Genomic DNA, 69,655 nt, shown 5'->3' on the forward strand with positions numbered 1-69,655 from the left:
AGAGCTCGGACTCACGACACTAGAGCAGTCCCTGGCGTTTCAAGTCCTCGTATGTTTTCTTATTCACAACGTTTCCGCTGGAATCCTCATACTCCTCCTACAAAGTGGGGGAAGAAAGAGGGAAGTGGTTTATTAGCCCTGGGGAAAATGAGCATTTTGATGTTTGGCAATGGGCTCGGGTCACTTCTGGGCAATCTCAAGGAATGTGAGCAAAACACAGCTGCTCTTCCCCCTCTAGCAACTGAAAACTTAGTGTCTGCCTGATATCTGCACCCCATCCTCACCCATCCAAATCAAGGGTGGCAGTCCTGATACGGATAACCACATCTGCATAGAAGCTATCCCCAATAAAGGTAGATCATGCAAAAGTATTCAGAACTCCTAGGGCAGGCAGGGGTTCTTAACTTGGGCTTCATGAACTTGCTTATCTAAATATTTTGATAATTATTTTAATAGAATCAGTTTCATTCATCATCCTATCTTTTTATTTTACACATTAAAAACAAAGGCTTCACTGGGCTGCCCAAGGAGTCCAGGATGAAGAAAAGGTCAAGAATTTCTGCTGAAGGGCATCCACTCTCAATTTTTGTGGTTACTGGTTCACTCTGATAAGGCAAAGGACTTGTCTACTTGCTGTTGCCCCCCCCGCCCCACCCCAACAAACTGCTGCCAGAATTAATAGAAAGATGAAACTATTTTTGAAGGAAAGCACATAAGGTGACTTCTGGTTTTTATGACATGCTTCAAGAATTCATGATTTTACTGGTTTGGGCACTCCCTCAACTGAAGAATACTAAGGAAGCAGTCTTTATGAGCTGCTATGACTCAAAAAATTCAGCCCTTCGTAGTCACCCCTCTGGCAATAAGCTTCTCCTTACTAAGCTAGGTTAGTCCACAGATGTAGAGCTCACCTATCACTAGGTTGGGTGGGACCTGGCAGAGCCTCTGAAAACACAGGGTCACCTCCACAATACAATGGGATACTTTAAAGAAGGCAACATTATCCTATTACAAACAACATTCCGGAGTTCACTGGCCATGATCAGAGAATCGCTGCTGCAATGGAGTAAGGCCAGGCCAGTGTCTATGGGAGCTATAGGATGAAGGAGCTAGATCTTTGCTGTTTAGTAAGATCAGTGACTGACTCTACCAGTGATCCCCAAATATGGCCACTTACCTCAGTGTCAGGCTGCCACCGTTCAGAAGCCTTCTGCAGTTTCAATTTTGCCCACACTAGAAAACAATTATCAGTAATTATTATTAAGAATATTCAGGGGATGCATGGGACGAGAATACCAACTCAAGAGCTACACGTCCGTCAGAACTTTGGCATAGTGGAAACAGTAAGAGCTGATATGAATATGGCATTTAAAAGTTTACAAAGCCTTTTCAACTCTGTAAAGTAGGTAACATAAATGCCTTATATGTCACACTCTACCCTGGCAGGCAATGATTTCATTGGCACAGGACGGATGTCTGCTCTGCAACTTCAAGCCCTGGAGAGAAACCTAGAGCATGACAGATTAAGTGGCTTGGAGTTAAATGATAAGGAATAAGTAGCTGATGATGAGAGTGAGGGGAGCTTTAGCAGAAGATGGCCACATCATCTTGGGGTACATATTAATGAAGGAAAGTGGACAGCACTCTAAGTCAGATCCATTCTGCCAGGTATGCTACCACACTTCTGTAATTCCAGGCACTGGGGAGCCTGAGGCCGGCGAACCTCCTCAGCCGAGCTCAAAAGGGCTAATGCCGGTCACGTGTCCACACTATGTTTGGCATCAATATGATGAGTCCCCAGGATACTTAATGAGGAGCAAACTGTTCCAGTATGGAAACAGAGTAGGTAATGCACATTGATAATGGGAGAGGGGCCTGCAATAGGCACCCTCTAGAATTTCTATTTGGCAAGATAGGAAAAGAGACAGACTTCATGACCTTTCATATAGCTGTATGTTGTTGCTATGAGGGCTGATTCACCACAGGTACCTAGGGTAGTAAGTGGTGTCCTAATACTCAGAGAGAATTAAAGGTTACTTACAAGAGACAGCATCTTCAATCTGGGTCACATTAGCAAAGTGGGCTGTATTTGGAATGCCCAAGCACCTCATGCCATGAGCATGACGCCACTCCTGGGAAGGAAGAAAGGCAGGACAATAGGAAACAGTACCAACTATACACAGAGCATTATTCTCACTCTATCCCTAAATCTTGAAACTCTCCCTCCATTAGAGACTCTCCCTAAAAGCAGTGTCCATAAGCATAAAGACTATCATCAACACCACAGGAAGCAGATGATTAAAAAAAACACTACACTGTTTGGTCCCACTTTTCCTCCTAGCTGTACCATTTGGTTAAGGCCTCGCTTTTATAGGTCAGTCCATCTTGTTGTCAATAACTGCGCCATGATCACAGAATGGAGGGCAACATCATGGTGGAGCAAAAAGGGGCCAGGAGAGGGAATCAGCAGAATGTTGTCTAAGTACCAACTCTACAACTAGCCAGCTGTGCAACCACAGCAAATGAATTCCTCTCTTTGGAAATGTGTCTTCATCTGTAAAACACAGTGGTCAGACTTACATATCTCTTAGTTCCATCATTTTATGACCTTAGTGGACCCTTCGAATCAATCTTCTGATTAGTCATTCGTGTTTCAAGGAGAGATGGGTGACAGAAGATGGCTGGCTAGACACAAACCATTACCACTACTAGGAAAACAACCCAAAGTATACCTTAGTGATGACTGGTTAATAATATCATCTTTGTATATAATAAGTTCAATTCACAGTTGGTCTATGAAAGATGATGGTAAAGATGATGGTGGATATGAACTGATGTTTTTAAAAAAAAGGTACACTTTTCTATGGTGCTTTTTTGCACAACCAACCTGGACCATCCTGGGAGACAGGTGATGCATGTATATAATTAACCCCATTTTACAGATGGAAAACTGAGACTTGAAAAAGTTAAGAAGATTTGCTCAAGGTCACTCAGCAAATATGTCAAAATTCAATACTAAGCCAGGTCTCTTGATTTTAAATCTAACATTTTTTTTCTCTTTATTTATACCATTATCAGAAGCCTTTTTTCTCCTGGAAAAGTTCCTTCTAGGTAGCAGAAACAGATGAAAATAAGAAGTTTAAGCTGTTCTGTTGGCCATGGCAAATCCTTTCATTAACAACTTGTTTTAAGAATGCTACCATGACTATTAAAATTCCTACATGGAAAAACAATAATTGTAACTTATGAAACTTTTCTCAGTAGTTGAAGGGAATAGAAATATATATATATATATATATGTCTATATATATAAGGTTATGTGGGCATATGAATACATATGTGAATGTGTGTATATATGTTTACAGGTATACATAGATAGAGGGCACAGGACCAATTTAACAGGAAGGGATGATACTTAAAAGGTGAAATTAAGGGGTGAGAGGAATATGAGAGGAGATGGGGACAGACAGAATGGGATGAACTATCTCATACAGAAGAGGCAAAGGGAAATGGTTACAATGGAGGGGAAGAATAGGAAGGCAAAAGGGAATGGGTCAACCTTATTCCCATTGAATTTGGCTGGAGGAGGGAATTAAATACACACTAAATAGGGTATCTCACCCTCCAGAAGAGTAGGGGGGAAGGGGATGAGAGGGGGGATGATGGAAGGGAGAGGAGGCTGGGGGGGAGGGAAGTTGGAAGTACCCACTTTTGAAAAGACACGGGATCAAAGCAGAGAACAGAACAAGTGGGAGGTGGGATACAAGGGAGAGAAATATAGTCAGTCTTTTACAATATATCTACTATGTTATTGTTTTGCATTAGCCACACATGTCCATCCTATACTGAATTGCTTATCTTCCCAGTAAGGGTGGGTGACAAGGAAGGGAATGAATCTGGAATTCAAAGTTTTAAAATCAAATATTCAAATATGTATGTATGTGTGTGTGTGTGTGTGTATGCTATTATCAATACTATTTTACATGTAATTGGGAAATAAGATATACAGGCACTGGGACATAGAGATCCACTGGAAAAGTCGAAAGGGGTATGGGAGAAAATATGGGAGAGAGCAGATTGGAGGAGGGGATATCCTGTGAGACTGCTATTTTGGGGGGATGGGTAGGGGAAAAACGGGGAGAAAATTTGTAACTCAAAATCTGGCGGCAATGAATGATGTAAATCAGAAGTTAATAAAACATTTGGAAAAAAAAAAAGAATGCTACCGTGAACACTGTCCTCCTTCCTGTTATAAATGGTCTTATTTTCCGTAGGAGACAGGAGACAGAAGCCCACAGTAACCTCTGGGCCAGAGGTTGCACCTATCTTGGCCTTTAATGCCATCGATGGACCATGAAACACTTTGAGGCAAGTATAAGGTAGAGATATTGAGAAGGCAGAAAAGCCAAGGGAGAAGAAAGGGAATTAAGAAAAAGAAACAAAACTCAAAAAAAAAGATGGGGGGGCGGCCAGGTAGCACAATGAGTAAGAGCACCGGCTCCACTGTTGAGAAGACCTGGAGATCGAATCCCGGGCTCAGACACTTAGCACCCACCCAGAAACACCTGGCTGTGTAACCTTGAGCAAGTTACTTAACCCCAATTGCTTAGGGGCGGCCAGGTGGCTCAGCGAGTAAGAGCATCGGTTCCAGTGTCGGGATGACCTGGATCAAATCCGGGCTCAGATACTCAGCACCACACCCAGAAATAACTGGCCATGTAACCTTGAGCAAGTTACTTAACCCCGATTGCTTTAAAAAAAAAAAAAAAGATGGGACTATTTGTATGGAATTACACAGGCTGAAGGCCCTTATTTCTCCTTTTTATTTATTTTTTCTTTTCTTTTTAGAGGGGGGAAGGCAGGGCAACTGGGGTTAAGTGACTCGCCCAAGGTGACATGGCTAGTGTTAAGTGTCTGAGGCTGGATTTGAACTCAGGTCGTCTTGATTCCAAGGCTGGTGCTCTATTCACTGTGCCACCTAGCTGGCCCTTCATTTCTCCCGTTTAAAGAAGGGCAAACAACATGGGTGTAATGCTGTACACGCTGCCTCTCACAATAACTCTTCCAAACTGTTCAGCTTAACTGCTTTTGGGGAACATACTGATTGGTGGCTTTAGGCTGGCCTATGTATATTACAACCAAGAGGTCCAGGGGGAAGGCCTGGCAGGATGCCAGCTCCACAATGGCCTCAGCTCTGACTCCAGGGCTACACAGGCATGTGCTGCTGGGCCAGGGTGCTCTGCCATAGTCCAACACCTCCAAGCACACTGTCTCATCATCCTTCCTCTACCCCCTTAACTCTCCACACAAACTGGCTCTGGGTTGTGCCCATTCAAAGATTTTCCCTCCTTTGCCTCTGTGTTCATTTCTGGTGGAACAGGACTCCTTACCGCAAAATGCCGCTGGAAGGCCTTGGGTCCTCGGTAGGTGTAGTTGCCACAGATCTCACAGTTATAGTTGATATTGAGGCCGTGCAGCTTATACAGCCAGTAGGGAATGGGCTGGAAGAAATGAGATGCAGCACAGTAAGACCCTGAAGTGAGAAGGCAGGAAGGGCTGAGCAGGCCTCCTGAACAGAGCACACACACTCACTTTGCCGTCCCAACCCAGGGGCAGGTTTTTGGGGTTGTAGATAATCTCATTCTCTTCGTCTTCACTTTCACTCTCACTTATTTGCTCTTCCTCTTCCTCCTCTCTTTCCTCTCCTGTCCGTGCCTGTTTGCGCTGCACATTTTCATGAGTGAGATGCCGCTGTTCCTAAAGAACCAGAAGATAAGCTAATTAATAAATAGGCAGGAGAAGTGCAGCCCAATGTGGGAGAACAAAGATAGTTACTGATGCAGCAGTATGGATGGAACTATGAAGTGACTCAGTCCTTTTGGGACACTGTTTGGAGCTATACCCCAAAGTCACAAAATAGGGCATCCTCCCTGACTCTATTTATTATATCACTAATAGGAATATACTCAAAAGAGAGAGAGAGGAAACGGACCCCTATGAATACAGATACTCACTTTTTGTTACAGCCCCAAACTGGAAACTAAGGTATTGGAGGGGTTGACCATCAATTGGAAGGTAGCTAAATAAATTGTGGCATATAAGTATAATAAAATATTACTGTACAAAAAGAAATGACAAAGGAATGGATTCAGAGAAATATGGGAATACTGATGCAGAGTGAAGTAAACAGAACAAAAACAATTTATATAATAACTATAACACTGCAGGGGTGGAAGGGAGAGAGAAACTTTTTTGAAAGACTTAAGAACTCTGATCAATGCAAAAACCAACTACAACTCTAAAGAACTAACAATGAAACCTACCATCTGACAGAGAAGACAGATTAAAGTTACAGAGTAAGAAATAATATTTTCAGACATGGCCAATGTGTGGATCCATTTTGCTTGACTGTGCTTGTTACAAGAGTTAGGCTTTTATTTTTTTAATGGGGGAAAGGACATAAGGGGAGAAGGGGCTAATAATAGTAATGCCCCAAAAAGGGATGAAAAAAGTGTTACTCAGGGACGGCTAGGTGGCACAGCGAACAGAGCACTGGCCTTGGAGTCAGGAGGACCTGAGTTCAAATCCAGCCTCAGACACTTAACTAGCTGTGTGACCTTTGGCAAGTCACTTAACCCCAATTGCCCTGCCTTCCCCTTCCAAAAAGCAAAAAAAGAAAAAGAAAAAAAGTGTTAAGTATTTTTTAATAAGCAAAGTAGGGAATAGGAGGAAAACACAGAAGCAGGACAGCTTTGAAACTAATGAAATGAATTTATTATAAATTTTCAAAAAACTAAAGGCATACTTAATAGTCTTATATACAGTCCTTTTTCTGTTTCCTGCACATGGAAATGTTCATGTTTGTTGATGTTTGTCAAGTTCGATGTGACAAAATTAAGATAAATACATTTTTAACAAGGTATCTAGGTGGTATAGTAGGAACAGTGCAGGGCCTGGAGTCAGGAAGCCCCAAGTTCAAATCTCCCTCAGACACCTGATATATATGTCACTTAACCTCAGCTTCAGTTTGGGGAAACTAATAGCATTTACCTTCACGAGATTACTGTGAAAATCAAATGAGATAATGTGCAAAGTGTTTTACAAATCTTAAAGCACTATATAAATGCTAGCTATTGTTACTATAGAGGGGAACCTCGTCCAACTTGCCAAAGTCCTTGGAACCCTTATGTCCAGGGATATGGAATCAGGGACACCTCTTCAAATGGGCTGTAGCAACTGCTATTTTATTTTCTGGTAGGACAAGGATTACAGACTTTTAAAAAGCAGAAATGACTTAGTGGACTTATCTGATCCAGTTTCAGAGTCTCCCATCAGAATATATCTCCTAATCTGGCACAAAAAAACCCCAAGATTCTAACTGTTCACCTAAAACCCTTTACTGTAGGAATCAGACTGCCTTAGACAAAGGTATAGAAATCTTTTGCTTCAAAGATCAGAACTTGTTCTAGAAATCAAGTTGTCTCTAATTCCCAAAACACCTCTTGAGTAGAAATATGGCATGCTCTCCACAGTGTAGAGGGATGCAGATGATTCTGGAAAATCAAAAACCAGAGACAGATTTGTCCATCCAGTTTATGCTCAAGAAGACAGGCAACGTAGGTTGTGCCCAAGACTAGTGTGGAAGAGCTGAAGTTGTCCAAGGAAAACAACTTTTTGACATCAGTAAGTCTCTTTCTTTTTGTTTAACCATTTAAGCAAAAAGTGACACGAGAGTGGTCTTTCAGTGGATGATGTTTTTGGTTACTTTACTTTCAGAGTTATATACTCACCCCAAGAATCTCTACATATTCATAGATCTGGGCTTCAAGGAAAGCAATGTCTTTATTCCTCTCAGTGTCCCTGTGAACAAGAAGTGATCCAAGTCATTTGAAGAAGACTGAAATCTTTTTTTATTTTTATTTATTTATTTTTTAAAGCAATAGGGGTTAAGTAACTTGCTCAAGGTTACACGGCCAGTTATTTCTGGCTGTGGTGCTGAGTATCTGAGCCCAGATTTGATCCCCAGGTCATCCCAACACTGCAGCCGGTGCTCTTACACCCTGAGTCACCTGGCCGCCCCTAAGCAACTGGATTTAAGTAATTTGCTCAAGGTTACACGGCCAGGTGTTTCTGGGTGGGTGCTAAGTGTCTGAGCCCAGATTCGATCCCCAGGTCATCCCAACACTGGAGCCAGTGCTCTTATTCTCTGTGCTACCTGGCCGCCCCGAGAAGACTGAAATCTTAATAGGGATTCTTTATAATTCAACTCAATCCCCCCATTCTAGGAATGGTTCCACTTAGCACCTCACTCACGGTAAATGAACATTTCCTTTAGAGAAGCAATTTTTAAAAATATTAAAAGCCATAGCTACCCAAACCCACAATGGGTTGATAAAACAGGAGTATAAAATCTTCTAGAAATTTGAAGATAACGTCACAGAGTGACTACACTTAATAACACTGACAGAGACCATAAAAATACTGGGGTACTAACTTATCACCAATGAACACACCAAAATGGAGTCATCTCTTGACATTTCCCCTTCTTTTCTTCCCCTCCCCCATAGTTCAAGTTTCTAAATCCTGTCACTTTAACTTTCTAATACCTCTTTCCATCATTCTCTTCATATACACAGTCACCTGAACCCTAGTACTAAGAAAACTTTGGTGGTTCCCTATTATCACAAATTCTTTAATGGGAACTTTTAACATGACTACAGCCTGACTTTCCAGTTTATCTTACATTACATATGTTAACACAACCTTATGTTACCACTACGCTGGACCATAAAATAAAGTTGAATTCTTGAGACCACCAGGACAAATCTAGCCAGCACACACTGACACAACAAATCCACAAGAGAAATGACCCATTCTCCTCCTCCTCCTCTTCAGCGACTCTCAGAAGCCTGCTTCCTCTTCCTTCCAGGCTCAGCTCAGGTGAAGTGTCTCCCCTAGCTCTCAGTGCTTTCTGTCTCACTCCTCTAATTCTCTTAAGAGCACTTTGGGTGACCTTTCTTGTGCCCCACACCTCCTGACTCTGTACTGCACTCATCTGGGTACCTACTATAGCCCTCTAACAGACTAAACTTGGGGAGGGTGGAAGGACTTTTGTCTTGTCTTTCACTCCACGTGCCTTACTTCAAGTTGGTATTTAGTAAATGCTTGCCAAATTCAGTCTCTTTACGTTTCTAGCTAATTGAGGTAATGTTTCTATGCCACAGCCTAGAGTCAACACTGACTTAAACAAGTGTCAATTCATCTGTTTGGGAATAGTAATACAATGTCCCTTCAGTAGTGCAGGTACCTAACAAGTGGCTGTCACTATGGATCAGTGATGGCGAAATGCAGGCTTCACAATTGGCTTTTTAAACAATAATGAGAGCACCTCATTGATAAAACACTCTGATGTGAGTCAGCCAAGCACTGTTATCCCCATTTTATACATGAGGAGTTTGAGATTCGGAGGTGAACAACTTGCCAAGGTGTCAAAGCTGGGATTTAAACCTAGGTCTTTGACCTCGCTGACTACACCATGCCACCTGCCAGGGAAGAGGACCAAGACAGAACCAACTGCACCAGGGAACACAGAAATGACCAGCTCCCTCACCTCTTGGTTCCTTTTGATTTGGGATTCTTTGCAAACAGAGAGGAGTCGAGTGATTCCAGGGACTTGCCCTTAGTGCTGAACAGCCTCTGGGCTCGCTCTTCCAGTGTACTGTGTAAAGACAAAGAGACAAAGGGTTCCCTGTTATCACACCAGACGGTCTGGTCTCACCTGCACTTGGATAGTTTTACAGCATTCAGACAAATGGAGCTTAAGCCCTTCTAAAGATTATAGTGAACAAGTGGAGAAAGGGAATACTGGGCAGCTAAGACTACAGTTCCTGCCTCTTACCCGCCACATTTCAGTCCTAAAGCCAAGAGTGCAGATTTCAATCTGTCCAGACCCAAGGAGGCCAACTCCTATAAAACAGAGGAATAAGTTAGGATGCTGAAGAAAATGATTCCTGAGACCAAATGCTGTCCTGGCAGAACTGGGTATGGGTACTAATGAAGATGGTAACTCCTCTACATTTTAGTAAATGACTTCACACATTGCTATGGCTGAAAAAATTAAGCTTGTGGCCAACTTTCTGTTGAGGAACCTTGCTGTACTTAACCAAGTTTGTCCTCAAACATCATACACATAGCCCTACATGCATCTGGCAAGTGAAGCTCCTCCAGACTGGCAGGACCTGCTTGAACTTGAGATCCCCAGAACTTGTGATCGCCACATCATAGCGACGCAACAGTAGAGTTAATAATAATAGCACCATCTATGCATACGGCACTTTACAATTATTCAAGTGTATACAGAAACACATGAGCCCATCTGATTTTTCCTCAACTTCTATACATACCCAGTTCTAGAAAATCCTGGGGGTTTTGTTTTTAATTGCAAAAAAAAGAATGTGTTATACACAAACAAACAGGAGTGGTTGGCTAGTCTGTGAGACACACTGGAGAGTTACAGAAAACATACCTCCCAGGAGGAAAATGCAGAGAGGTCAAGATGGGCTCCAGCATGGGTCAGTGCACTGCTTGTCTCTTTCTGCCAAGAAAGACAACCAGGTATCCTATTAACAGCTAGCTCTATGGCAATAGCAATGGATCCCTCCCACCTTCACATATGCAAGTCTTAGAAATAACCTCCAAAAGAAATCATAAAAAGAAAACCAGATTCCATAAAACTACAGGACAGAGAACGTCTCAGGGCCACAACTGAAGGTGAAAAATCACCTATTATCAGGCCCTTTACTAAAATGCAAAGGGCAAGTGTCATGACTAAATTTCCTGACAGAGCCCCTTCAGCTCACCGGCCAGCCTGGGAAGGTACCATTGTCCCACTTCTTCTCAAACTCATTCTGAATCTTCCCAAATAGTTCATTTTGGTCTTGGAGGGGCTTCACCCTGTCTGTGTAGTCCTGGAGGTACTCAAGCAGCATCTCCAGGTACCTAACACAGAGAGAAAGACTCAGTTACAGAAAGGCAGGGGTGCTACCTATGATGGAGGTGACAAACCAAAGCAAGTCTTGTTTCCCATGTGGCAAAGACCTAGTTTCATCCCTGCAGCCACAACCCCAAAGACACAAAACTCTAAGCATTAGAGCTTTATGGGGTACAGTAATGAAGCAGCAGGTTGGGCCTAAGATGATAAAATCATATTCTTTCTATTGCTGTGTCACAAGAAATGACAAAAGAGAAAAATTCAGAAAAATCTGAGAAGATTTGTTTGAACTGATACAGACTGATGAAAGCAGAGCTGGAAGAACAATTAATAAAATGATTACAACACTATAAAGGAACACAACCTCCAAGACTGATGATGAAGCCCATTCTTGGCAGAGTTGATGAACTAGAGGTGCAGATGAGACAGTTTCAGACATGGCCACTGTATGGATCTGTTTTGTTTAACTGTACATATTTGCTATAAGAAAAGTCTTTTATCTGGGGAAAGGGGAAGAAGACGGATGGTGATTTTAAAAAAAGGAAAGGTGCAGCAATGAGCATGTTAAAAATGCATGATAAAGAACATGAAGTTCAGAAGGGGACCGAGACAAGCAAGGCAGTGTTTAAATTTAACAAATATCTGTAAAAACCAAGCTGTACATGAGCTTTAGTTTCATATAAAATTCTTTCCCCCCCCGTTCTTCAAATACAGAAACATTCATCTTTGTCAAGTTCATAATAATTTTCAAGTATATTCACTCTGCCAAGCCTGGAGGAGTACAAATGTTCAAAAGTTGGGTTTTTAGAGTTCCACATTCCCCAATAACTCTAGAAGCCAGGAGTGCTCAGAGAACAGTCAGGGTTAGAATTTAGTCTTTAATTAAAAAAAAAAAAGAGCCAAAAATTTTGACAATGCTCACCTCTTATATTCTGCATTCTTCCTTTCCTTGGGAATATCAAATAACTGGTCAAAGATAGACAGGTATGTGATATAATCCAGTTTCTGAAAATAATACATGAGGTTTGACTAAGTTGGGTGTGCAGAACTTAAAGATACAGTCTAATCAATTCTATACAAGATCCAATTTGAGAGCTCAGCATAACAAGGTACAACTTTGAGTCTTTTTCTTCTTGCGCAATTTTTCCAAAATTCAATCCCTTCACTACTTTGGCAGGCAATGTCTTAATCTGGACATTCAGAAGAGAAGCAGACACAGTGACAAAAAATTATAAAATCACAAGACTTCCTTCTGCCAGTGGGATGCTCAAGATAGAGCCAATTCACTTTTGGGAACTTAATTTAAGTTTCTTCTCAATTTTTATCTTACTCAATGTATGTTCATGGGAGTTATTATTTGTCAACTGTTTTTTTGCATTTTAAAATTTGCAGCACCCATGTCAGTGACATTTACACAGAAGGTGTTTTTATTAACTGTACTGTAAACTCCTGAAAGGCAGGGTCCATGCTTCCGCCCTAGCTCTCTTCTTGTCTTCCATCCTACTGCTACACCCTGGGGACCCCCAGCCTTCCAGATACCTTGCCCTGGGGGATTTAAGCCATTCAGCTTTGCCATTCCTACTTTGGGGCCTGTGATTGCTAAATGTATGGGCACAAACCCACATGCTAAGATGGCCCACCATATCTGGTCAACCTAGCCAAGCTCCTCAGACATGACTTTCCTCTCCCTTCCATCTAGCCTGTGTAAGAACATGTATTGTCCTTTCCATCTCTTCCTCTAGGAATTATAATCAAATCTATACTGCCATTGCTACTGGAAAACACATGTAAATCACTTTCTCTGGTTCCACTCGCCATCCCTTGATTTCCTCAACTAACATCCTCATTTGGTCTTCTCTGGTGACTACCACTTCTCTACATATGCTGTCCCCCCATCAGGATGACAGCTCCTTGAAGATGGGGACATCTCGCTTATCTATTTACATAGTCTCAGCTGTTAGCAGTGTTTAGCACATGGGAAGTGCTTACTAAGGCATTTTCCTTCATTATACACCTTTGCAGCCACCACAATGTCTTGTATATAATCAGCACAAAATGTTTATTGTGTTGTCGTTTCCAAAGTGGAGGCTCATTCAAAGAGTGCACATATCACACCTCTAATCCTGCTTCAGTCAGTACCCCCAGCCCAACCTCCCTAATCCACTTCTGTGAAGCAAGATCTCCTTCTAATATCTTACCTCAGACGCTTTCAAGTTAATGTACTTAAGGTAGCAGTCATGCAAATCCAGGTAACGGCCATATCCTTCTTCATCTGTGAACTCCACCAAGTCTGAGAGAATCAGAGAGAATAGTTGCCCCAAATAAATGAAAAACAGTCCCTTACACAAAACTTCTCTTGTCAGCCTATTCATTTAGCCTGTTTGCTTCTCCACCAGACAGTAAGGTCCATTCACAGAGCTGTCGCCTGCTGCTTCTGGGGTGAGCTGACCACAACATGCTGAGAAGCTTTCCAAGCCACCAAAGCTAAGTGAGGTCTGGAGGAAAAAGTCCCAGGCAGCAACTTTTAACACCACAGAGTCCTGATTTGATTCAGGTGATTATAGAAACTGAAGCCAATTGCTTCCTAAGTGATGTCCCCCAGAGCAACGAAAGCCAAGATTTCACCTCAATGGATAGTCTGAGGGAACTAACACATTTTCTCTGGGAAAATGTTTTCCTGAGCTGGGGAGAGCAGCTGCAATTACACTTAAACTGGTTGAACATTTGCTATATTTCTGCTAATACGAAATGTGAAACCCACTTACTTTGTGCCTCTTCACTAGGATTTTCTCTGGCTTTCAGGAGCTCCTCAAATTCCACTGACATTGGCACACAAATCTGAGAAGAGAAAGCACAAAGCCTGGATGGATCCTCCATTTCTTCTGAACAGAAGCAACATTGTCTCACATGTATGGCTCTGTGTCCCGAACTAGGCTCTATATGCAGCGCGACTTGCAATATTGTCTCTGGCTCGAATACATCACAGCAAGCGGCCCAAGGGATACCTGAGCCTTCCCTTTTATTCCTATCCTTACCAGGCCTTACCTTCTGCCTTTCAAACCCTCAGGGCATTGACATCTGACCAAACAGGTCAACCTAAGGGCCCCGGGTCTGGCCTGTAGCTGCACGGTGAGAACTGCTAAAGCCTCTATATTCTGACTGGCCCATATCTGTGTTTTCTCCCCTAATTAGAAATGTGAGCTCCCTGACAGCTCTTCTTTGCTTTTCCTTGCTTGCTTTTCTTTTTTTTTTTAGTAGTGTCTCACACAAAGCAAGTGCTTACTAAATACTTTTCTCTTCCTCTGTTCATGACCAGATGGCAGGTGGCAACCCAGAATGTTAAGTACAGCCTTACACTGGCAGATGTGCTTCCTTTCCTCCTGTGCCCACAGTCCCCCTCAATGCAGGTGCTCAGCTTTTCAACTTCAGCATCAATCTGTTTTGTCATTCCCACTGCTATCAACTTAGCCCAAGTCCCTATCACCTTATATCTAGATGTAAAATCTGCCTTACTGGTCCCTGCAGCCAATTCAGTCTGTATACCACTGGCAGATTACCTTTTCCAACTTTTGTTTCTTTCACATAATGACCTTCCTCAAAAGCCTTCAAGGTTCTCCACTTCCTACACCTCTGAATCTCAAATTCAAGGCTCTATAATCTGACCTTGAACTCCCTTTCCTCCTCTCCTGCCAAAATCCAACATGATCTTCCACTTAAGGCTGGTTTACTCCCTGTTCCTCAAGCATATCTTGTTCATTCTCACTTCTGCACAACGCTCCCTTAACCTGGAGTTTCCTCCCCACACCTTTCTACTGAACCATCCTTCAAGACCAAGTTCAAGTCCTCACTCTTGACAGAAGCCTTCCCCTTCCTCCACCCCTAGCACTTTCTTGCCTCTAAATGCCTGTAGTACTTAACTTCCTGTGTCCTGAGACTCATGCTAGGTTAGAGCTGGAGGGGTCTTAGTGGTCATCTAATCCAACCACACCAAACTGAGGCCCAGAAGCAAGATAGTGATTTGCTCAAAGTCACAGAGCTCATTAGTACCAGAACTGAACTAGTTCTCCTGGGTATGGGGGAAAAGAGTCCTGAGCCTAAGTCAACACTGCCCAGCATACCATGGCTGTCTCTTATCTGGTATTTAAATATGTCTCTCTGCTGGGACAGTCAGCTCTTTCAGGGCAAAGATTAAATCACAAATACTGTGATTAACTAAACATCCTAACAGTAATAATAATAATGAACATTCATATAAGCCTTTGAAGCTTGCAGAGTGCTCTCCATACATTTTAACAACCCTGGGAAGTAGGTTCTGCGGTATTATTATCTTTATTTCACAGATAGGGAAACTGAGGCTCAGAGAAAATAAATTACTTGCCTACAGTCAAATAACTAATAGGTACCAGAGGCAGGATTTGAGCCCAAGTCTTCCTCACTTCAAGTCCAGCACTCTATTGTGCCACTACACCAAAATGTCTTCTTGTCACACTATAATAATGATAATAAAAATAATCTGTATATTCATACAGAATATAATTTTACAGGTGTTAATACAGCAAACCAGGAAAGATAGAGGCAATAGTTGCCAAAGTCTGTCTTACACTTTTTTTCAATGATAGATATACTGCCACTTGCTCAATTGTTATAGTTCATCAAAATAACTCTATGGTGCAGATTAGGTAACCGATGAGTAAAAACAAACCAAAGCTCAGTAATACTCCTCCTCCCTGCTGCTACGTCCTGAAGTATCCCTTGGCTCACTCTGAAAGTAGCAGCCTCATCTCATCCACAACCCTTAGGGCTTACCTCATTTGGGTGCTTCCGGTGGAATTCTTTTATCTGTTTGAGTCTATTATAGAATTCTGCAAATTCATTTGGTCCTGAAATAGCGCTGAGCTCCTCCTTTCTTAACCTGAAATTCCCAAAAGGACCAAAAGAGAAAACAAGGGACCAGGGTCGGTAGTTTGATTGACACTGGCTCCCCAAAAGCACCCATACTTGGCCCAGCAGAGCCACTTACCCATCCTTGTCATCATACAAATCTCTCAGGTTCCCACTGACTTCCATATACCTCTAAAAGGCAAAAAACAAAACAACACCTCATCAACATAAAGCAGTTTCTGTTGCCACAGAGTTGGACAACCAACAAAGACTCTTCAGTGATTACCCAAGATAAATTAAGGGGCACTAAGACTTCAGCAGACAGTAAAGATACTACTTATATGACCTAACTTGAGAAGGAAGGTCTATTCCCCATTCAAATTCTTCCTCTACTAACCCATCATCATTGTCTAATATGTCATTTTTCGGCCCAAGACCTAGGTGAAACCTAACTGGAAAGTTAAGCAGAGCACAGTAAGCTGGCCTCAGTTGTCAAGATATTAGTAGGAATACATTTATTAGAGACTTTATTCTCAAGGCTAGAGCAGCTTCCTCAAAGATGGGATGAAAACTGTATATAGAACAATGGCATTAAGAGATAAATCTAGAAGGCAGGCAGGTTTAGTGGTAGTATAGTAGTAGTAGCAGTAACAATTAGCATGGTGCCAGGCCCATAGCAAAAGGTTAGCAAATCTACCATGCTGATATCGAAGGCCTTTCTTGGAACACCAAATAAGCATTAATTAATCGCTCCCTACGCCAGTCAATAACCAGTTATTAACGCTCTAGCCTCAGAACTGTCAGGTGTTGGCCTAAGCTCCAAAGATAACGAGAAAATAAAAAACCAGAACAGTCGCTGCCCTTAGGGTGCTCGAGGTCTCAAGGGGAAGATCACATGCAAACAGCTAAGGAGGAAAAGGACTCAAAGAGACGCCGGTGCCGGCCCTCGGGGGGCTTACACTCTAGCAGAGTTCGGACCTTCCCCGCCCCACAACTCACGTCCTGCATAGCCCGAGTGCGATGGTCCGAGTTGATCTGGTCCCGGAGCTGAAGGGGAAAGAGATAGAGCCCGGGTCAGCTTCTCACTTGCCCCCAGCTGGGGGCCCACCACCCAAACTCCAGACTGGAGCGAGACACGTTGGCGAGCCGGGACCCCCAGAATGGATACGCACCCCCCAAACAGATGTTGGGCCCTGGGACACCGGGGAGAGGGGGGATCTCAGGGGCTGGGGGAGGGGGAGGGGCAGGACCCCGGATGTGGCCGCTTTTTCTTTCTCTCTCTCTCTCTCCCCACCCCACTCCCGCCTCTTCCCCTTGCCCTCCCTCCTGCCGCTCACCGTGGACTTCTTAATGAGCATCTCCTTAGCCATGACGTCCATGAGCCGCTCCTTCTCTTCATGGTAGCGCCGCTGCTGCTCCAAGATAGTCTCCATCTTGCCCCTGCCACCTCCACCTCACTCCAGCGGCCGCTACGACCGGAAGTTGCCGCAGCCGCCGGTGCCGCTCAGCGCGCTCTGCCGCCCGCGCCTCGCATCCCGCGACACCAAGGTTCCGCCCTCGCCGGAAGTCCTTGCCGGGGAGCGGGGCGGGAAGGAGACATAAAGAAGCCCCGAGAGGAGCTGGCGACTACTCGGGCCGAGGCAGCAGCGCCCCCTGCTGACCATGCGGAGACACTGGCGTCCATCAGCCGCTGCCTGTGCGCAGGTTCCTGGAGATCAGAGCGCCCGGGGGACCTGACTGGGACCCTGGGTCATGGGACATCCTTAAGACTGAGGTTTGGAACCTGGAATGCCTGGAATGCTCTCCCTCCTCAATTCCAACTACTGCCCCCCCTTCCTTCAAGTCTCTTTTAATTCTAGCACCTTCCCTCAGTTAATTATCTCCAGTTTATCCTGCATATAATTTGTTTGTACTTAGCTGTCTGAGCTCCTGGAGAAAAAGGACAGGTTTTTGCCTTAGTATCTCCAGGCCTTGACATATAGTAGATGTTTAAGAAATATTTATTGGTTGACATACTCATCTACATAGGAGGAAACTACGTAGGAGACTCAGAGAACAACAATTTCTATAGTCCTTTAAAATTTATACACTTTTTTTCACAGCCTTGTGATGTTATCACTCCCATTTTACAGATGAAGAAATTGAGACTCTGAGATGAAGCGACTTGCCAAGGATTACAAAACTAGAACCTGGGTCTCCTGAATTTAACTTGGACTTACTTTCTATTAAGGCTGCCTTGTGTTTGTACTCAAAAATTCAAATCCTTTGACTCCTGAATTTAATGCTTTTCTTTCCAAACCACAAAGAGTAGATCTCTCCCTAACTCACTGACGGGTTTGAGGCCTGTCAGTTACCCTCAACCTGGTTTCGCCTGTCCGTCAGGACAGTTTTATTGGGGTATGGCCGCTGAACCTGCTACAGCTTCTTGGAGCCAGAAGTGAGAATCAGGTGGACAGCAAAGGTGGATGAGCTGCCCTGAGAAGGACTCAGCAAGCCCTCACTCCAGAGGTGCTCCCTGAACACCCATACCCTGTTCCATCCCCCAGGTGTTCTGAAAAAAAAGTTTCATTTTCTGTTCTCTGGAACTAAGATAGATCTCCATAACTTTTTAGAGCTGGTTTCCTTTTAGGGTTATTTTTCTTTCCCATTTTTACATTATGGTGATCATTGCATTATTTTGTTCTGATTCTGCTGATTTCATTCTGTATCAGTTCATAGAAGTCTTTCCATGTTTCTCATGTAATGAAGGCCCAGTCCTTAAAACATGGCCAGATTTACCTTTCTGGTTACATAAACCATGAACAGTAATCCCTACCTGCCACCAATCCAACTCTGGAAGCTGGTGTGGGTCATGATGAAAAGTCTTCTGGTTGGTTGAAGAGCTGGAAAAGCTGATAATGGAGACATCGAGCCAGAACTGAGGACACCTACAAAAGATTCAAGTGAAAGGTCTCCATTTATTCTCTCTTGGAGGTTCTCCAGTTAGGATGAACTGGTGTGACCTTCAGCAGAGAGAATGTCAGGCTGCCGTGGGGCCCTGGATATATTGTGCCTGTTTCTGTTGTATTTCTTCTTTCCTGCTCTTAGATGAATGAACATATGAAGATAGAGTAGACCGAGTAGACCTTTTTGAACTTCAAAAGGTTGGAAGAGCCCCCAACTGTCCCCTCAACAAATCAAATGGCTAGCAGAGGTCTTGGGAGCCAGCAGCAGCAATACCTGAATCCAGAGCCAGCCCTCAGAGGTAGACTGAGCCCGGGAATGGATTGACTGGTCACGGTCTACAGAGAGCTCCCCAGCGGAGCCCAGGAGCAACTTGTTGACCTGTGATGCCATCCACAAAGTGAAGTGAATTCGGTGGGGTTCTTGCAAGGACGCTCATATCTAGAAGAACTTATTCTCTACATGGGTGTCTCAGTAGCTTTAAGACTGAGCTCAATCTTCCCAGGAACTGAATTTGTGCAGATGGGGAGTGTGCTTCTGATTGGGGAGGGGAGAAAGGCCCATAGTTTGTGGGGGCTTTTGAACTTTGAATCTCCTCTTCCCAAGAAAGAGCACAGTCTCCAGTTTGGGGGTATGGTTATGCGACTACTCTGCTTGCTAGACCTTCTCAGTAAGTATCACTTTGTAAAAGCTAATTACTATCAGCTGGTTGATAGATAGCACACTAGGGAAGAAGAGAAGCACACTAAAAGAAGGCTCAACCTCTCAGATTTATTCAATGATAGAGCCCTGAGTAGGAAAAGTAGTAATTTCTCTCTGTGGACATAACTGGCCAATGTCACTTCCTCCAGAGATGGCACAATTTATCAAAGTTTGGCTTCCTTTTAGGCTTGTTTTTTAAAATTTGCATTACTTGGGGCAGCTAAGTGGTGCCTCAGCACTGGCTCTGGAGTCAGGAGAACCTGAGTTCAAATTTGGCCTCAGACACTTAACACTTACTAGCCATGTGACCTTGGGCAAGTCACTTAACCTTAATTGCCCTGCCTTCCCCGCTCCAAAAAGCAAAAAAAAAAAAATTACATTATTCTAGTCACTATCCTTGTATATATTGGTCCCCTCGTTTACTTTACTTTCTTTTTTTTTTTTTAAAGCAATTGGGGTTAAGTAACTTGCTCAAGGTTACACAGCCAGTTATTTCTGGGTATGGTGCTAAGTATCTAAGCCCGGATTCAATCCCCAGGTCATCCCAACACTGGGGCAGGTGCTCTTACTCACTGAGCCACCTGGCCGCCCCGTTTACTTTCATCAGTTCATACAAGTCTCTCCATTTTTCTTTAACTTTGTATTAATAAGTTCCTAGCATGCAATAATATCCCATGCCATTTATATACTACTATTTGGGGAGACATTTCCCAATTGATGCAGTTTGTTTCAATTTTTTAGTAATTTATTTATTGATCATCTTTTCCAGTTAAATAATTTAGGGTCAGTGCAATAGTTGACTCGGGTGCCATTCTTGTCCTTAGTGAAGGTATCTGACAATATTGCTAAAAATATGCCAAAAAGCATGGGAGCAAGCACACAGCCTTGCTTCACTCTATTGGTGACTGAAAAAGCTAAAGAACATCATTTATTACCCAGAACCCAGGCAAGCATGCCATTGTAGAGCTGGCATATAATACTGATGAACTTCTCTGGGCAACCAAGTTTTGCCATGATCTTCCACAAGTCCTCACAATTGACAGAATCAAAGGCCTTGGTCAGGTCACCAAACATTGTGTGCAGACCCCAGTTCTGCTCTTGGTGTTTCTTCTGGAGTTGTCAGGTGGCAAACATCATATCGACTGTTCCTCAGCCCTTTCTGAAGCCACACTGGCTCTCCCTCTGGTAGATGACCATCTTGCAGGTGAAGAATCAGCCTATTAAGGAGGACTCTGGCAAGAATCTTGCCAGCAATGACTAAGAGAGAGGACCCTCCACCCCATGATTGTCACAGAACAATCCATTTTCTTTTCCTTTATAAAGATGGACAATAGAGGTATCCTTGGACTCCTGGAGGATAACCTCCTCTTGCATTGTAACCTAGAAGATTTCAGTCAACTTTTGTATAAGCGGTGGACCCTCTGCCTTGTAAATCTCAGATGGAATACATCGCCATCAGGTGCTTTACCCCATAGGAGGAGCCTAATGGCATTAAAAACCTCTTTTTCAGTTGGAAGTTTGGCTAGAGAGATTGACTTCAACTTGAAGTATACAATCAATGGTTTCAGCATTGGTTGATATTGGTCTGTTGAGAACACTATGGAAGTGTTCAGTGTATCTCTCCAAGATCACATCCTTATCACTAATCAATATGACTCCATCAGCACTGAGTAGCTGAGATGCATCATAGGTCTTTGGCCCATAAAAAGACTTCAGGGCATCATTCTAAAAAACCCACAAAACATATGACTTTGGTTTCTTACTGTCAGCGTAAAATTTAATTTCATCTGCCTTCTTACTGAGCCAAGAATCCTACATTTACTTTTTTTGGGGGGGGGCAGGGGCAATTGGGGTTAAGTGACTTGCTCAAGGTCACACAGCTAGTAAGTGTTAATTGTCTGAGGCCAAATTTGAACTCAGGTCCTCCTGACTCCAGGGCTGGTGTTCTATTCATTGCGCCACCTAGCTGACCCTATGCATTTACTTTTGATGAAGTTAAATGCTGCCTTCTTGAGATGGATGAACTATCTTGCTGGTAAACCCTATGGACTTCTTATTTTTTTTCCAAATGCTTTATTAACTTCTGATATACATCATTCATTTCCACCAGATTTTGAATTACAAATTTTCTCCCCGTTTTTTCCCCTACCCACCCCCCCCAAAATAGCAGTCCCACAGGATATCCCCACCTCCAATCTGCTCTCTCCCATATTTTCTCCCATACCCCTTTCGATGTTTCCAGTGAATCTTTATGCACCAGTGCCTGTATATCTTATTTCCCAATTACATGTAAAATACTATTAAAAATAGAATATATATTTGAATATTTGATTTTAAAACTTTGAATTCCAGATTCATTCCCTTCCTCCCTTGTCACCCACCCTTACTGGGAAGATAAGCAGTTCAGTATAGGTTATACATGTGTGGCTAATGCAAAACAATAACATAGTAGATATATTGTAAAAGACTGACTGTATTTCCCTCCCTCGTATCCCACCTCCCACTTGTTCTGTTCTCTGCTTTGATCCAGTCCCTTTTCAAAAGTGGGTGCTTCCAACTTCCCTCTCCCCCAGCCTGCCCTCCCTTCCATCATCCCCCCTCTCATCCCCTTCCCCCCCCCCTACTCTCCTGGAGGGTGAGATACTCTATTTAGTGTGTATTTCATTCCCTCCTCAAGCCAGATTCAATGGGAATAAGGTTGACTCATTCCCTTTTGCCTTCCTATTCTTCCCCTCCATTGTAACCATTTTCCCTTGCCTCTTCTTTTTTTTTTTTTTAAGCAATGGGTGTTAAATAACTTGCTCAAGGTTACACGGCCAGTTATTTCTGGGTGTGGTGCTGAGTATCTGAGCCGGGATTTGATCCAGGTCATCCCGACACTGGAGCCGGTGCTCTTACTCACTGAGCCACCTGCCCCTTGCCTCTTTTATATGAGATAAGTTTACCCCATTCTGTCTCTCCCCATCTCCTCTCATTATATTCCTCTTTCACCTCATAATTTCACCTTTTAAGTATCATCCCTTCCCGTTAAATTGGTCCTGTGTCCTTTATCTATGTATACCTGTAAACATATATACACACATTCACATATATATTCATATGCCCATATACCCTCATATATAGACATAAATATATATTCCCTTCAACTACTGAGAAAGGTTTCATAAGTTACAATGATTGTTTTTCCATGTAGGAATGTTAATAGTTCAACTTTGGTAAGTTCCTTATGATTTCTTTTCCCTGTTTATCTTCTCATGCTGCTCTTGCTTCTTGTATCTGAATGTCAAATTTTCTATTCAACTCTGGTTTTTTCAGTAAGAATGCTTGAAAGTCCTCTATTCCACTGAATGACCATATTTTCTTCTGAAACATGATACTCAGTTTTGCTGGGTAAGTGACTCTTGGTTTTAATCTCAGCTCCTTTGACCTCCGGAATATCATATTCCAAGCCCTTCGATCCCTCAGTGTAGAAACTGCCAGATCCTGGGTTATCCTGATTGTATTTCCACAATATTCAAATTGTTTCTTCCTGGCTGCTTGTATAATATTTTCTCCTTGATCTGGGAATTCCAGAACCTGGCTATAATATTCCTAGGAGTTTCCTTTTTGGGATCTTTTTCAGGAGGTGATCGGTGGATTCTTTCAACCTCTATTTTGCCTTCTGGTTCTAAAACATCAGGGCAATTTTCTTTGAGAACTTCCTGGAGGATGATTTCTAGGTTCTTACTTTGATCATGGCTTTCAGGTAGTCCAATAATTTTTAAATTATCTCTACTGGATCTATTTTCCAGGTCAGTGGTTTTTCCCATAAGATATTTCACATTGCCTTCTATTCTTTCATTTGTTTGGATCTGTTTAACAACATCTTGATTTCTCATAAAGTCATTAGCTTCCATTTGCTCCAATCTAATTCTGAAGGAACGATTCTCCTTATTGAGCTTTTGAGATTCTTTTTCCATCTGGCAAATTCGGCTTTTTAAGGCATTCTTCTCCTCCAATGAGAAAAGGCAATCCTTTTTGAGTCTCTTTTTCCATTTGAGTTAGTCTATTTTTTAAGGTGTGATTTTCCTCAGTCAGGCTGTTGACTCTCATTTCATAATTTTCTTGCATTGTTCTCATTTCTCTTCCCAGTTTTTCCTCCACTTCTCTTATCTGCTTCTTAAGGTCCTCTATGGCCTGTAACCAGCTAGTATTTTCCTTTGAAGCTTTTGGTGTAAGAGTTCTGACTTCACTGTCTTCCTCCTGTTCCATGCTTTGCTTCTTTTTGTCCCCAAAATGGGAGTGTAATGTTGGAATCTTCTGTCTGCTTTGTTTCCTTTGCCTGGTCATGTCGCCCCTCAGTCACTTGACCCCTGGGCTTTTTGCCACAGTAGGACTCGGCCACCAGACAGGGGAGCTTTCATCCCAAATGCTGGGGTTTTCTCAGCTGCTGGAGGTATTAGATGGGTGCCCTCTCTGAGGTCTCCATACGCTCTGGCAAGCTGCACATACACCCCAGGACCTCCACCCTAGACTGCAGTCCAGATCCAAGAAAGTTAAAGCAAGAGCAATTACCCCTCAGACTGGTGCTTGGTCCCCCTACACTCTGCAGGCCAGGAGCTGAAGCTGCCACATGGCAAGGGCTGGCTGTGCCAGGGTCTCAGCAGCTTTGCCCTGGGGGCAAAAGCCACACACTCCCACTTACTGGGTCCCAAAGTCCAGACTGCACTGACCTCTCACTTTGTCCTTCACATCTGTGTGTTGATAAATCTGGAAAAGGCCACAGCTGCTGCTGATCTGGAGTCCCTCCAGCAGGTGGCTCAGCTCCAGCCCGCCCTGGGGCTAAAGCCTTGGCATGGGGCTGGGCTCGGCTCCCACAGCCCTGCGCTGGATTCCTGCTGGCCTGCCAGGCTGTCCTCAGCAGGAGGTTAGCTTCTCTGTGTCGTTTTGTGGGTTTTGCAGCTCCAAAGTTTGTTTAGAGTCCCCTTTTTACATGGATTTGGGAAGGTGGAAGCCGGAGCCAAGGGGAGGTCCTGCTTCTACTCCGCCATCTTGACTCCGCCCCCCCCATCCTGACTTCTCATTTTTTCATTTAGCAACTTCTTTCCCCATGATTTTCATCAAACCAGTCTTGATGTTTGCTAGTGTTCTGACCCAGATGAGTCAATGTGGCACCAAATCCCTGAAAGCTGCCTACTCTTTTTCTGCTCCACTGTTACCAGCCCATGTGTTGGCTTAGCTTTTCCTCCAAGTTAGCAACAAACTGTTCTCCCATGGAGAAGCAATCTAATCTGTTGACATTAAGTCTTCTAGTAGTCATCTTGCCTTGGGGCCACTGCTTTGGTTGAATTTGCATGTTTAGCTTGGAGAAGATAAGTCTGTGCTTGGTCTAGCACTCTAGGTCACACATCTCACATTCTATCTGGGGATAAGTTCTCTTACCTATACTTTCAGTGAAGTACACATAGATGATGAGGTTAACCCATACATTGCCAGAACTAGCTCACTGTTTGGGAGACTCTGAAAGAAAGTACAGGAGAGAAGTATCAGGCTGCTTACTAAACTGGAGGATTGCAGAGCCGTGGTGCTGACCTCACTGTATGCCTGTGAAACCTTGACAGTAGACCAGTGCCATGCCAGGAAACGGAATCACTTCCATCTGAATTGTCTTAGGAAGATTCTGAAGATCACCTGGCAGGATAAAGTACCAGACACTAAGGTCCCTTCTTGAGCTGAAATGACAAGCATTCAAACTCTATGGCAGAGTGTGTAACTCAGATGGGCTGGCCAAATTGTCCAAATACCAAATGTATGTTTGCCTAAAAGATTATTTTATGGAGAACTCACACAAGGCAAACAGTCACACAGAAGTCAGTAGAAGCTATACAAGGACACTCTCAAGGTCTTTTTGAAGAACTTTGGAACTGATTGTGAGGCATAGGAGATACTGGCCTAGAACTACCCAATACGGTGTGCCAGCATCAAAGAAGGAGCTGTGTTCTATGAGCCAAACAAAATTGCAGTAGCTCAAAGGAAAGGTGGCATGCAAATTTAGAGACATCTCCACTCCAAATATTATGTGGTTTCTTTGTGCCCAACTCGTGATAGCGCCTTCTAGGCTTGTGTTGCCACAGTTGGACCCACTGTACACTGATCCCTACATGATGATGTCATTTTGTTCCTCTCCAGGCATTAAGGACAACAACCAACTACCTATTAATCATCTACCTTGTAACAGTTGTTTAGGGATTGGGCAGCAGACAGAATGGAAGCAATGTGGTTTAGTTTAATTATTTCAGTGTCAAGTGCTATACCCTTCATGAAGTACCTCCAGCTCTAACTCTGGTTGGTCCCTGGAGGGCAACTATCCACAAGTTTAAGGTACTCTGTGTTTCAGTAACAGTCATAGTGTGCAATAACTGACTTTGATAGACTTAGCCCTTCTCAGCAAAGTCCTTACCTAAAATAATTCCAAAGGACTCGTGATGAAAATGCTATCCACATCCAGAGAAAGAACTGTAGAGTCTGAATGCAGACTGAAGGAGATGATTTCCTTTTTTTTTTTTTAATTTTGTTTTGTTTTCTCTGTCCTGGTTCCTCTTATTCATTCTGGTTCTTCTATACAACATGACTATTGTGAAAGTATGTTTAATGGGAATGTATGTGTGGAACCTATATCAGATTATATGCCATCTTGGGGAGGGGGAAGGGAGGAAAGGGGTAGAAAATTTAAAACTTATGGGAGTGAATGTTGAAAACTAAAAATAAATAAATTTGAAAAAAACAAAAACAAAAACAAAAACAAAAACAAGAAAAAGGTACTCTGTGTTTTACACTCCTAAAAACTATTGCTCATGAGCCCCCACCAGAGCATTTACCTCTAATAATCAGCAGGTTGACACATTTAGTTAAAACAAAAGTATTTTCTGAGATGGTAGGAATAATAGTAACAACACATTCTCTTCATAAACCTGGGGTACATTCTCCCACCCAGCAACACATCACAATCTACACAGCATTAGTGGAAAGAGACTTGGGGAATATATGGGACTGAGGCCAGTCATCTTCAGGTCCCCAGGGTCCTTTCCCTTATAGTGTCATCATATTACTTTTTCTGGGTGCAGTCTCTCCACTGGGTAGTTTGCTCAGCTGGGCTCGCTGAACCTCTTTCTCTCTGTAACTCAACTCTCAATATCCAAAGCTGGCTTTCTCTGGACTCACAGAGGTCAGTCATACTGCTCAAAGTTGTTTCCCAATTCAATCCTCAGTTCAATTCCTAGAAAGCATATCCTACTTTTTAAAAGGGTTATCCATTCTTGGCCAGCCAGTGGCTAAGCTACCCTCTAATTCCATCAGTTTGGGTCAAAGACTTTATAAAGATCCTTCTCTGGCTCACTTTACAGATTCAGAAACTGAGGCAAACAGAAGTTAAGTGACTTGTCCAAAGTCATACTGTTAGTTTGTATAAGAGGTCATATTTGAACCCGGATCTACCCAATTCCAGGTCCAATTCTCTAGCAACTGTGCCACCTAGCTGCTTCTACATGGGGAGGGGTGGTAAAGAGGGAGAAAATATGGAACTTAAAAAAAAAAAGAATGTAAAAAGCTTTTGTTTATATGTAATGAGAAAAAAATAAAATTAAATGCAAAAAAAAGGTCAACTTTTACCCCACCCCCCACAACATAAGTGCCCCTGTGCTGGGATTACAAAGATAGATTCCACATATTGCCCTATTGTCATATTTAGAGCAGGAATGAGGAAACTGAGACCCAGAAAAGGGAAAGGTTTTGCCCACAGTTCCACAGATAAATAGCAGATTCCAGATGCCAATTCCAAATTCAGTTTCTCTTCACTCCATGGGTAATGCCTCTCTAAATCAGGGAAGGGTTTGTACACAAATAACTGACGGGAGAGTGAGCTAAGAGCCAAGAAGAGTCCTGCGAAGTGCTATGGAAAATGTGAGCAGGGAAGAGATCCCTTTCACCTGGGGAGTCTGGGAAGGCTTTGTGCCAGGGAGTAGGGGGTGCTAGAGTCAGGTCTTAAAGAGAGAGATTGGAACTGATAGGGATTGGGTAGAGGGGGGTGGGGTAGAGAGGGAGTCCATTCCAGGGATTTCTAGGACAAGATGACAGAGAGGGACTGTTGTTTCAGGGTACAGGCAAGGGAATGCTATGAGATAAAGCTGGACCATTCAATTAGAATTAGATTGTAGAGGGCCTTAAATGGAATTTATACTGACTGTCGTCAGTGGAGAGGCAACTAGGAGTCAGGAGCTAGTAGGTGTTGGAATCTTCCTTCTCCCACCTATTTGGAGGGAGACCATATACAAATCGCTTCCCCTTTCCTGGCAGCAGGGATGTGCCAAATGACCTCTATGGTCTTGTCCAGCGCCAATGTCTCTGCCCTCCAGCATTATCTCAGCAAGTGACGTGATTCATGTATGCATAAAGAAGATTAATCTGGCAGTGGCTGAAGGCTGAATTAGAGGGTGGAGGCAGTGGAGGCGGAGGACTGGTTAGGAGGCTACTGGAATATTTCTGCTCCCCCTTTGCTCCCTGAAGTGGGTGTGGGGAAGGGAGACACCCTTAGCTTCTAGGCTTGACTAACCTTAGGCGTGTGTGTCTCTGTGTTTGTCTGTCTGAGACACATAGGGAGGAGAAAGAAAATGAGAGAGAGAAGTAAGGCAGACAGATCGGGCCAAGGAGCTAGAAAGTTTCTGCGGTCTGACTGCAGTCAAATTACCGAGGGCCGGGGAGGTGGGGGGGTGGGGAGGAGGGGGGGGGGTAGAAGGGCTGGCTGGCAAGCGAGAAAGAGGGAATGGGAAGAGGTGGGGTGCGGAGGCAAACCGGAGTGCAGACCCCTCCTGCCTCCCTACGTCCCTAGAGGGAGGGGACGTGTAGTCATTCAGACGCCGACCTCCCTCAGTCCCCCTCCTCCTATTTTTGGGGGCATCCCCCTTTTCTCTCCCAAACCGATCCATGAATCACTAGCGTTGGGAGCGGGAGGGGAAGGCGGGGCCGTGACCCATTCATGCCGGGAATCGGATCCAGATGTTCCTGCCTCATGCAGCTGCTCCTTTGCCTTTTTTGGCTAAAAACGTGCAGCCGAGAGCGAATCCTCGGGGGGGAGGAAGGGGGTGCCTGACCGTCCCCCTCTCCCCCACTTCTACCCGTCTCGGGAAAGTGTTGGGGGGCAGGGAGCTATGGTGGGGCTGAAGGCTGACTGTGGCAATGAAAAGGAAGGAGCCTCTCTTCTCGCCAGCTCGTCCTTTTTGGGGGGCTTTGTAAGGGCGGAGGATGAGGGGAAAGGCGAGATGAGGGTTGCAAGGAGGTGTTTCTAGAGGACCACGAGGAGCCAGTTCAACTGCAGTGAAGAGAACTCGTTGGATAGGATCAGTTTCCTCATCTCTAAAATGGGAGTAATTATACGTCCATTATCTACTTCACAACATTGTAGTGAGGATAAGATGATTATAATTTAGATAGCCCTTTAAGGCTGGAAAAGAACTTCACAAATATTTTCTCACCCAATCCTCAGGATTGTTTATACTCATTTTACAGAGAAGACTGCAGGAGAACTTGAGACTTGCCCTGGGGGTGGCTCCAGCTAGATGACAGCTCAGTCTTCCTGATGCCCAGTCCCAGGCTCTATGCACTGTACTACGTGCCTGCCTGTCTGCCTCTGTGAAGAGCTACAGAAACCAATAAAGCAACAGGCATTTATTGAGCACCAGCTATGTGCCAGGCACCCAGGGATGGGGAACCTGCAGCCTAGGCCTATGTGTGGCCCTTATACTGAATCCAGATTCCACAGAACAAGAATCTGTAGCCTCCAGGTTGCAAGTTCTCCACTCCCCTACTAGACCCATGGAATAGAGAGATATGAGCCACTGAAATTGGGAAACGGGGGTGGGGTTAGTCAGGATCTTCTCATGGAGGCTTGATGTGTGACCTCTGGGAGGTCACTTTGTGCCCATGGGCTTGTTTCCTCATCAGTAAAATGGTGAAAATGATGCTTCCACAGAGCTGATATAAGAGAAGGGCTCTGTAAATTTTAAACACTCTAGGAAGCGTGGTTTTTATTTTTGCCACCATTCACCATCCCCACAGAGTACAGAAGATTAAAGCTATCCTTTAAGCTGCAGCAGGAGATAGGCCTTGGGAAAAGTGGGGGACAATGTGTATTGGGACATGGTGTGATCCCTTTCACTGGGATCCACTGGGGGTGTGTGTGGGGGAGGGAGGGAGAGACACTGTGATCCATTTCACTGGGCTCCACTCCACAACCGAGGTACTGGGATAAGGGGATGGCCACCACTCCCTAGAGATTCTGCCACATTGTGACCTCTGAAGAGAAAAGGTTCTTAGACAAAAAGAAGAATCTGGGGTTATGGGAACCCCATCTCCCCCCTCAAAAAGTAACTGCTAGTTTCATCACACTTTTATTGCAGAAGCAAGAAAGGAGAGGGAGGATGAACAGTCCCCCTTGCCCTTTACTCCCCCAACCCCAATTAAGGCCTCTGTGGCCTTTTCTCCTCCTCACCTCCTCATCACCCCCAGCCCAGTTTAGTCCTCAGAGCCAAGGCAGCCTCAGACACATGAGGACAGGGAAGGATTGTATCCGTTCTCTGCTGATATGGGTCTGGGTTTAAGGCCCTTTGGGAGGATGAAGAGGGTTTTGAGGCCCTCAGTCCTGGGGTTTGCTATTCTGTTTAGAAACTTGGGGGGTTAGGATTTTAGGCAGAGCAGCAGGCTCTTGGTGAGTGTCTCTGGTTCCACTGACTCCTAGAGTTAGGAGGAACCTCGGAGGTCATTGAGTCCAACCCCTACCTGAGCACATCCTGAACAAATGATCATCCAGCCTCTGCTTGACGACTTCCAGCCACAGAGAGCTCACTACCTTCTGAGCTGGGATGGGGGAGCTGTGGGAATGGGGGGGCATCCTGAGTTTGGGATGGGAAAACCAAGGGAACATTTGGGTTTATAGAAGACCCCAATTTTGAGGTGGGAGTATCCTGGGAGGTCCCCAGCCGGGGAGGCTCCCTCAGAGATCAGCTTGGCTACATCCTTGGCAGAGAACTTGATCTCCATCAGGTATGAATCCCTGGCCCACAAGGGAGGTTGAGCAGCGGGCACAGGAGAAGCAGCTGTGGTGCCAATGGCGCTCCTCAAATGACACATACTTGCCCCCGCCAAGTCCTGCTAGGGGTAGGGGAAATGGAAAAGGTGAGGTCAGATCCCCCAGTACCCTCCTCCTACTCCCAGAAGGCTCCCTCCACTCCTCCAGCCACAATGTGATGGGTCCCCATTATCTACTGGAGGAAAGCTCCCCCAACCAACCCCTATTGTAATAACCCCCCCTCCCCAATAGGAACCAATCCCCACCTGTGATGGGCCGCTTGCAGCTGCTACATTTCGGTGCATAGAGCTCCCCAAAGCAATTCACACAATACGGGTCATCGTCTCGGGATGTGAACTGTTGGCCAGCCAGGGGGGTTTGGCACCCAGTGCAGACCAGGCACTCTCTGTGCCAGGGCTGGTCACGATAAGTCACTCCACCTTGTGTCAGTGTCTGGTGGGACAGGGACACAGTCAGAGGGCATGACACTAAGGGCAGAGAGGTACAGGAGATATCACTTTGGGAACACACAGTATATTGAATTAGGGGGCCAGGGTCAGGGAGAACAGGACTGGATTTAGGATGTTGGTCTAGAGTAGGGGGGAGCGACCCTGCTTCATTCTCTAGCTCCTCTTGGAAGACAGAACAAAGCCTTGGGAAGCTGATGTGAGAAGGAGCTGGACATTTCAGAGACACCAACCCCTGGGTCCAGGGCCCTGACCCTGGTCTTCCCCAAATCCCTCCCTGAGTTTACCTTGTTGCAGCGGGCACATCGAGGGGCAAACTTGCTTTCGTAGCAGGGCACGCAGTAGTGAGCACCCTTGTCAGGCACAAAGGAACGGGAGCCTAGGGGCTGCTCACAACCACTGCAGAGGAAGCAGTGTTCATGCCAGGTCTGACCCCCATACTCAAGCTTCCGAGACCCTGGTTGGAGGGAGAAGGGGTCAAAGGACAGAAAAGCACAGCCCAACCCAGCCACACCTTGCCCATCCTCCCCACCCAAGGACCTCTTCATCCCCGTGCCCATACCGGGCATGACGGTCTCCCCACAGGCTGAGCACTGGGAAGAGAAGGCACTGCAGTAACACTCATTGCATAAAAGCTCATTGTCCTGGCAAGTAAAAGGCTCGTCTGCCAGGGACTTCTCGCAGCGGCAGCAGCGGAAGCAGCCTTCATGGTAGTGGCGATCTTCATAGAACAGCTCCTGTGTTGGGACAGAGTTGAAGACGAAGATCACACTTGGGCTTAGGGTCAACCCAAACTCCCCACCAAGTCCAAGGCCACATGCCCTCTGGACATTCTACTGGACACATCCTTCTTCACTGCCCTCCTCTGAGGCTTAAAGCCCTTTTCCCATTTCTCAGATAAGGAAACTGAAGGTCAGAACAGATCTAAGGTGAACCTAAGTGTCTAGAAACCAAAGCCAGACCAGCAGCTAGTGCCCATCCTCACCCGAGAGTCATGCCCAATAAGCTCTTTGCACTCAGCGCATGTGTTGGCGAAGGTACCATCATAGCAGGGAACGCAGTGGGGGCCACCCTCTGCCTGGATGTATTTCCGGCCATATAGGGACTCCCCACACTTGGCACAGTCGAAGGCCTCACTCATGGTGCTGTCAAGGGCCCTGAAGGGAGAGATCACAAAAGAGTCAGGGGTTAGGGCCTAATGGGTCACCTAGGTGCAATGGGAACAGAGAAATGGTCAAAAGGAAGAGTTTAAATGCCTCAGAACTACTCTGTGAAATAAGAAAGGTCGGCGTCCAGCTGGACTGGAATGGCCCAGACTAGGCAAGGTAGATAGTCATCACAGGTACAACATTCAGGATGGTATAACAAGAGGCACCGGTTTTTAGGTAATCTGTCTTAGACACAGATTGTTAATGGCAGAACATCTCACTCTTTTTGACCTGAAGGTATTTATTGTGTGCTAGGTCACATCCTAAGTGCCCCAATTTTCTAAATTTGCCTATCTTTTTCTCAGCTCTGGGGCTAAGTGGGGGAATGCAGTCCATCCCAAGTAGGGGAACCAGAAGTCAGAGGTAGCCCTAGAAGGGAGAAGCCAGAATTGACTGAATTGTGTCAAGGAAAGGATGGGGGAAATTGCCTTTGGAATCTTAAGGCAACATTCCACTTCAACTCTGGTCCTGAGAAAGGAGGGATAAGGGGCCTTAAGGCTACAGAGAGGTCCTGGGGGGTACAGAACTACATAGCTGGTGTGTGGAGGGCTCCCTGGATTGATACCTTACCCTCTGAGTCTCCAGGGGAGAGGGATCAGGTCAGGGACAGGAAGAAGAGACTGCTTCCTAATTTGGGTCCTAGAAGAGCTTGATGGAGGGATGAACCCCCCTCCCCCACCAATGACTCACTTCCTGTCCTAGCTATGAGGAGTTCCTTCCACTACCCATCCCCCTCCCTACTTCCCCCCACCCTCAAGCTTTCCTTCCCCGGTGACTGATATGGGCAAGGGTGCAGAGTGACACTAAGTCAGGTTTCCTCTCTGCCCCAGCTTAGCTCCTCTCAGAGATCTAATGCAAAATTCTCCCCGTTTCCCAGGCCCTTGGAGAGCACCAAGGAGACTTCATTATGTTTCGAGCAAACTATGATTCTGGTGCCCAGACCAAGTAGAGACTTCAGTCTGAGGCTAGAAGCCTGGGTGGGTGTCAGAGAGAACACAGTTCAGGGGTCAGAGAAAAAGAGAAAGGGAAGCAGTTGGTTTATTATCATAAAGGGTATTGGATTTGAAGTCTGAGGATTGAGGTTCAAATCCCAACTCTAATACTACTTGTTTGACCTTGGATAAGTTAATTCACTCCTTTTTTTCCCCCTCAAGGCAATCAGGGTTAAGTGACTTGACCAGGGTCATACAGCTAGTAAGGGTCAAGTGTCTGAGTCTGAATTTGAACTAAGGTCCCCCTGACACCAGGGTCCATGCTCTGTGTACTATGGCGCCACCTAGCTGCCCCTGTTAATTCACTTCTCTTTTATATTCCAGCCCTCCATTTTCTCCTCAGTGAAATAAGAGCTAGCTATTATTATATCGTGCTTTAAAGTTTGCAAAGGGGGAAGTTGGAGGGTTTGATTAATAGTCTGTAAGTTCTTTCTAGTTCTAAAGCTATCATCAATTTATTAAGTATCTACTATGTGCTAGGGACCGTGCTAGGGACCATGCTAGGTGCTGAGGATCCAAAGACAAATATGAAACAGTCCCTGCCCTCCAGGCGCTTACACTCCAGGTATAAAGATAAGTCCACACCTAAGTACAACAACATTTGTTTCAAAAACCTTCCCCACAGAAGTGATAGTTAACAGAGCTTTACAAGCCAAATGGATTGTTGTGGAAACTGCTGTTTTAACTGTGTTGGGAGAGCAGAAAGAGGATGGAGAGATCCTCTTTCTTGATGGCATTGTTTTTCAAAGGGGATGATAAGATTTCCTGAGAAGAGACTTTGTTTGGGTTCCTGAGTGAATTGAAGGGTGGACCTGTGTTTCTAGAAGTAAGGAGAAGTAATCTGCAGTTACAGTGATGGTTGGAATTGACAGTGGCTGTGATCTAAAATATTTTTATTTAATCTTATGAAATTAAGGAACTAAATATATAAAGATATGGATAATTATGATTCAGAAAAGATTTCTATTGTTTATTAAGTAAATAATATTTGAAGAATTAATGAGTTTAATTTCTTGCTAGCTATATCAAATGTTATTAATGAGGAAACAAATATACTCTTAGGTTACTTTAGAGCTTGGGGTAAAGTACAACTCAGGTAGCAGGCTGAGAGGTGACCTATAAGTGAGTGTGGGCTTTATATAATCCTGCTAATAATAATATACAAAGTAAGTGGAAAGGAATTTCTGGAGGGAGGACACTAGCAGCTGGGTACTTATGGGGTAGGTGATGAGGGAGATGTAATAGCTCCTCATGGTCCATGCCCAAGAAAAAAGAAAGGAGATGCCACAAGCTGCTTTCCCTCACCTCCGCCCCACTATTAGAACCCCACCAGTTTACTGTATATTTATTTTGTATATATCTTGTATTTACTTATCTGTGAAGATGTTGCATCTCTCTAGTGAAGGGGCTCTTAGCCTCTGGGTCACGGACCCCTTCTCAGAATCACATTTTTAAATACACAGAAATACAAAGGAAGACAATTATGTTAAAATTGAAATTCAAATCAAGAATGAGTTCATAGACCACAGGGGTTAAGAAGCTCTGTTCTGGTGGAATGTAAACTCCCTGAAGGCAGGAGTTATTTAATTTTTCTCTTCTCCCCAGAACTTAGCAAAGTGTCTAGCACTTGGTAGACAATGCTTGTGGACTGACTGGCTGAAGACCGGGAGGAGGTAGCAGCAAGCAGAATGAATCCCAAGGGTGAGAATTCAGTGTGGGAAGCCTCTCTAAAGTTGAGGGGGAACAGTTAGGCTTCCAGAAGCCTCTGAGCTTCCAGCCCTTCCTCCCAGCCTGCCTCTTTCCCTTCTACTCCTCAGGCCTTTAGCCACTCCGGTCCATTTGTTTTCCCACAGCATGAACTGGCAGTCTTGGTGTCAGACATATGCAGCATCTGTGGGGTGCACAGATGGCCAGATGTCAAAATTCGATAGCAAATGGAAAGAAAGAGAAAAAAAGATATGGGTAGAGAGAGAAGGCATGCAGTGCACAGTATCTCTGATGTGTCACTGCCCGGTACTGCTACTATGCCTGATCTCATTCAACTGGCTAAGTTGTTCCTTATGAGGTTGTAAGGTCATTCTTTCCCTCCCCCTGCCTCTGTGGTGCCTGGTGTTCCTCTCTCCACTTTATCTTGGTTTTCTGAGAGGGACAAATAAAGAAGAATTTGCATCTGGAGTGAGGGAGGCAGAAATGGTGTTTTACGGTGGGAAAAGCACTGAACTTGGCCCCAGGACACTTGGGTTTGAGTTCCAATTCTGCCACTCAATCTTGGTAAGTCATATGACCTCGGACAAATCATTCTATCTCTCCAACCTCAGTTTTCTCATCTGTAAAATGGGGGCAGTAATAATAACCTGCTCTGCCTTCCTTGTAGTTGTCAAGGAAAAAAAAAAGCCCTTTGTGAACATTAAAGATCCATCTAAAACGTGAGCTGCAATTATCTTATCTTCCTTCATCTAAATCTTACTTCCCCTTGGCTCCTGGCTTGGCTTAGCGGGGAGGGAGGAGAGGCGGAAGGAGGGGAGCCCTAGGAGCTGTTGCTGCAGACACCCGGCCCCCAAACTTCAGACAGTTTCCATTTTCTCAGGAACAAAGCGTGTTTGTGGGGTGAGGTCATCAGCGCAGCTGCCTCTGCAGCAGGCAGGAGCTGGAGGCAATGAGATTGGGGGTTGGGGAAAGGGGGTCCCAGGTCATCCACAACCCCCTTTTCAGAAGTTTCAGAAACAGAAGTCCCCCAGGTAGACACCAGTCTCCTGGCCCCTAGCCTCAAGTCTGGTCTCCCTGGGGCACCTGGAACCCAGCCTGCGGTGAGACTGAGAAAGGTAATAGAGTGGGACAGGAAGGGGCTGGAAGTAGGAGGAGAAGATGGGAAGGCCCTGGAGCAGAGGCAGAGAAAAGCCGGGGAAGTTAAAGGGACAGAGACCAAAGCATCCGATTCCACAGGGGAAAAGGAGCCTCCCCAGCTAGCTGCCCTGCACACCTCTCCCCATCCCTCCTCAGGTTCCCTTCAGGCCTCCCATTACATTCATCTACCCTACTTCCCAACACACATCTAGTAACTCATTTAGGCCTCACTCCTCCCCTCAGTTTCCCCTTCAGCTCCCTGCCCCACCCCCCCTTACCATCACACTTCCCTAAATGCTAGCCATCATTCCTCCCCACATCAACCCTCCAGTATCCTCCCCTGCCACACTTGAGCCCAAGCTGTATTGGTAGAACTAGGGAGAGGTAGCTGCAGACATGACAGGAGACTGTCTCTCCCCCAAGATACTTCTGTTCCGACTTTAAGGAAAAAAAGAGCTCCTTCCCCTTCCCCTCAGTGGAGATTTCCTCTCCAACAGACCTCTCTCTGATGAGCTGAGCTCAGTCCAGGTTGTTGGGTTGACCTGGTTACCCTCCACCTCATAGAAGCCTTTGGGAGTTGGACTAAGTGGCCTCAGAGTCCCCTTCCTGAAACAGTGATAGGGCCTATGGATTTAGGGGAAAGAAACCAGGGAAAGAGCTGAGGTTCCTTTGGGGATCAGTTATTCCTGGGGAACAGGGATTCCCTGTCAGACTACCCTGACCACAATGATTCTTTCCAGGGACATTCCTTCCCTGGGACTCAGGAGTTCAGATGAGTCCCTTGGGTCATGGTGGTTTCAGGAGGAGCTCCCATAAACAGGCTGTCTGCTCCTTTTCCTCTAGGGTATAGGGTGTATGTAATTCTGCTATAGGAAATCAGTGCTTATTTGACTAAAATGTCCATCAGCAATTCTATCAGGCAATATGAGACTCTATTAAGATCCCTGAAGTTGTTCCCAAGGGACTATTACTTTGTGACTCAGCTTCCCCTTCTATACAGAGAGGAAGACCCTTCTGGAAAAGGATAATGCAAAATTGAGAGAGCTCTGGGGGAAATAAGTTCCTGTTCTCCAGAATGTTCCTCCCCTCTGGCCTGGACATCTCTATTCCCCCTATTCCTCACTGCCCCCCCCTTCCAGCCTATGCTTCCTTTGGCCCAGCATCTGAGGCTCTGCTTGGCCATTCAACACTACACGTGAGAATGGTCAGTGCAGGTGGGGAGTGTGGCAGGACATCCGTCTGGGAGTGTTCAGGACCTTTCCTTCCTCCCTGGCCTGGCCTCCAGCTCCTGAGACAAGGGGTTTCCCCTCCTGGGTTAGGGGGAGGGGGAAATCAGAGAATAATAAGACTAGCTAGCATTCGTAAAACACTTACCATAGAGTATCTTATTAAATCCTCACTATCCTTTTGAGGCAGCAACAACAGACATTATCCTTAGCTGCCAAAGACAGAACTTGAATCCAGGTCTACCCGCCTTCTGGACCAGCATTCCATATACCACATATTACAAAGCCCATCTGGTCTTCCTGGTGAAGCTAGAGTAGCTAAGCCTTGTAGAGGGGATTTAGAGGCCCTCCAGGTCACTCTCTTCTCTCTTCAATGCCCCCTTCCCTGCCCCATTTTATACCCTCCATTTCCTTTCCAGGCATCTTTCTGCTCCTCAGACTTAGGTGCTGGCCAGAATGGGGTGGAGGGTGAGGGCAAATAAGTCGCCAGAAAGCAGAGTTCCTGTGTACTTGATTCCCTCTTTCCCCAGGGCACCAGGGCTACAATCAAAAGGAGAATCTCACCACGATGAGATCTACACTGAGTCATTTAATCCCTTAACTCCCAGAACCCCGTCTGAATTGGCCAGGGGCAGGATCCTAAAATAGGTGATTTGCTATGCCCAGAAGTGGCCGGGCTTTGAATTTCCCCAGTGCAGTGGTAGTGGTGGCCTTCACCGGCAACGATTAGAGTATCTCCATCCTCTCCTAGGTTTTAGTTCAAGCCCGGGGCTCTTCCCCCCTAAGAGAGAGTGCCTTCTGTGTGTTCTCCCTGCTTAAATTTTTTGTAGTACTTGGTCTGACCGTACTTTGCTTCTATCACATTCTCTCTACTAGGAGGCTTAGTTTTGTTCCCCATAGTAGATTGTAAGTTTCAGCCAGGTAGAGGTAGTGGCTGTAGTAATTGTCATCCTTGTGTTCTTAGAATACAGCATAGTGCCTTGCACATAGTAGTCATTTGGTAATAAATATTTGGTGAATTGAACTGAACTGAATTGTATTTGACAGTCAAGAATGGAGTCCTTCTGGAGGGGCAAAAATGTGGAATGGGCTCCCTGACCAGTCTGTCCAGCATGGGAATTAAGAGGAAGCCCAGGTATTCCCTCAGGTCTAGCCTGCTTAGCTCCAGTAGAAAAAATACTATAGAACCCTGGACTCCAGGGTTACCCAGCCATCTCTCTCCTCTCCTTTCTGACACACCTGGTAGATTGCCTCTGAACCCTACAGGAACTGTTGGCTGCCAATTCTGAATTCTCAGGGGAGAGGAGAGATTTGGTAATGTTTCAGCCAAGCTGGCCAGAAGGCAGAGAACATTTACAGGGTTAGGGTCTAGGTTCCCTTTGCTTCAACAGACATGGAGGGTCAGACACGCCCAGTTCCCTAAATGTTCATGCAAATAAGGTTTCCCATTATGCCCACTAACTACTCCACTGTTTGGAAGGGCATACACATGTGAGGACATTTATTTCCCCACGGGCTAGCAGAGAACCTGCCCTGCCCCCCACCTCCCAGCTGTGACTAAGACTACAACCTTCTCTCTCTGACCCCCTCCCCCTTTCCTCCCCTTCCCCAGATTCCAGGAGATGGTGGGTTTGTTGACAGAATACTCAAGGGGAGAAATTTAACACTCACACTTTTTCTCTTCTCTCTCTCACTCTCTCTGCCTCCCCCTCCCTTCCTCTCCCTCTCCCTCCCTCCCCTACCACCACCAGCTGCCTGGCACCAAACCTAAATTCTCCTCTTTCCTTCCCCCCCCCCCCCCCCCATGGGGGCCTGGAAGGACAAAGATGCTTGGGAAAGGAAAACGCTTGGGTAAAGGGATGGATGGGGTGAAGCTCCCATGGGCCCAGGGACAGCCAGTTCATTCAGTCTTTCTCCCCTGGGGCTGAGGCACTGGGACAGATTTGAATTGGAAGATAAAAGTTTGTGGCTAGCCAGGTATGTCTGTCTCACTCTGAGTCTCTGTGTGTCTTTCTCTTTCCCTGATGCCTCCTCCATCTTTGTCTCTCAATTGTTGTGTCTCAGTCTCTGGGTGTCTCCGAATTTCTGTCTTTTCCTTCTCCAACTTGGCTCCCCACAACAGTCCCACACCCAGTGGGACAGCGGGAGCCTCCCCCCGGCCTCCTTCCCTCGTCCCCCAAGGGAGAGCCTGGGCAGGGATCAGAAACTAGCCGGCCGGTTCCCAGCGGGAGAGCACAGACAGCGGCAGTTGGGGAAGGGCGGTGAGGGCAGAGATGTCAGTGGGGTTTCGGCAGCGGGAAGCTCACTCCCATCCCCGGCCTCAACTATGCAGCTCAGCTCACCATGGTCTCCCGGGCTCTGGGGGCGCTCGGAAGCTGGGACCCTGAACAAGCAGGCAGGCAGGCAAGCAAGCCGGGGACAGGCGGAGAAACAGCTGCCGTTAACCCTTTGTGTGCCAGTGGGGGAACTCTTCTCCGCTCCCCGCGCCCCCCACTCCCGCCACACCTTCCTGTCCCAGTAGGAGAGCACGGCCCCAGCAGGAGGGAACTGAGTGACCTGGGACGTGGGTCTGGGGGCAAATTGAAGGATAGAATCTAGCCAGAAGGCTTGATGGGGTGGAGGAAGGGGCGCAGCCGCAGCGGGGGCCGAGGGAGGAGTGTGGAGTGCTGGGGCAGGGTCCCGGTTGGCTGAGTCTTTCTGCCAGCCGCCGTGCGCTGGGCGGTGGCTCTTACCTGGGGGGCCGGAGCCGGACGCGCTGCTCAGGCGACTCCTGTCCAGAGACTGTGTGGGCGACTCTGAGCACAACGTCCCTAACCCCTCCCGGAGGAAGTGAGGGCGGGAGCCCGCCCAGCCCAGCCCGGACCCCGCCCCCCGCCCCCCTCCCCCCCCCCCCCCCCCAGTCCCTCTCGCCCCCCCCCCCCCCCCCGTTGCTCCCCCCCGCCACAACCTGGGACCCCGCCCCCTCGACCAGAGCCCCTCCCCGAGTCCCCTTCCCCAAGTCCTATCTGTGCTGGTCCTTCTCTGGACAGGGCCTTGCACATAGTAGGCATTTTGAATCAAAAGCTTTCTGGGGCTCTTCCGAGAGCCTTGTTCTGGCCCCTCTAGCTAAGGGTTAAGAGATATTACCAGTTGGGGTCTGAGACTTCAGACTAAGCATAGAGTTTTGTTAATCTAGCCCAATACCTTCATTTTGCATCTTGAGAAACTGAGGCCCAGAGGGTGTAAGCGACTTGCCTAAATCACATTGGTGGTAAATAGCAGGGCTAGGATTTGAACCATGGGCTTAGGGATTTAGAGCCGGTAGGGACTTTTAGGGGGCATCTAGTCCAAACCCTTCATTCATTTTACAAATGAAGAAACTCAGACCCAGAGGTGTTTGTCCAGGGTCACACAAGTGACAAAAAGTGGCAGAACCAGGATTTGAAGCCAGGAGATAGGATTCCAAGTCCTGCCCATTGCCCAATATACCAAGTCCTCTGACTCCCTCACTACAGATCTCTCCCCTTTTATGTGGTGGAATCTTTCTAGCCCCTACTCCAAGAGTCTGAGTATCGCCTCAAGGAATTGTTACCTATAGGTGGGGTGAAAGTGTCTTTTTTTCCTAGTTCCCTAGCCCAGTATGACTACTGAGCACAAATTGGATCGCACAGCTGGGGGGAGAGGGGCAGGGCTCAGTTTGGGTTAGCTTAGTTGTAGCCAAGGCAAAGGTGGGGGCATGTTGGTATCTCAGCTCCTAGGGCTGTTAGATTTAAGACTGGAAGGGTATTTAGAGAACAGCTAGTCATAGCATCATAGACCTGGAATAGGAAGGGACCTCTGAGGCCATCTGTTGTAATGTCCTCATTGTACATGTGGGGAACCTGAGGCCTGGAGACTTGTCTAAGGTCATCTTTGGGAGTATTTGAACCCAGGCCTCTGACTACAGTAAGTGGTCTTTCCACTGTACCAGGGTACCTCATGGCTTTCCTATTTTACAGAAGGAAAAAAAAAATCCAGGTTGAGAGAACAAATGAACTCCCCCAAAGTTACATGGGTAATATATGATTCTCCCTAGGTGACTTGGGAGGTGGGGGACATACTCCTGCTACTTAACTCATAGTGGTGACAGCAGGAAGGAGGATTCCTGCAGATGGATCTGTGACCTTCCAGAGTTCTTTATTTACAAGTTCTGAATGCTGGAGTGCATGTGTGTGAGTGGGGAGGGGGAGGGGGGTAGTAGAAGGGAGGGAGATGCCTTCTTTCTCCAACCTACCCTCAGGCCCCAGCTCTGACACCAAAAATATCCCAACTCTACTGCCTCTATTTCCCCAGTGTCCAGAAATAGCCTTGACCTTTGAGGCCCTGGGGAGAGCCTGATGATCCTTGATCCCTTGATCTCCCAGGACTTTTAGAGAAGCAAGAGAGAAAGGCCAGTGGCTGGGGGCGGGGGTGTTGGAGCTTTTTTTTGCTCCAACCTTCTCCTGTGCCATAGGAGGCTGGGTGACTGCCTGCCTGCTGCCAGTGACACCCTGTCCCCTCCAGTGCTTTGATACACCTCCCACCAAGGGACGATGGGGCTTGTCACCAGAAATAAATAGCCCCTGAGTGACTGGGGGAGGGAAAGTGGGGGGAGTAGGAGGCACTGCTGGGGCTGTTTGCAAAATAGAGACAACAAACTGATCCTGGAAATAACCTCCCAGATAAACTGGCTCCAGGGACAATTAAGAACAGAAATTCAAATCCCAGGAGAGCCTCTCCAGCCCCTCTCCACCTCCCTCCCATGCTGAGGCTCTTGGCCTCTAATTCTGCTTCTTTTCTTCTTTAGACCCAAGGGAGTCAGATCAGTGCTAAATTTATTCTGAGCCCTGTGGTGAAGGAAAGACTGGTTTGTGAGTCTTTTCATGTGGTTGTGGGGCAGATCCTTTCCAGTGTCTGTGCCCCAATTTCCTCATCTGTAAAATGAGGGGTTGGCCTAGATGGTCTAAGTTTCCTTTCAACTGGAATGATCCATGAAGAGGCATCAATACTGGAATACTGGAGGTCTGAGCCTTTGGCCACTGTGTTGTGGTCTGGTCTAATGAGGAGAGCCTGACCAGTTAGAGGGAAGGGATTATGCTCTGGGGAGGGGAGGGAACCCTGGGCAGAAACGGAGTACTGAAGACTGAAATGGATTCTAGGATCTCGATCCTTTTAGGGAAGAAGGTAAGGAAGAAGGAACTAAAGAAGAGATCATGGCTGAATGAAGGAGGTTGAGATCTTTGTCTTCCTCCATCCCTTGTTAAGGGGTTCAGTTGTTTCAGGGCTAGGAGCCTAGGGAATGGAATGAAGGAAAGAATGGAAGAGATTCAGAGAACATCAGATCTGGAAGGAACCTTACATCACATGCCACAGAATGTTAGAGTGGTAAGGAACCTTAAAACGTAGGTCAGAACTGGGAAGGCAGCTTAAAGACCATGTAGTACCATCATTCGTTTTATAGGCAGGGAAACTGAGACCTTGTTTGGAACAAGAGGCAGAAGCAGCACTAGAACCCAGGTCTTCTGACTTACCATCATAGATTTCATGCTGTATGGGACTTTAGAGGCCATCTCATTTAACTGCCTAACAGATGGGGAAAATGAGGCCAGGTGACCTGCCTAAGGGCACATAGGTAATAACAGTGGTGATTCCGAAAACAAGTCTCATTCCGCTGCACCGGGCGAGGCAGTACACTATACATTATGTGCCTATTATGCCAAAAGTTCTGTGCTCTGTGCTGGGGTAGTCACGGAGATAAAAAAAAAAAAAGAATGGTCCCTGTACTAGGGAAATGAGACCTGTACTCAAATAACCACAATACAAAATAGAAGGTAAGAGCACAAGAGAGGTAACAATGTAACAAGAGAATTAGGAGCTGTCTGAGATCATTTTCAGCTCACAGAGGCAGCCAGGGAGCTTTGGGTCTTAAGGACAGGTATGTCTTAGGACAGTAGAATAGGGGTAGAGAACCTGCTGGCCTCGAGGCCACCTGTGGCCCTCGACTGAATCCAAAGCAAAGGGCCACTCTTGAGGACCTAGAGGGCCACAGGTGGCCTCAAGGCCTTCAGGTTTTGCCCTGATTTAGAATTTAAATGGACCTTAGAGACCTAGTGTAATTGCCTAATTTTGTAACCAGTCAATAAATGTTTATTGAGCACCTACTATCTGCTTAGCACCAGAGATGTAAAGGAAGGTTAAAGAAAGTCTCTAAACTCAACGAGCTCACAGTCTAATGGGGGAGATAATATTCAAACCCTTATGTACAAACAAATTATATACAGGGTATAATGGGGATAACCAACAGAGGGAAGAAGCTGGCATTAAGAGGGATTGGGAAAGACTTTGGGGGTGGGGTGTGTGTGTGTGTGTGTGTGTGTGTGTGTGTGTGTGTGTGTGTTCGAGCTCATGCGCTCCAGAGATTTTAGCTGGGACTTGAAGGAAACAAGAGAAACTAAGAGGCTGAGAATGAGACGGGTGAGAATTCCAGGTGACAAAAAGTAAGCTGAAGGCAGCATTTGGCCAAGGTCACAAAAGTAGTTAAATAGTAAGGCTGGGATTCACGAGCAGTTCCCTGCTAAATTTTACTTAGCTGTGCTTGCTGCCTCCACAGCCCCAAGGTCCCCACCTGGCCGGTCTCAGGCTTCTTTGGCCCTGGGGATATGCTGTGGGGTTCAGGCCATTTGGACTTTCTGTTCTCTTCTTTCTCCACCCTAGAGGCTCCATGGAACAGGTGCACAGAACTGCAGTCAGGCAGCTGCCCCAGATCCACCCCTGACAGCACGTGGATGGGGGCATGGGAGTGGAGGGAGGAGTGATGTGCAGTAGGGGTTAGGAGGGCTCAGTCCCTGCAGATTCATACCTTTTGTCCAGACTGGACTTGGCTCCACTGAATAGGAAGGGACTTGGTTGCCCCATGGTAGTGTGACCTTCTCTACATATAAAAAAATGCTAAATGCAATGAAAACAGCCTTACTTTTTTTCTCATCAGAGAAGCTGTACTGTTTTTCTGCTCCAACCCCTCCTTTCTCTCTTATCTAGAGAACTTCCTTCCTCCTTTGGATTAATTAGTCATTTTTGCTTTGGAGTGCTGCCTGCAGCTAGGGCTAGGTTTCTGTGTGTGTGTGTATGTGTGTGCACTCAGTGTGTGTCCAAAGGGGTGTCCAAAGGCACTATCTCTGGGCTACAATTGGTTAGTACTGACACACCTTTAATTTCCAGGAACCAAAGCCAAACCAACATTGCTTTGTATGCCCCCAGAAAGGCCCTCCCAAAGGCCGGGTGCCTTGATGGGAAGAACTTTGGAATGAAAGTTAGAAGGCCTGGGCCTGAGTCACCTCTGAATCTCTTGTCTTCATCTGTAAAATGGATATAATGATACCTGTCTTGCAGGGTTATGAGGAGGATCAGATGACATGATTGTATGTGGAGGTACTTGAGATGCCAATACAGATATGAAGGGTTTATGACACTTGGGGGTAAGGTAGTACAATGGGTCTTTTCTCAGATTCCTATGCCCTGAGCTGTGTGTGTGTGTGTGGGCAGCCTGTAGAAGCAGTTCTTCCCAAGGTGGGTGTTGGCATAGATCAGCCCAGCCTCCCATCTAAATCTCTCAGAACAGTAGTGGGGACACAGAATTTCTCAGGTTTCCCATGTCTGTAAATTCTGATCAGAGTAATACAAGTCAATATGGAGTGAACTTGGTAAGAGCCACCCCAGAGGGAGGAAACCCACTTCCCTGTAATCACTGGGTGGATCTCAGATTCCTCTGTCCCCGAGACCCTGTCCCTCAATGGTAAGTTTGTGTCAGAGAACAAAGGATGTCAGAACTGAAGGGGTGACTTAGAACACAGAATGTCAGGGCTGTGAGGGGCCTTAGAACATAGAATGTCAGGGCTGGGAGGGGCCTTAGAACACAGACTGTCAGGACTGGGAGGAGCTGGGGTCATAGACTGTCAGAGATGGAAAGAACTGTATGTCATCTAGTCCAGTCCAATAATTTTATAAGTGGGAGACTGGCACATAGAGGGGAAGGGACTTGTCTGTTGTCATACAGTTTATTAATGGCAGAGCTCAGATGAAAATGTAGGTCACTTGGTTCCGAGCCCAGTTGTTTTTCCATTGTACCACACTACCCCTCTCATATCTGGAAGGAAACAACCAGAACGATTCATCAAGGCATTATGGTGGGGGTGGGGACATCTAAAAGCAATGTATGGTCAAAGTTCAAAAATCTGACACCGTGGACAAGATGTATGTGTGGAAAGTTAAGCAAGGTATGAAACGTATGAGCATGACTGATAAGAGTATGCTGCCTAGGACTCCAAAGTGCTGGGGGTCTTAGAGAAGGGAAATGATTCTGATGGGCCAAAGTTCTCAGGAAGCTTTAGTCTGTGTTATGGAAGCCCTGATAATAGTCTTGGTGACTAGAGGGTTCAGTGTTTCCTACTAACAGGCTGTCTTTGTAAGAGTTTATCCTGGTACAGAGGAGAGGGCTTTAGCTCTGGAGGGTCTTCTGAGGGGATGGATAACTTTAGGCACATCATTGATCTTCTCTGGGCCTTAGTTTCTTCATCAGTAAAATGAGAGGCTGAATTAGCAGCTCTCTGTGGCTTTTTTAAGCTTTGGCTCAAGCTATGACCCTATGACCTTGTGTGAGTTACTTGATTGGCTAAAAGGTAGATTTGGGTTTAAGTTTCCAGTTTTTCAAAATAATGGGTTGGCCCTATATTCTTTAAAACTCCAAAATCCTGGGACCTTGAGTCTTGCCTCCTATACTTACCATGTAGGTGACTTTGGGCAAACAGAAACAGTATTTACATTGTTGGGTTCACAGGGCTGTAGTGGTAAAAGTGCTTTATAAACCACAACACAGAAATGAAAACTATTGTTATTCTACTCTCTGGACCTCAGTTTCCTAATATGTAAAATGGGTATAAGAACATGTGTTCTTTCCTTATAGGGGTCTTATGGGTTCATACATTGGATGTGAAAGTGGTTTGTAACCTGTAAACTATTATAAAGACATGAGGAATTTTAACTTATATAAAGGAGTCAGAGAAGTCTTAATTCTCATATTTAGGAGGAACTGTGGGCCAATTTCTTTTTGCTTCCATGACCAAACATAAATGGTAGCCAGTTACATGGGGCTATTACAGCAACCGAAAGTAAACCCAGAACTATGAGAAAAGGCTAGACATTGTCAAGAAAACATGAATTCAGGTTTCTCGTGTTTGGCTCAGCCTCCAGGAAGGGCCAACTCCATGTTTTGAGGTGCCAACTCAAAGATGGTCTTACCCTTAATCTTTCCGTGACGCACCAATGTACCATCTTTTAGTTCAAGAATTTTGAAATCCCCTTATCCACTCATAATCTATTGGCTTTTCACCTCTCCCTCTCCCTTTTCTTACATAACCCTACTCTTCATCCATGTTGTGACTGCCAATTTCTTGACCCCTCAATTCTCTCTTAGGCCATCTCCTCTGCCCTATCTACTCTGTCCTCTTTTCCCCATCTTCATTCCTTGGTGAGCCAATTCAGCTGTATATTATCACCTCTTGGAATCCCTGGCACTGCCCCCCCTCCCCTCCCATCATATCACTGATTACATCTGGTTAAGCCTCAGCCTTAAATCACTCCTATTTGTCCCCTTTGTTTCTACACACATACTGCTGAACAAAGGTTACTCACATAACCGTTCTGACTGGGTCCTCACTGCTGCTAGGCAATCCTGCTATATCTCCCTCATCAACTCAGTCTCCCACTCTCCTCAGTGGCTCCTCTAAACCTTTTCATCCCTTCTCATACCTCCTTTCTATCATCCCTTCTCCCACTCTCAGTCGAGAAGTTGTCTCATATTATACAGGAAAAAACCTGATCCCTCTTTTCCTGTCTTCTTCATCCCCTATCGAAGATTCCTTCTGCCACTCTTTCCTCCTTCACCCCTCTCACATGATGAAGTGTCCTTACTCTTTGCCCCAGCTAACTTCTACTTGTTCAAGCAATCCCATTCTCTCTTGTCTCTTCCAACAGATTCTCTATCATCTCTGCTATTTCACATTTTTAATCTCTTTCTGTCTAGTGGCTCATTTACTGTTTACAGATATACACATATCTCCATCATTTCATCTCTGCTATCATCCTATATCTCTTCTACCTCTTGGAGCTAAATTCCTCCAAAGGTAGTCTATATTAGGTTCCTATACTTTCCTCCTCACTTTCTTCTTAACCCCTTAAAATCTAGTTTCCAACCTCACTGAGACTGCCCTCCCCAAAGTTACCAGTGCTCTCTTAGCTGCCAAATCCAATGGTCTTTTCTCAAACCTCATTCTCCTCCACCTCTCTGCAGCCTTTGACACAGTTGATCATCCTGTCCTCCCTTCCATAGGTTTTCTGGACACTATTCCTTCCTGTTCTCCTTCTACCTATCTGACCCCTCCTTCTCAGTCTCCTCTGCTGGATCCTCCTCCAGATCATACCCACTAACTGTAGGTATCCATGGGGTTCCATCCTGGGCCTTCTCTTCTTCCTCTGTTACTACTTCACTTAGGGATGTCATCAGCTCCCATGGATTTAATTGCCACTGCCATGCTGATAATTCTCAACTCTACTTCCCCTGCCCCAATCTCTCTGCTGACCTCTAATCTTGTGTCTCCAAATGCCTTTCAGACATCTCAAACTGGATGTCCAGTAGATATCTTAAGCTCAATATGTTCAGAACAGAACTCATCTTTCCCTCTCCCCCCTTCCTCCCCCTTGCCTATTACTGTAGGTTTTTGACAGGACATTGCCATCTTTCCAGTCTCTCAAACTTGCAACCTAGGAGTGATCCTCAAGTTCTCACTCTCCGTATCCAAGGGGCTGCCAAGGCCAATTTCACCTTTGCATTATCTATTGTATATGGCCCCTTCTCTGTTCTAACACTGCCATCACTCTACTGCAGGCCCCCATCATCTCATGCCTAGATTATTACACCCACCCTACTGGTGAGTCTACCTGCTTCAAGTCTTTCCCCTCTACTCCAATCAATCATCCATTCAGTCACCAAAGTGATTTTCCTAAAGCACAGGTCTGTCATTGTCACCTCCCTGTCCCCCCCCCCCCTTTTCCACTCTTCTTCCACCTTACTCTCTGATAGGTTACTCTTCTATCCAGCTACACCGAGCTCCTGCCTGTTTCATGAACAAGACACTCCATCTTTTGTCTCTGGACATTTTCTCTGGCTGTCCTCCATGCCTAGAAATATTCTCCCTCCTTATCTCTGCCTACTCTGGCTGTCCTCCATGCCTAGAATGTTCTCCCTCCAAGCCTTCCCCATACCCTCTTAATTTCAGTGCTTTCCCTCAGTTATTTCCAATTTATCCTGCATATAGCATGTTTTGTTTGCATGTTGTCTCTTCCCTTAGATTTTAAGGGAGTGCAAGAACTGTTATTGTTTTTTTTGTACCCCCAGCCATTAGCACGGTGCCTGGCACATGTTGTTGCTGTCCCATTCTTCTTGGTAAAGATACTGGAGTGGTTTGCCATTTCCTTCTCCAGCTTATTTTACAGACAAGGAAACTGCTGCTGAGTCAAGCGACTTGCCCAGGATCACACAGCTAGTAAGTATCTCTGGGTCCACATTCGAACTCAAGCAGAGTCTTCCTAACTTCAGTCCCGGCGCTTTATCTACTGCACCACCTAGTAGGCACATAGTAGGTGCTAAACAAAGTGTTATAGATTGATTGACAGCCAAGGAGTATCAGAAAACGGAAGTCTTCGGCGGTTGAATAATGGGAGCCGGCCCCCAACAAAGGACGAGATGTCACGTGGCTCCAGCCCAAGAGAAACTACATTTCCCAGAAGGGCTTTCGAGCGGCCCCAGGTTTGGCGACGATTCTTCCGAGGAGGTCTGAGTTCTATAGGCTGTGAAGCGAAAGTGGGAGGGGCCAGCCGGTGGCGCGGCCTGTTTCCGGTGAGGCTGCTGAGGCGGAGCGGAGCCGGAGTCGCTTCTTGGGCTCTCGGAAAAGGGAAGGGACATGTCGGCGGCGTTTAAAAAGGCAGCCAAATCCCGGCAGCGGGAGCACCGGGAACGAAGCCAGGTATGAACCCCTCACTCCTTCCCTGTGGCTCCGCGGCTGTCCAACGCCGCCGTGGCTACGGGGCGCAAATCCGGCTTTTTCCACTCGGAGCCCAGCCTGGTGCGTGCGCACATCTCGGGCCGGCTCGTCGGCGTCGTCCCCGCCCCCTCATTTGCATACCATGCTCTCTTGGCTCCTAACCAGAGGTCAATTTCCAGGGAGGCCCGAGCTCTAGGAACTTGAGTTCTGGGGAGGGCCAGCAGGAACTTACGGTCTGCAAAGAGGTAGTGGGAGAGTTAGGACTAGTATCAGGGCCAGGCCCCTGATGCAGGTTCCTTAACTTTCAGGTCAGGGCTACTTTCAGCAAGTTTTTATTAACTTGCTTTTTTTTTTTTTATTTTGTGAGTAGAAAGCTGGCCTGGGAGTCAGAGATACCTGGGTTCAAGTGCCACCTGATATACAAGCTGGCACCCTGGGCAAGTGCCTCATGCCACGTAGCATCTGTATACAGAGGTAGCTTCTTCATCCGAGAGTTAAGTTTTCCAGGTGAGGAAATAGACTAGGAGAAGTTAAATATCACACAGTTCATAAAATGAATTCATCAGGAGTTCTTAACTCTCTCTGGCATTCATAACCTTCATAAACTAGTTTCTTTCGAGTTTTTCAGACTTCAAGCACCTTATTCCCTACACCTGGTGACACTGGTCTCCTGGGATATTCCATGAACAAGACACTCTTCTCTCAGCTGTGACCATTTTCTCTGACTGTCCCCAAGCCTGGAATGCTCTCTCTCCCCTCCTCATCTCCACCTACTGACTCCCTGACTTCCTTTAAGTGCCAACCAAAACCTCACCTGCAGTGAGTGAGCCTTTCCCAACCCCTCAATTCTATTGCCTTTTTTTCTGTTATTTCCTACGTATCCTGTATATAATTTGTACATATTTGTTTGCTTCTTGTCAGTCCCATTAGATTTTGAGTTCTAAGGACAGAGACTGTCTTTTGCCTCTTTTTGGATCCTCTGCCCCTAGCACAGTGCCCAGCACATAGTAGGGCCTTAATAAATGTTATTGACTGACTGGCTTAACACCGTAATCACTGTGCTAGGGTGGTATGGTATGAGTCTTCTGTTATTAGTTAGGAGACCTGAGTTCTATCATCCTTTCTGCTAGTGATGTGCCGTTAGACATTCAGTCCACAAGCATTTCTTTTTTGTTTTTTTTTGGAGGGGCAGTTGGGGTTGACTTACCCAAGGTCACATGACTAGTAAGTGTTAATTGTGTGAGGCCGAATTTGAACTCACATCCTCCTGACTCCAGGGCTGGTACTCTATAGACTTCAACACCTAGCTGCCCCTCACAAGCATTTCTTAAGCTCTTAACACATGCTAAACTCCGGGGACAAAAAGAAAAGGCAAAAAACCATCCATGCCCTCAAGGAGCTCATATTCAAATAGTGGAGACTACATGCAAACAATTGTGTACATTCAAGTTATGTCCAGTGTAAATTGGAGATGATTAGTAGGGGAGGTTTCCAGCATTAAATGGTACCAGGAAAGGGTTCTTTGAGAAAGTAGGATTTAGCTGAGACTTGAAGGAAGCCAGGGAAGCCAAGCGGTAGAGGTGAGGAGAGAGAAAATTCTGGGCATGAGGGACAGCCAGTGAAAATGCCTAGAAATTTCAGGGTTGGAAGCTGGATTGTTAAGTGTTAAAAGAACCTCAAGGAGGCCAAGATCACTGGATCATAGAGTAAGTGAGGGGGTGGCAGCGTAAAGCATAGGGAGGGACCCGATTATGAAGATTTTGAAATGCCAGGGGACCATCCTGTAGCTTCATTGGGCAGGGCTGAGCTGTGCCAGGCAAGCAGTTGGTTCATGGGATTTAGAGATTTTAGAGATCATCTAGTTCAATCCCCTTCTCAAATGATGAAGTCTAGGCCTCGAGAGGTTAAGTGACTTTCCCAAGGTTATGTGACTTGACATCTGGTGTTCTTTCCAGAGTCGGCTGCTAATACTCTCTGGGCCTCAGTTTCATCATTTGTAAAATGAGGAGATTGGACAAGATGTTCTCCAAGGACCCTTCCAGCTCTGGCATTCTGTGATTACAGAATTGACCTCATGGATGATAGGGAGCTGTTGAAGGGGAATGATATAATAAATGTGCTTAATTCACTCCCTCCACCCCCAAACTTCTGATTGATACATACCTTCCAAGGATAGATCCTGACTGCCAAACCCCTTGCTGATGTATACTTCCCCCCCCCATTTTCCCAGACCTCCACTCTTCCCACTCCATTTTTCCTTTAATTTATCATGTAACCTTTTGTTTTTATGTCATGTTTATTGCCTACTACATCCCTCTCTGCCCTACCTACCGAGCCTTCTCTTTTAATAGATTGAAGAAGAAAAAAACTTCAGAGAATTAAATGATTCATGGACCCATTTCTGACAGGAAATATAATATTGTAGGTCTGAAAACTCCTACTTCACTGTCAGAGGGAGAATAGTCTCCGGGCCAAGTATGGTCATTCTGATGACCACTGTCAGTTTCACTTGATTGTTTCTTCCATTTATATTGCTTTGGTCAATGTATATGTTATTTTCATGGTTCTGCTTACTTCATTCTTCTTGAGTTCATGTAAGTCTTTCTGTTTTCTCTGAATTTTTCATTTTCATTTTTTTTTCCCAGTGCAGTAATATTCCACTACATTAATGTGTCACAATTTACTTAGTTGTTCCCCATTACAATGGATATCTACTTCCTTGACAAACTTAACTTCTGTAGATGGAATAAATACTATATCTTGCACATATAAATATTACTATTTTTCAAATGGTTGTAAATGCTGTCGTGATGAATAGAATATAATTTCATTTAAAAGCAATATTGGCTTCATAGAACGTTTTTGTCATATTTTTCTTTCTTAATGGATATTTGGTCCAGTCACCATCATGTGGAGGTATGTTACATTTTTTTGATGTTTAAAAGGGCTACTCATACTTAAAAAGTTGGGAACCATTGGAATAGGGTTTTTGGAAGACCTTTCCCACTCTAAATGCTGAGACCAGATGGTTATGAAGTATGTGACAGTGGAAGAGGGACCTATAGGGGGAAAAAACCACAGATTTACCAAAGACAAAGTTATTTGGAAGGATGACAAAAACGATGAACCACCTCATGAATGTGCAGTATATTAGCAGAGTTCTTAAATTCAGATTGCTCCATAAAAATCAGAGAGCTAGCAGAGCGGCCACCCCTGTGGTGTCAGAGTGACAGACACATCCTCATACCCTCTCCCTCTCCCCTTCCCCCATTTCTGTCCTTGTGGCCTCCCTACCAGGTCCTTTCTTCAGGTAGAAAACTTTCCCCACCTTCCCTGAGATTTGCTGGAACACTAGACATACACATTATGTTCCTTCTTGTTTGGTTTACTACAAACTCTTGGATCCAGTTCACATTAATTTTAGTTCTGCTGGCAACTGCTCACATGGTGCACAGTCATTGTTGCCTCCCGCTATCCTTAATTGGCTAGAAAGGCTGCCATCGCCAAGCTTTTAAACCTCCTGGCGCCCAGCTCGGTGTATCTTGTCCTCTGGCAGAGGATAGGTAGGGAGGAGATAGGGAGGGAGGGAAGCTGGGGCATAGGGACAGCTCCAAGGGCATGGATGTACTTCTCTCTTCAGAGGGGTTGGTGGCAGTCAAACAAGAACTTTATTGGGTGTGTTGTGTGCTGGGAAAACCAAACACCATGTTTTTGTCTTCTAGCCTGGCTTTCGAAAACATTTGGGCTTTCTGGAAAAGAAGAAAGATTATAAGCTTCGTGCCAAGTGAGTTTATTCTTCTGTTCAAACTGCTGCAAATAACATGATAATCTTGAAACACTGTGTCGAAATTACTCAAGTGTCCAGAGGGGGATCCTTTCCTGCCATTGATAAAGTAGCTGAACCCTTGGCAGCCCCTCAGACACTTTTCCATGGTCCCAAACTGGTCTGTTAGTTTAGGCACAGTAATATTTGTAGCAACTCCAGTTACAACATCATTTTTCATTGCATTTTGTTCCAGATTCATTTCTTCAGAGGGACTTTGTATGTGACGGTCTTGATATTTGAGCCAAAAAACAGGGTTTTTTCCTCTCCAGTTCTTGAAATGCCAGATGGCATCTATCTCAATATCCAGTTGTTTTACCTCTTACATCCCCATGCGGTACAGATGGGAGTTTGTGATCCAGATGTGGAAGTTGGGCCACAGTGACTGCTGCCCCTCCCAACCCCACTCTCAAGATGATGAATCCTTGATACCACAGTTAGGACCATCATTCTTGAGGGCTTGATTCGACCTTTCTTGGTCAGTCCACATGATGGCCCAGGTCTTTCTTGTGCCTCCAGTACAAAATGGGAAGAGTGTTTATTTTTATTTTTTTATTTTAAAGCAATTGGGGTTAAATAACTTGTTCAAGGTTACACGGCCAGGTGTTTCTGGGTGGGTGCTAAGTATCTGAGCCCAGATTCAATCCCAGGTCTCTCCTCTCTCTGGGGCTACTGCTCTTACTCACTGTGTCACCTGGCCACCTTCTAAAACACCCAGTGTTTTACAGAATTTTGAAGGCCCATCAGTTCCTGCAGGAGGCACTGGGCCTGGTACTAAATCAGGGATCCAGAAGACCCTGAGGCTTGTCCTCTCCTGGTGCTGTATGACCTTCAGTGGGACAGTGTCTCTGAGACTTGGTTTCCCCAGCTGTAAAATGGGCACGATAGTGCCTGCCTTATCTATACTTGCTGTCTTTGTCACTCCTGAGTCACATTCTGTCCATCCATGACCCCATCTGTCATTCAGGCCCCCCTTCAGATGCCTGCTTTCTCACTTTGTGTGACTCTTGGCTTCTTGAGTGACAGGAGTGTTGCTGAAGTGAAGTAGCCAAGTAGCCCAGGCCAGGTATGACAGGGTAGGAGAGAGGGAGGGCCAGACAGTAACTAATGTATGGATAGCTCCTGGGCTTGGACAGAGTCCTTTACATGCACTCCCTGACTGACCCTTAGAGCTACCCTAGAAACAAGTAGTGCAGTGGTTATTCCCATTGTACAGATGAAGAAGTCAAGGTCCAGAGAAGTTATGTCACTTACCAAAGGTTTTGTGGCAAGAAAGTGGCTGAGCTGGGATTTGGACCTGGGTCTTCTGACCAACCAGCTGTGGCTTCTGTGACATAGATTGTACTTGGATTCCATGAACTTGATGGAGTTTCTTTCAGTTGTAAGAGAGATGTTGATAGCAGCTGAATGAATTGCTTTGGGGCTGCAGTGAACTGTGGGCTTCATTGTCTGTGAACTTTCAGATCCCTGTAGAAGTGGCCTGTTGGAAATGATCTGGTCTGAGGAAGCCATTTGGTAAACTCTGCTTAATGTGTTTTTCAGTGACTACCACAAGAAACAGGAGTATCTCAGAGCACTTCGCAGGAAGGCCCTGGAAAAAAATCCTGATGAGTTTTACTTTAAGATGACTCGGGTTCAACTCCAGGTCAGTGTCTGATCGACCCAGAAGTGTTTACTGAGTATCTGCCATTGTGGGAGGGGAGGGCAGAGAGGCAAGGCTAACCCTGGGCTCATCTCCAGTTCACCTATTATCACACTTATTGTCCAACAGACACCAGGCTTTTGGTGGCTGGGTATGAATGGTTTTTTATTAGCAGTTGCTGTGGAAGAGGAGGTATATAGAGAGCAAAATGAGTTTGTGCCATGTACACTCAGTGCAGGAAAAGGGAGGGGAGGAACCTAGATAGCTTTATATGTAAAAAAAAGACTTGGAGGTCTTAGTGGATCTCAGACTCAGTATGATTCATTAGTGGGACATGACTGCCAGATAAGTGATGCCGTTTTTGCTGGCATCACTAGAAGAAGGCTTTTGTCCAGAAGCACAGAAGTGATGGTCTGGCTGGCCCCTGCCTTCGTACAATCACATCTGCAGTTTATTATCTAGCCTTAGGTGCCACATTTTAGGAGGGACAAGTTGAAGTCCTTCCATAGGAAAGACCATGATGGTAAAGGGTCTCAAAGCCCTATCAGGTGAGGAGGGTTAAAGGAGAGGAGAAGACTTTGTGGGCAGTGATTGCTTTCTTAAACTGTCTAAAGGGATGTTAATGTTGAAAAGGATCAGACTTACTCAGCTTGACCCGGGGCAGAACTGGGGTTGATGGATGACCCTTAGAAGAAGGCACTTGAGGAAGGTGGGTGTCCTGCATGGTGCAGTCAGGCTGAGCTCTCTGTGAGTAGAATGTCCATTAGAGAGGCCTGAGCCACTGCTCAGGTAGATAACCCAGTGGATGGTTGGACTGGGCTATAGGATGGGGTCCACGTGGTCAAGCAGCCCAAGGAGGAAGTGACCAGTGAGCAGCTGAAGGTGATGAAGACTCAGGACATCAAATATGTGGAGATGAAGAGGGCGTCAGAAGCCAAGGTATGGTGGGGAGCACTTCTTCTTGTTTTGGTGGAGTCCTGTGTAGGCTTATCTCTGGGAGAGTGGTATCACTGAAGGTGATCCAGAGCAGGGCCAGCTCTTGGCTGGAGCGGCCGCAAGCACACCTCTTTTGTGCTTGTCAGGGCCACAGGCTGGGGCGGGGGAGGCTGGAGAGCTTAGAGACCCCAGAGTCCAGGCCCTTGACTCTTCTCTAGAAAATTGAACGTCTGAAATCGGAGCTCCACCTGCTGGAGGCCTCAGGGAAGCAAAAGAACCAACATGTGTTCTTCTTTGACACCAAAAAAGAAGGTATGGGGCGCGGCTGGGGTGTGGGATGTGTGTGGCAGGTGGGGACTAGGTGGGGGCAAGGGGCAGGCAGAGGCTGGGGGGGGATGCGGGTGGGGCCAGGGGGCAGGCAGAGGCAGGGGTCCTGGGCTGCCGGCTGTCACTGGTATGCCCTTACTCAGGAAGCTCTCTCTGTCTACACTTATAGTTAAAGAGTTTGATGTGGCCACTCACCTGCAGACAGCCCCGGAGCTGGTGAAGAGAGTCTATAACCGGCCCAGGATAGAGACCCTGAAGAAGGAAACAGTGAAGGGCGCGACGAAGCGCAGCCAGATCGAGGTGCTTTGTGCCACAGTTCTGTACATTCAGCTCAAGGGGAGGGGGAGGACTGCCCTGCCCCCCCCCCCCCCCCCCCCTTTGCTACCTTATGTAACAAAGATTCCTGTTGTAAACTCTTCTGTTATACAGATTTCTGAGACTGGAAACTGACTCACAGTCCATTTTGATCAGACTTTGGTGGTCTTGTTAATTCACTGACACTGGTAGTTCTGTACTGGTGACTGGAGTCAGGAAGTCCTGAGTTCAGATCTTGCCTCAGATACCTACTGGCTATATAACCCTGAGCAAGTCACTGAGCCTCTGCCTGCCTCAGTTTCCTCATCTCTAAAATGGGAATAATAACCAGCACCTCCATCCTAGTGGTGTTGTGAGGATAAAAATGGCATTTTTTTTTTTTTAAGCAGCTGGGATTAAGTAACTTGCTCAAGGTTACACGGCCAGGTGTTTCTGGGTGGGTGCTAAGTGTCTGAGCCCAGATTCGATCCTAGGTCATCCCGACTCTGGGGCTGGTGCTTTTACTTGCTGTGCTACCTGGCCGCCCCAAAATGACATTTTTTTAAATGAGATATTTGTATAGTACGTCACAAACCTTAAAGTGCTGTGCAACTGCTAGTGATTGTTATTTTGGTGCTAAAGATGTGATTGGCTAGAGCTGTAATGCAGGTTTGAACCAGCTGGACTCAGAGACCCTAGTTTTTTATTTTTTTTTATATAGAATTTCAGCACTGGAAGGGATTTTAGTTATTAATTCAACCCCTTCATTTTAAAAATGAAGATACTGAGCAATAGAGAGGGGAGGTAATGTCCACCAGTTCACACAGCTAGTAAGGGGCAGAGCCAGAACAAAAAGCCAGGTCTCTTGGCTTCTAATCCAGGCTTCTTCTTTTGTTATAAAACTAATCAAACCAGTGTAAGTGTAGACTGTTGGATTTGGAGTTGGATCTTAGTTCAAATCATGTCTCAGGGGACAAATAGGTGGTACAGTAAATAGAGCACCGGCCCTGGAGTCAGGAGGACCTGCGTTCAAATCCAGCCTGAGACACTTGACATACTTACTAGCCTTGTGTGTGTGACCTTGGGCAAGTCATTTAACTCCAATTGCCCTGCCTTCCCCCCTCCAAAAAACAAAGCAAAACAAACAAATCATGTCTCAGACATTTTTTAGTTGGGTGACCCTGGGCAAGTCACTTAACCTCTGTTTGCCTCAGTTTCCTCATCTGTAAAGTGAGGTTAATAATAGCGCCCTAACTCAGGGTTGTGAGAATCAAATGAGATAACAAGTTAAGTTTTTGTCGACCTCAAAGTATTATATACATTGGGGTGGCTAGGTGGCGCCAGAGTGCATGGAGCTCTGGGGATGCAGTCAAGGAAGACCCGTCTTCCTGAGTTCAAATCCAGCCTCTGACACTTACTTGCTGTGTGATCCTGGGCAAGTCACTTCACCCTGTTTGCCTCAGTTACCTCATTTGTAAAGTGTCCTGGAGAAGGAAATGGCAAACCAATTTGGGTATCTCTGGTGAAAAAAACCCAAATGGAGTCACAAAGTCAGATACTGCTAAAAAACGACTGAAGAACAAAACATTGTTATTATAAAAAGTAAAAAATGAGATTATTGGTAAGTTTTAGTATAGTCAAAGTATCCTTCCTCTGTTGGGACAAGACATGTCACAAATGCTAAAAATGTTTAGAATGTACAAGTGAATGTATTAAAGGGACTAGGTAATATCAGATTCCTCCCATCAGTAGCATTCTCTGATCCTGTTGGAGAGGACTGTTTTGGTCTGTGGCCTTGTATTTAGCAGTGATTCTGTATCTCTCCTCACTTCCCCAAGTGTTTTGGTTATAAATAACAGCTCACATTTATAGATGAGCAGTTAACAAGAAGCTCCCATGCCCCATGCCTACCTTCTTACTTGATCCCCACAACAGTGCTGGGAGGTATTTTTTCTTGGCAGATAAGGAGATTGAAACTCAGGGAGCTTGTCATTGTTCTGGGGCACTCACACAGCTCACATATCGTACAGTTGGTGCCAGAGCCCGGTTCTTCTGACTCCCCATCACACAGCCCATCTCACCTCAGTGATGAATTTTTGTTGGGTTTTCCCTTATGACTCTCTTCCATTATTGTGATTGGGTTTATGAAACATGATGCTCTGTTTCTCAGAGAATTGAAATCTCTGTTCTGACTGATTCAATGAAAAAAAAATTTGTCTGTGAGTTTCAAGCAGACAGCTGTTCTGTTGTGATTTGAATCATTTACACAGCATCAGCTTTGCCTCCAATGTTTAATTCACAGCAGTTTCCTCTAGCTCAGAGGCAGCTAAACTTGCTTTAGTAATATAAATACCCCTAATTAGTTTGAATATATTGGGCAATCCCATAAATTTGACAGTGTGTGCAATAAAGTGAAAACAAAAGCTGTCTGAAACCGCTGTTGGGAGACTGTGGCATAGTTGGTGAATTGTCATCATCTCAGGTCCAAGAATATTTCCTTTACATAGATAGCAGTTGGAGCAGCCCGGCTGGTTTTCTGGCATTACCAGTTGTGACAACCCCTGTTTGTGAAATAGTTTTGGTAATAGTTAAGTGTGTCGACGACCTTTCCTGAGGTCCCCTGAGAGATCACTCTCTGTCACTACCTGGTTGAATTGTTTTGCATCTGTGGGTGGAGAGGAGTAGACAGAAGTAGGGTACTGGGGCTTGCCCTGTTTCCCTTGTTTTAGCCAGCAGCATTTGTCCCTGGAGATGGGGCTGTTTGGGACATTCTGCTCAAGGTGGATGGACCACAAGAGAGTAGCCCCTTCACCTCTTCACTCTAGAGCTACACATTTTGCAGGGCCTTTGCCCCACGATAGTGGCCAAGGTGGATAGCGAAGGCTCCACTCTACCTCTGGGTGACAGTGTCTCTGAAAAGGGGTTTGTAAAGAGGGATCATCAGGGAGAGACTTTGGAATTTAGGCAGAGCCATTTCTTTTCTTTCCTGAAGTTTTTCCAGGAACTCAGTGAGTGCCTACGGAAGGACCAGGCCATACTGTTCTAGCCACTTCTGTTGGCCTCAAGATGTTCAGACCCTAGACAGACAATGGAAGCAGTTGGGGGGAGGTTGGAGTTAGGAGGTTCTGAGTTTGAGTTTTGCCTCTGCTGCATACATGCTCTGTGCCCTTGTACAAGTCACTTAGTCTAAGTTTCCTCCTTTGCATAATGGGGCTAATGATTAACCACCTCACAGGGTTACTGTGAATGATACTCTCAGTCAACAGAATCGATATCCACAGGGTGCCATGGTTATTGGAAATTCCAGATAAGTGCAGTCTCCCAAAGTCAAAGCACTTCATCCATTGCCTTGTATCGAGGCCCTCCAGGAGTCATGAAAAGAGCTTATTTAAGCCTTGGCAGATCTGGCCTCCCATTGGGCTCTGAAACATTTCTTAGTGACTTTTAATCCATTTGTTTGTTTTGCTGAAAATAGTTGTATATTTTTCTCTTACAGAAGCTAGCTAGAGAGAGGAAAAGGCAATACAGCCTCCTGAAGCAACGTATCGAGAGGGAGAAGGAATTGTTTGTTATTGCACAGAAAATCCAAACACGAAAAGATCTTCTGGTGAGTAGAGAAAAGCCTCAGGCCTTCGTTTCTTTTAAAGGTCTTAACTGAGACTGGATTTCATCTGTGTGTAAATCAGGCGCGGTGAAAATGTCTGCTCCTTAGGGGCACAGTTTGAGCCAATGTCTGTTACTATGGGAGTGTTGAAATGTTCCTTGATTAAGAAGGTAATAAGGGGGTTATTAGTCAGTGCTTTGGAACAGCATAGGGTAGGAACGGGCAGCATTTGAACTTTATAGCTTATGAATAGCTCTCCGTAACATTTAAACAGGTTAACAAAACAGTGAGTGCCACTCACTGGTGTTTAAAAATAGCCGGTATTGTGTAGTTAAATAGCAGACCTGAAGAGTCTAAGATGACACTTCCATGTTATTATCATCTATCCACGAAATGTCAGACTCTTTAGATGCTCATATACTTTTAGTTACTTTCACGCAAATAGCCTATTCATTTGTTTCTCTGTTTCTGAGACCTTCCTCTCCAACCCCCCCATATATTATACTAATTTTTTCCCTCTGTTTTTCAGGATAAAACCCCCCGAGTGAAGGTGAAGAATGAAACAGTCAACTCCCCAGCTATTTATAAATTTAAAAGTCAAAGAAAACGTTAAATTCTTTTTGTCCGGGTCTTGTCATTCTTTAGGCACGAGAATTCTATTTTTCTAATGACTTTGTGATTCTGTCAAACAGGATTTTCCTCCTTGTGGCTACAACATGGATGAAGAAATTAAGTTCAGTGGCAGATGCACCTTTCTGCCTCCTCAGAAATGATGTGAAAGCTTTCTGAGGCGGTTTTAATTTTTTTAATTACCTTAGGATAGAGTATGGGCTGGGGTCCCATGAAAGCAAAGGTCTAAGAACACCTTTCCCCTTGCTCAGGCAGCTCAAATCAGAATAGACTTGGCTCCTTGCTCCTGCCCTGTGCTCTAGTGGAGTTCCCATGATTCAGAGGCCACAAATGGCTTGGCATGGCCCTCTCATCCTGGGGACACAGGCCCCAGGCTGCAGCAGCTCCCCCCTCCCCTTCCCCAAGAATCACACCTGCCTCTTGTGCCCTTGTAGGGATTGTGGGCTTGAGGCCTGACAGGACTGAGCATGCTTAGAGCAGATGGTTGGGGGGGGAGTGGGGGAGGGTGCTTAGGGAGGCTTGCGCACACACCACCAGTGCCCTGGAGGGGGAACAGCTGTGGGTGGATTTTAATGATTTTTTTTCCTTTCTATCATTATTAACACTTAACAAGTGCCCATGATTGCCAGGCTCAGTACAGAACCTAGTGTGAGGTGTCCTCTTTCCATAAGGAGCACCCAACAGGACTGAGGCAGAGCCTTGGGAAGAGAAGGGGATATATAAAGGTTGGAGAAACTCAGGGAAACTTAATTGCCTTGCAGAAGGAGGTGTTATCCAGTGGGACCACGGAAGCCCCCTTTCTAAGGTGGCACTAAGTATGGAGAATAGCACAGTGCCTTTGCATATGGGAAAGCCACCTAGATGTTGGCTATTACCATCATCGTTATTACCCTCGAAAGGTAGAAGCACCCTAAAGCTGTCCTCCCACGCCAGGCAGGGCCTGGTACTCCCCCCTCCCCCACCTCTCTATACCCCCTTCTCACCCCCCCCCCCCCCCCCCCCCCCCCCCCCCCCCCGCCCCCCCCCTCCCCCCCCCCCCCCCCCCCCCCCCGTGCTGCCCCACATCTCACCTGGCAGGTTCTCTTAGATGGACTTTCATAACTGGGTGTTAGGGGAGATATTTTAGGCCACTTCACCAGGGAAGCGGCAGCTTGGTACAGGGGATAGCTACAAATTAGCAATAAAGAGCAAGCTGAGTGACATTGGCCAGGTCATTTCCCAGCTGGTGGCCTGAGTTTCCCTAGTATGGAGAACGCATCATAGGGGTTTGGAATTCTGTACTTTGAAGATGTACTGTGAAGCTCTGACTGGAGCACACATTTGGAATGCCTGCCTTAATGAACCATTACAAGAACCCTGCCAGGGCTGTGGAAAGTTTACAAAGATCTGAAAGGGGCCTTTGTGGAGCTCCATGTTGGGACACTTCCCAGGATTCCACCAGGCGCCCTTTGGTGGTCTTCTGCAATCACCTGTCTTGGCCAGAGGCACGATGATCCTCAGCTGACCCTGGCCCTTCTCATTCTCAGTGGAAAGTTCAAACACCTGATGGATACTTTCCAGGCTGTTCTACTGGGTTGGCTGTATTTTTTTTTTTTTTTTGGAGAGGGGGGGTTGGCTCTATTTGAAGGAAGTGTGAGGCCATATTCTTTAGAGTGCACCTCTCCAGGGCCAGGGGAAGCTAAGATTCCAGGGGTGTTGTGTGTCTCTAGTCCATTGGGGATTGGATTTCTCTGAAGCAGGGACCATTTCTAGCAGCAGGACCAGTGGATGATGGCTCAGAGCATGATGAAGTCTTTTGTGCTGGAATGGCCCTTTATGGGCTCCCCATCATCTAGTCCCATACATACGCTGGCCTCTAGGAAAGAATAGAGCCAGACCTGGGGTCCCCCTCTTGGATTGATCAGCCTCTCATTTCCAGAGAGATAACCTCAGGGCTCAGCTGGGCTATGTGACCCTCAGCTAAGGTAGTTTAGACACACCTCTCCCCCACCAGGGTCAGGGGATAGGCCCCACCCCAGGATGCCTGCATTACAAGCTCTGCTACTGGACTGGGCAGGGAGGTGACAGGCCCAGCAGGTGGCACTGCTGTCCCTTTCCTGTGGCATCTACGGACTCCTGAGCCTGCACCTCTGTGCATAGTAGGCACGCTGTAAGTGTTAAAAGCATTTAGGATGTATTAATTTCTTGGGTTGTTTGGGACTGCTTCCCCAAGGAAGATTGGGGTGGTCCCCAAGCTCGTGGTCAGAGAGTCTGAGGGGAGCTTTTCGGCTTCAATTTGAATTGGGGGGGGAAGCCCTGGGAATCTCCCCTCAGTGAATGGTTCACTAATGACTCGGCTGGTTCCCTCCTCCCTCCCCTCTCCCCGCTTGTCCCCCTCCCCTCTCAACATTAGGTCTGGGCCTGGCTGCTCCCTGCCCATGTCATTATTAACATCTAGCTACTCCATCCTCTGCTTCCAGGAGTATATTGTGTAATCAAAGCTGTGTGCCCCCAGCTGGAGGGAGATGGGTGCTCTGCTCGTGTAGGCCTGGGCCTGTTGGGACATGAAATGGTTAGAAGAGTAGGCGTGTATCTCCCGGTTTTGCTGGCCTGTCTCCTTCCCTTCCCTCTCCATGAATGCCAGCCCTGGGAGCTGTACTGGGATGGAGGATGGGGTGGGGGCCCAGGGGGTGTGCCCCACTGAAGCCTTTGGGTGGAGGAGCTGTGGGCAGAGCACAATTGCATAGTGGAGCCCTAGACAGTACAGGTTTCTTGGGCTTGTGCAGTTGCTTCTCGGGTCAGAGGGTGCTCCCCTTCCAACTCATCAGGTCTTGGGGCCTCCCTGCCGAGAATGCTCCCACCCAGCTCTCCAGAAGCCTGGGGGAGGTGAGCAAATGCAGGGAGGAGTTGCCCATGGAGGAGAGAAGAAATGGGGTGATGGATCGGGAATGGGTTTCTATTTCCCTCTCCCTGGCCCCATTGCTCTATAACCCTGGGGCTAGAAGGGATCTGCAGAGGTCATGCAGTCCATTCGGTTTCCTGGGCCACATTGAGCAAGGCCACAGCTAAAGTACTCTGATCCTATGAAAGTCTCCCCCCATTCTTAAAGAGGATGTTCAAGGACCCCCTTTTGTTCCCTGGTTTGGGTCTAATCAGCTGCCAGACCCAGGAAGTTCTGTCCTTCCTACCCTGGTTTAAACTTAGTACTTTACGTTCAGTCCTTTCAGCATCCAGGGATGTCTGTTTTTTCCCCATCCAGCGGGGCCTCATGTGGGCAGCTCTTTGAATGGTACCCTGAAGTAGGGAATTCCTTTGGGCCAAACAGGATGAAGATATAGATTGGGTATTTGGAGGCTTGAGGCATTGTCCCCGAATAATACAGATATATTTTGGGGCTACTAAGTCTGCAGAAGGTGGTTGGGGAGGAATCCCTGCTCCTCCACTTCCTGCCATCTGTCACTGATGACCCAGGCTCACAATGTTTTCATGTAACTGGGTGGAAAAAACCCTACCTCTCTAAACTAAAAAAAAAAAAAAACTATCCCAAATTAAAAAACACAAGAACCTCCAAAACACCCAGCTTCCTTGGCAGAAACATCACTCGGCCAAAATAGGGAAACTTCTCTCATCACTGTCTTTTATCTGCACTGTAACTAAGCTGACCTCACTGCAGAAGATGGTTCGAGCAAGCCTCTGGGTGTGAAGCTGCTGACAGTGTTTCTCTTCTACCTTCTTCCTCTCCCCCTCCACCCCAAAGTCTGGCAGGCCATCATTCTCCAGGACCCTTGAACCAGACCCCTACTCTGACAGCTCAAATGGGAGACTATTTTTCCTAAACAGAATGTCTTTAGCTTTTTCAGTTGTCTGAGCTCAAGGACCAATACCCAGCCAGGCATTTGATGATGCCATCAAAGGGTGAGGGGTAAAGGAGAAAAGGATCCTGTGTATTCTTGCCAAAGATAGGAACATCCCTCTGGCGGATAGCAAGGTTCTAAAATAAAGGAAAGCTCAGAGATCTTGTCACCTTGGGGGCAGGTGCTGGAGAGGGGCTCTTCCTCATGCTGTTGCCTAAGTCCTCCTTGATTCCTCTTCCCCCTCCCTCACTAAGGAATCACTGGGGCTGGGTGGCATGAGAAGACCAGGACATGAGTATTCGGTCATGGCTTGGCCTCCTCTGCTAATGAGAAAGCCATGTGATATATATAGGGAAAGGCTAACTGTATCTGGGGTCAGAGGAGCTGGGTTCAAAATCTGCTACCCACAACTGCCAATTATCATCTGACTTCACATCCTCCCCCTTGCTCTTGCATGCCTGCCTCAGTTTCCTTGGGTAAGATGCTCCTTGAGCCCTGCTGGCTCCAAAGCCCTGTGACATCACCGGAGTGCCTATTAGGGCAGAGAGTGGCAGGAGCCAAGGGCCAGGAGCTGGTTGACCCCACTCAGTATTTCCTAGCAACAGATCACCTCTTCCTGCGGGTGATGGGATAACCTGGAGGCATAGCCTCTTCCCTTCCATTGCCTTTCCCAGAGTGCAGAGAGCAGCTAAGCCGTGGGACCCCGCCTTTTGGCCCTGCCTCCTGAAGGTGCTCCGATGAGAGCATCTGATGCTAGGCCTTTTCTATTATTAATGGGCCTCCTGGGTGGGAATGGGGGGTGGGCTGTAGAGCTGCCCGTTGCTTCTGTGGATGAGTTGTGAGAGCGCTGATCTCCTCGCGGAGGCCTTGGGTTGCAGCCCGTGCTGCCAACGTAAAGGATCTGGGACCACTCCCTTGCCTGCCAGACCAGCCCGTACTGGAGCCCCTGCACCGAGGCACTCCCTACCCCCACCTGGGCAGCAGCTCCTCCTCTCCGAGGACATGCGTGCCGGCTTATTATGCGTTCCCGTTCCCTCACTTGCTCGCTCAGGCAGGCGGCGGCCTTCATTAGCGGAGGAGCCGGGGTCTGTTTTGGCTGCCTCATCAGCATCAGTGAACTGCGTCCCTGCGAGATTTGATACAATTTAATTAACCTAATTAAAAGCTCTGATTGCAGAGATGATTGGGGTAGCGCCAGCAGCGACTGCATATTTATAATGAGCTGCAAGGTGTGGGCCCGAAGCCAAACGCCACGCATCCCTAATGAGCCGGGGAGCGGGAGCGCCAACGTTTATTTTTGGCAACAATGCCCAGTTCCTCTGTTAGGGAGGCAGAGAGACCCAGGGAGCAAAGACAGACCTGCCCAGCATACTCCCTCCCCTCTGCCTTTCACTTTGGTTCTCCCCGCCCTGCAAGGTGGAAGCGGGCACGCATGCCTGCCAAACACGCTTGTACATGTGTGCCCCCCTACGCCCACGTGTGTAGCAACCCAGTCGCTGCCCAAGTCTCCCAGTGTGCTGGACTTATACCTATAGCTCCGGTAGGGAGAGCTGGGACCCTCCCTGCTCTTTCCTGCTTCTCTCTGTCCCTTCTGGGAGGGGAATCGTGGTTGGCGGTGGTGGCGGCGGCGGCGGCGGCGGCGGCGACGGCGGTCGGGGTGGGAGGGGAGGAGGATTAAGCTCTTCCAGTCAGATGAGCTGAAAGTACACTTTCCCAAACCCTGGCATCGGGATCCGACCCGAGGGGTCCAGAGCCCAGTTTAAAGCTTTTTATTCATATCGTCCCCGGCAGTCTTCATCACCCTCTCCTCCTTCCACTCCTTCCCCCCACCCCCACAGCCAACCCTCATTCTCCTCTGGTCAGTATAGATTCTTTGACCCGATAGGGCTGAGCCGGAGAGACCCCGAGCCTGAGCCGAGGAGGGAATGCGAGACCTGGGGAGAATGCCAATGAGACCTCGGGAACTGTAATTCCCCCGTTCCCTGAGAAGCGGAGACCTCCTCATCCATTCTCCGTCCTCTTTGTAGAGATGAGGGCCAGCTCCTCGTGGCTAAGGCCCCCCTCTCCATGGTTCCACCCTTGCAGCCCTGGGTTTTTCTGACTCAGCGTTTCAAATGTAAATCACAACCTAATAATAACGAAAGTGAGAGAACTGGGGGGAGGCAGTGAAGGGGACAGTGGGAGATTGGGGACAGGACCAAGATGCGGATGGGTGGAAGATGCAAAGCAAGTTAGAAGGGAGAAATAACGTAAGAGAAACAGGGCCTAGGCTTTGGGAGTCACCGCCCTGTAGCTTAGAAGAGAAAAAGGTGACCAATTCATATTCCCACCTACCACCGGCTGAGCCCTTCCTGTTTTCGGTGGAAAGGGCTAATACCAAACTCTCTCCGAGTGCCACCTTTTGGAAGCCGTGCTTTGGTCCCCTGCGTAGGCTCTGGATTTAATCACGTTTCTATCACTTCTCCTGGCAGCCCCAAATTCCTCCTTCTCTCTCTGAAGTCCCCGAGAAGTGCCCAGGTCCTTGGCCCACCCCCTAGACCAGCTCAAATATTCTCCTTTCTTGGATTTTCTATTTCCTTATCCCCCAACTCCTTTACCTCTCCCCACCCACTCTCACCTCCCACCATGTAGAGGGTGTGGCCAGTACAAACCAAAATCTGCTTGCTTTGGGGTTTGGGGACTCCTTGGTTTTAAGAAAGGATAAATGAAACTTTTGTGAAGAACCCCCATCCTTTCCTAGGTTGAAAAAATCTGCAGACCTGTAAACACCCCATCAGATCCCGGGGACTTATGCATTCATTCATTCATCTACCAACATCTTTTAATCTTTTGTGATGCCATTAGGAAATGTGGGGTGCGGTGGGGTCTGGAGGTGGTAGCTCCTTACAAATAGTCTGGAATGAAGGAGACCAGAAGGGCCCTTTTTGTAGAAGCACATTGCTTCTGCCAGGGATCCCAAGCTACCTTTTCCTTTTTTCCACCTATGTCCACCCTATCTGGGGCCATTCAATGGGCATAGTAGGGGCCAGACTCCCTCTGGGAGGGCAAACCACACAGCAGGACCTGTGGGCAAGGACATGTGTGTCCAATGACTTTAAATGCCCTCTCTGGGTCAGGGCCTCAATGAAGCCTGTGTTCTGGACCAGGCTGGCAGCCAGTGCTCTGGGCTTCCTGGGCTGACCCCCACCACTGACAGGCATGGTGACGCAGGGAGGTCCTAAGCTCCTCCTCTGTTCCCTCAGATCACTCAGAGGAATGAACAGAGAGAGGTAAGATATGAGATGTCATTATATGTGTTCAGCTGCTCCCTGATGGGGGCATCTCATTCCAAGGATTCTTAGTGGCCTCATGTATATTCCCTGCCCTCCAGCCACCCCCTCAGGCCCTGATCTTGCCCTCTCTCAGATGCTGGGGGATTCGGTCTTTTCCAGAATGTGATGGGAAAGCAGGAGGGGACTTCATCTTATTTTCCAGAGATACCAGAATAGGGCTCACCCTAAAGGCTACTACTCCTGATGCTGAGGTTGGGAGCCAGGTGCCTGCTGGACTGAGAGCTACAGGTCATTGTAGTAGGAGGGTCAGACTGCCTGGACAGGACCTTGTGGAAAGGACTAAGCAGAGTGGGTAAGTGGGCGTTGGGGCCTGGGTGAACTCAGCACACAATAATGTTTTGATGGAACCTCACATGGTGAGGCCCTGGGATGGACAGCACGTGGCTGACTGGGTAGCACATGCTGACCTTTGGTTACTGGCTTGAGAAGAAAGGGGTATGAATGGAGTAGGCAATCGGCTCACCCACTCTATGTGCCAAGGGGTCTTGGACTAGGCAGCTGTGGGGCTGCCACCCCTTATGAATTGTTCCAAGAATACATGGACCCTGTCCTGTCCCTGGGTCACTTCCCTTTCTGGTTTCTCCTCTCATCTCTCTTTCACGCTCCTGTCTGAGTGCCTTCCCCCATTTGTTCTCCCCTTTCTGTGCTTGTTTCCCTATGGCTTCTTTCTGTTCTTGACTTGACTCCCTGACTTGGTTCTTTCTGCCCTTTTTCTCTTCTCAGCCTCTCATCTTTCTCCTCATTTCTCTCTCTTAAACCTCCTATGTGTCTTTTCCTGTCTTTTTCTCTCTCACTTCAGTCTTTCACGTCTTTATTCCTATCACATTCTCTCCCTTCTTCTAAGTCTTTCTCCTAGGTCTCACTATCTCTTTGGTCCTTTACATGGTCTCTCTGCTCTCTAAGCATTTCTTCCTCCCCTCCCCTCCCCTCCCCTCTTCAGTTGTCAGGGTTGGAATCAGTACATAAGTCTGGGAATATGTATGTAGGGTGACATGCACACATGTATATACACTTATACATATATGGGAAGTGTATCCATACTTGTGTGACAGTGGTGAGGATAGGTTTTATGGATGACTGAGAAAGGTGCTAACCTCCTACTGAAGTGTGGGCCTGGGATCGGGGTTAGAGACAGGGAGGAAAAGGTTGGATAGTGTAGTCTTTTTCCCTGGCCCTGGGCCAGCAGCTCCCCCCCCCCCAACCTCTCCTTTCTCTGGCACAGAGCCAGGGCATTGCATTCAGAAGGAAAAAGGAAGAATTTTTGGGGTGTATAATTATTGTAATCAATTGGATTAACTAAAAATTATTATCCCGGGTGAGGAGTGTGGCCTCCCCCACCACACTGCTCTACAAACATACATATGGAGTCTGACATGGATGCACACATGAAGGGACCCAGTTCCACCTTCCTCTGTTTTTAAAGGGCTTTGGGGTTCATGTGCTGGGCAGGAGATGCTGAGAGAATGGGGAAATGGAGGCCAAGTCTCTTCCCCTCATGTCCAAGAACATTCATTATGCTGGGGGGGTGGGGTGGTCCCTGGGTCTTTCTCTGCTTTTGGGACTAGCTATGAGTTTGTAACAGACAGCATACTCCTGTGTTCTATTTCCACGTTATTCCTCTTGTCCCCAGTTAGCACCACTGAGGCATGCGGTTGGGAGCATGCATTTCTAAACAACTATCTTCCTTCTCCACCCTCCCCCATCCCTGCTTTCTCCCCCATGCCCTTTTTCTACTCAAAGACCTGTTCAACCCTCAGTTATTCTCCATCTTAATCCTCAGTCCACAAGAGG

The 69,655-nt window shown here is 46.5% G+C and overlaps 3 protein-coding genes across 5 annotated transcripts in view; 1 reads left to right on the forward strand and 2 right to left on the reverse strand.

Annotated features, from left to right (window-relative positions):
* The window catches only part of SF3A3 (splicing factor 3a subunit 3), a 17,542-nt gene extending 193 nt beyond the window's left edge, over window positions 1-17,349 (reverse strand). The window contains exons 1-17 of one of the 2 annotated variants that reach the window (XM_069067983.1): window positions 17,209-17,349; window positions 16,871-16,918; window positions 16,011-16,063; window positions 15,797-15,902; window positions 13,756-13,828; window positions 13,189-13,280; window positions 11,913-11,995; window positions 10,860-10,998; window positions 10,526-10,594; window positions 9,899-9,966; window positions 9,611-9,718; window positions 7,791-7,860; window positions 5,593-5,757; window positions 5,391-5,501; window positions 2,042-2,132; window positions 1,178-1,233; window positions 1-97 (exon numbers count right to left, since the gene is read on the reverse strand). The exon at window positions 1-97 is cut by the window's left edge and continues 193 nt beyond it. In XM_069067983.1, the coding sequence (XP_068924084.1) occupies window positions 20-97; window positions 1,178-1,233; window positions 2,042-2,132; window positions 5,391-5,501; window positions 5,593-5,757; window positions 7,791-7,860; window positions 9,611-9,718; window positions 9,899-9,966; window positions 10,526-10,594; window positions 10,860-10,998; window positions 11,913-11,995; window positions 13,189-13,280; window positions 13,756-13,828; window positions 15,797-15,902; window positions 16,011-16,063; window positions 16,871-16,918; window positions 17,209-17,304 (1,506 nt within the window). In that variant the 5' untranslated portion in view covers window positions 17,305-17,349 and the 3' untranslated portion in view covers window positions 1-19. Of the gene's footprint in view, window positions 98-1,177; window positions 1,234-2,041; window positions 2,133-5,390; window positions 5,502-5,592; window positions 5,758-7,790; window positions 7,861-9,610; window positions 9,749-9,898; window positions 9,967-10,525; window positions 10,595-10,859; window positions 10,999-11,912; window positions 11,996-13,188; window positions 13,281-13,755; window positions 13,829-15,796; window positions 15,903-16,010; window positions 16,064-16,870; window positions 16,919-17,208 lie in introns of both variants that reach the window. The other variant, XM_069067982.1, reaches the window with a different exon arrangement.
* Window positions 17,350-29,924: 12,575 nt separating this feature from the next.
* Window positions 29,925-40,229, reverse strand: FHL3 (four and a half LIM domains 3). 2 transcript variants are annotated; one of them, XM_069067985.1, is made up of 6 exons: window positions 40,084-40,229; window positions 32,067-32,238; window positions 31,644-31,818; window positions 31,369-31,538; window positions 30,881-31,067; window positions 29,925-30,694 (listed from the first exon to the last, which is right to left on the reverse strand). In XM_069067985.1, exons 2-6 carry the CDS (start codon window positions 32,220-32,222, stop codon window positions 30,540-30,542), a joined length of 843 nt encoding a protein of 280 aa, XP_068924086.1. In that variant the 5' UTR covers window positions 32,223-32,238; window positions 40,084-40,229; the 3' UTR covers window positions 29,925-30,539. The 2 variants fall into 2 exon arrangements, with proteins under 2 accessions (XP_068924086.1, XP_068924085.1); XM_069067984.1 differs by having other exon boundaries at window positions 29,925-30,697.
* Window positions 40,230-49,247: 9,018 nt separating this feature from the next.
* On the forward strand, window positions 49,248-60,688 carry UTP11 (UTP11 small subunit processome component). The gene is made up of 8 exons (XM_069067986.1): window positions 49,248-49,425; window positions 53,166-53,227; window positions 54,809-54,911; window positions 55,734-55,847; window positions 56,063-56,156; window positions 56,341-56,471; window positions 59,962-60,072; window positions 60,599-60,688. Exons 1-8 carry the CDS (start codon window positions 49,363-49,365, stop codon window positions 60,680-60,682), a joined length of 762 nt encoding a protein of 253 aa, XP_068924087.1. The 5' UTR covers window positions 49,248-49,362; the 3' UTR covers window positions 60,683-60,688.
* The last annotated feature ends 8,967 nt before the right edge of the window (window positions 60,689-69,655 follow it).

The sequence above is a fragment of the Petaurus breviceps genome, unplaced genomic scaffold (assembly GCF_028583685.1).
Source record: "Petaurus breviceps papuanus isolate PSGF00001 unplaced genomic scaffold, PetGlider_PUasm1.0 90760, whole genome shotgun sequence".
Lineage (NCBI taxonomy): Eukaryota > Metazoa > Chordata > Mammalia > Diprotodontia > Petauridae > Petaurus > Petaurus breviceps.

Coding starts and splice junctions, on each gene's coding strand:
- FHL3 (XM_069067984.1), bottom strand. CDS start 32,222: ATGAGTGAGGCCTTCGACTGTGCCAAGTGTGGGGAGTCCCTATATGGC. Junction 31,819..32,066: donor TTATTGGGCATGACTCTCGG/GTGAGGATGGGC, acceptor GTCCCAACACAG/GAGCTGTTCTATGAAGATCG. Junction 30,698..30,880: donor CTGCAAGCGGCCCATCACAG/GTGGGGATTGGT, acceptor CCCTACCCCTAG/CAGGACTTGGCGGGGGCAAG.
- UTP11 (XM_069067986.1), top strand. CDS start 49,363: ATGTCGGCGGCGTTTAAAAAGGCAGCCAAATCCCGGCAGCGGGAGCAC. Junction 54,912..55,733: donor TGACTCGGGTTCAACTCCAG/GTCAGTGTCTGA, acceptor ACTGGGCTATAG/GATGGGGTCCACGTGGTCAA. Junction 55,848..56,062: donor AGAGGGCGTCAGAAGCCAAG/GTATGGTGGGGA, acceptor ACTCTTCTCTAG/AAAATTGAACGTCTGAAATC.